Consider the following 72,089-nt stretch of genomic DNA (forward strand, 5'->3'; position numbering starts at 1 on the left):
CCTGCCGTCGAAATGTCTTCTTGCACATCCCATTCTATTACATTTCCCACTCAAGTTATTTGTTCCCAATACCTTTGTTCCTTTGCCACTTTTCTCCAGTAAATTCCAGCTCCCTCGTGCCTGTTCTCTGTATCCCTATGTGTAGTCATTCCTATTAGCAAAAGCTCCTTTCTCCATTCTCATGTTGGATTAGTTCTTAGAATACTTTCTGTTACTTTATGAATATCATATCCTGTATAGCTGTTGTTATTCTCCTTAAGGATCTGCATCCAAAATCCCACTCTCTCTCCTTATTTCTTGAATTCCCCAGTTTCTCCATCAATCCTTTCCACTTTGAATTATAACTTTCTGCTTGTAAATTGTAAATTGTATAGCACTAAAAGGTCAAATCAAGTAATCCTAAACCACCTTGTTCTATTGGAAGAATTAACTTATCCCACTTAACCCTTGCCATTTTCCCCACCAGATAAATTCCTTCAACTCTTTATTACTGTCCACATCTACTCCACTAACTGATAAAAATATGCCTCGCCTATATATAAAACTAAAGAGACTAAAAACATGTTCACTGCTTGTATCTTACTATTGATATCCATAAACAAGAGCTTTCACTTTCTCTGTTTTTGTATTATCTTTTGTTTAGTCTATTCCCACATATCCTTAGATAACACAATAGTGGCCTTTTTATTCCATACTCCTATATACGTCATTGTATCATGTCCCCATAAATATGGGTATTACTGAACACATTCATGTGCAGGTACATAATTTATGGCTTAGCCTTTGTTTAATCTTCATTAATTTTATATTCCAAAAAGACTTGAAACTATCTCAAAATGTTCTGTAACAATGAGATGTCCTTTTTCTGGATTTATCAGGTACAAAGTAACAATGAGAGAGGAATGGATTAATAATTCATTATGATATGTTACAAAATTTAATAGACATACTTAAATTAGTAATATGTAAAAATTGGGCTATTTTACAATCTAACCCCAAAATAAAGAAAATGGTAGGTGAAAAAACATATTTTACTTTTAAAAAAGAAAGGAATCTAATCTGAAATAATTATGCTTCAAAGATATGGCAGTTGATACTTCACAAATACTGAAGCCTAGTACTAAAAGTACCATTCCATGTTATAACTGCACTTATTGTAGTAAAATTAATGTTGAGACTACTTTTATATATCCTGTTACTTAGCAGGTGTTTATTTTTACTGCTTTTGCTGCATGTTCCACTGATAACATTGTTCATCTTGCTAACTGTGTTAAATGTGAACATTTTTATACTGGTGAGACCAATCAAAACTTGAAAGAAAGGATAAGATCTCATTTATCTGAAATAAGGAGAAGGATATATAGCAATGCTTTAAGTAAACACATTATTGTAATGGGAAAGGATCATAGTTTTAAGTTTAGAGTCATTCAGAAAGTATATGCTAAGACTTAGTTACCAAAACAGAAATAGCAGAATATAGATGGAGCAATTATTTTAGGGTGGATAAGCCACCAGGACTTAATGTAAAGAATAGTATTAAACCTATTTTGAAACTTAAGTCTGAGTATCTATGAATATTTATTTATGATTATTTATGTTTATTCTTCATATATATATATATATATATATATATATATATATATATATATATATATATATATTTACCGGGCAGCTCATTGAACTTATGTAAATACTTTAATATATTTTAGTATGGTATTTTAAATGTCTTAATTGTTTGATTGTCATGTGATTTGTATATTCTTTTTGATATGCTGGCTTTTAATATAAATTAAGTTAAGGCAGAAGAGTTACTTGTATTTACCATTGAAAAAGAGCTACTTATAATTCAAAATCTCTGCTGTTTTTTACTGTTCTCTCTGTTTTAATAAAGTACTAGACAGTTGAGTCCCCACTTTTTTCTTTGTGGGCTTTCAATTAAATGCACACATTCCTGTGAAGAATCAGTTCTGTCTAACCTATCCCAGTTATTGTACCTTGGGGAATAATATGCCAGTTCATTCCAAGGTACTACTATTGAACTCACATCTTCCATACCAAATATTTTCATAATTTCCTTCAGAAAGCTACGTTCCTTTGTTATATTTTCCCTTCTAGAGCACCCAGATACATCTTCACTGTTTCAAATCAAATTTCATTCCTTATCTATAAGTAATATTCTTTGCTGAAATGTTCATATGCTCTATAATAGCAGTTTTTGGTGGAATATAAATATATGCCAGCATAATCCTTCTCCCTTGCCAGTAGTCCCTTACTACTACAAATCTACCCATACTGTCTTTTTTTGTCTTATAGCACTACTGGAGTTGCTCTAGCAATTAGAACAATCACCCCCCCTGTTCCCTGATCCTGATATTCTGCTGAATATCCATCCGGAAATTCTTTATCAATTTCACATGCTCACTTCTTTCCAAATGTGTCTCCTGCAGCATTGATATCTGCACGCTGCATTTCTTAATATAATTCAATACTCTTACCATTTTGTCTATACTTGTAAGGCCATTTACATTCCAAAATAATATGGATAGCATAACCATATGATAAATAGTTATTGTTCTCACCTATTATACAAGACAGCTTGTTGAATGTGTATTTCTAACTTTTATGTTATATTCACACAATAATAGGTTCATAGGTTGGTACTAGGCTATCGGCCCTAGGGCCTATACAAGCCTAGCCATAACAATTCCCTGGATATTGCTTCCCACAGTATTTACTTCTCTAGACCCCTGTATAGCAGGGAGACTGACATGATCCCTGGGGGTGAATTTCCTATCTCCCATCCAATCATCAAGGTTCCTTTTGAAGAGGGCCAAGGAGGTGCTCTGCTTGACATGTATGGGCAGTCTATTCTAGAGTATGGGGAGTCTCTGGGTCAGGAACCTATCCCACCAGCATGTTTTGTTCATTGTGATGACAAGGTTTAGATCCCTGGAGCATGTGGCTCTGAGGGATTGGGATTTCTTTAAGTGGAGCATGTCCAACAGCTCAGGGTTTGATATGGCCTTGTATGTTAAGCAGAGATCGCCTCTGAGTAGACGATATGCCACAGAGTATAGCTGGAGGTTTTTAGATGGTCAGCATATGGCATCTGCGTTAGGCCTGTGATTTGTTTAGTGAGGTATTTCTTTGGCCTTTCCACCTGTTGCAGATGTCTTGTGAGGTACATACCAAACGGGGCATTATACACTATAATGGGTCTAATGAGGGATGAGTACAGTGGGACAATGACCTCCTTTTTTCTGGATGAAAAGCCCTTAGTGATGAGGTGTGCCACATAGATGGATTTCCTGACTGTTGTGGCAATGTGGTTATCAAAAGTGAGACTACTGTCCACCTGTATCCCTAAGTCTCTCATCACACTTTTGATGTTTAGTGTACTGCCACCTATGTGGTAATTCATGGGTACATGTTTTTTTTCCAAAGGGGATAACTATACATTTCTTGGCATTAAGCTTGAGCCCATGGCTCTGGCTCCAGGCATCTGTTTCTGTAAGGCCCTTTGGTAGAATATCCACATCATTTAGGGATTCAGTAATGGCTCCCAGTTTGCAGTCATCTGCGAACTTTGTTAGCCAGAGTCCCTTAGTGTTGGCCTGTACTTCAGAGAAGTAGATGCCAAACAGGAGTGGTCCCAGGACTGAATCCTGAGGTACTCCACTTGTCACTTGTCTGGAGCTGGATTTGGAGTCAGCTACTTTTACAGTCTGGGTTCTGTCAGTAAGCCAGTTGGCAACCCATTGAGTGACGTAGGGATTTATGCCCAGCTTAGTAAGTTTATCTATGATTCCAGAGTGGGAGATGGTGTCAAAGGCCTTGGCGAGGTCCAGATAGGCTGTGTGGACCACCTTACCCTCGTCCACAGCTCTATAGACTGATTCAAAGAAGTCAATCAGGTTCAGGAGACAAGATCGGCCTTTCACAAACCCAAACTGGGTGGGGTCCAGTGTTTGAAGGTTGCCAATGTCTTTGTTTATAAGTTTCATGATAATGTGTTCCATGCCCTTGAAGATCAGGCTCGTCAGACTGATGGGACGGTAGTTCCCGGGATCCAAGATGGATCCCCCCTTGTGGAATGTGATAATGTTCGGCAGGTTGACCTTTTATACAGATGTTTCTTCTCAGCTCCATTAAAACCTATATCACATTTTTCAAGACTTTTTGTTTTAATGAAACCTTCAAACAAAAAAAACTAAATACATTTTCAGGACATGCCCATAACCTATTAACTTAAAACAAACACTCAAAACTATGTGCATCTTCAAAAATGAAGTTTAACCTTCCTAACAGAAACAACTGCCCCAAATCAACAGCTGCACCACAAGCATTACCTAACCTAAAATTAAGGTTACCCATGCTAAAGTACATGTTACAGTCAGTGCTCCCATTTGTTCTGATTGTTGTCTGTTTTTCTTATCTCTGTTCCTCTACAGATGTGAAAAATAGCTTGTATGCTTTCAGAAAACATTAACTATTAGCCTTAAGAAAACTGCACTGGCTATCTCTAAATAAAACTAAATTATACATATTCAAATTTTTTTAAGAGTACGTTCAGATTATTCATTCAGGCAGCTGTACATATTGTGTATAGTTAAACTTGTTCAATTGATGATTGTTAATTAATAAGTTTTGAGTTTTTACTATGCAGTATTTTATAAGAAAATAAAAATCATTTGAGTAAAACTAAATTATACACCTCTGTTAAATGCATTGAAGAATGAAGGCAACTAAGGAAGCTGTTATCTCTTATTTGCTTCCAATATTTTCAAACTTTATTATTTAGTGAACTGCCTGTCCTTGTACCCTTAAATTTTACATTTCTCTAATTAGAAAATGCTCGGAACTTCCGATATCAATTGTTTGTGCCTGTGGATATCTCATCTCCATGGAACCATAAGAAAGGAATGTACGACTACCTTCAGATGTACACTTCTTAAATCTTACTGAACATTTGCTAAAGGAAAAGAAAACAAGCTAATATCATTGCATGTGAAAGAAACATAATAGTTCCCATTGCATTCATCATTCTATCTTATTTTTCAAGCCTACTTGGTTACAGAAAACATTATTTTTTATATTAAGCCAAGGGCATTACTCCAGATAGTCACCAGTGCAGAAATAAGAGAAAACATCTCAACTCTGCATATAATGTAATCGGTGCACTTTTACACCCCATCGTCTGCCCCAACAGCCCAAGATTAAAGCATATTGACTTAAAGTTGCTTTTCTCCAGCCTTTCTTCTTTTTACATTCGATTGCACATATTTCTTAACGCTAAAAAGAAGTACTTGTTTACTTTAATATCTTTATCACAAACAACAATCACTGAAAAGACTCACCCTCACCTCCAAATTTAAGATACCCTTGATTACATACTATGCAAATCTGTTTTACTATATAACATGCAGTTTATATCATGAAATGTTTTATACAAATACTAATAAGAACAAAACTTGTTTACTTACCATTATTTTTCCCCTTTTAGTGTCCTCTTAAAGATTAATGATATAAAGTTGGGTATATGCTTCACAGTCCACCCATAACTTTAACAAAGTCAACAAAAATCCAATCATTTTCAGTCAGTTTTTCTTACAAAGCCATATTTCACAAATCTGACTGATGTTTTATAATCTAGCATTTACTCATTAATTTAAGTATTGCTGGTCTTCTTCCTGTTCACCTCCATCTCCCAACACCAGGCACTGGTTCAAATCCAAGGTACTCCCAATTCTTCTAGTCATCTCCTGAGATTTTTTCTGTCTCTCAAGCATTTTCCTTTAGAACACTGAAAAAATGTTTCACCTGCAAAGTTTCTCTATGAGCTTTATTGCCAGAAGAATAAAAAGCAGAGCCCCCTTCTGTTTGATGACTCACTTTTTGTTGGATAAGCATTTGTATTTCCTTCTTAGCCTGTCTTACATCAAAAACATAATTGATCCTCCAGGAAAAAAAAAATAATTTTAAAGACAGCTGGATACAGCAGCTTAAACCTCACACCTGCCTCTCAAAATTCTATATTTGCCTGGATAAATTTTCTTCTCTCCTACCTGCATAATGCAGTGCTATCTGCCTCAACACCAATAAAGAATTTGATACAAAAAAACAGCCTCCTGAGATTTTTTGATTCCATTGCTTTTAACTTCTTCACCCTCCTACAGGGAGCAGGTTCAACTAGACTCAGAGACTCTACCAAAAGGGGACAAACAACATCGGACTACCCACCAGCAAAGGACCTAGGTATATCACAGCCTGACACCAACTGCATCTCTTCATGAGATCTCCACCCTAAACCTCAGACCACTGGGAACACATGGTAAGTAAAAACTCAGCGAGAAGGGATTCAAACTATTGATGGTTTGACAGTTTGACACCAACTACAGCTATCCTATTGACGTGTGCAGTCCTTTGGTCTTCTGCCTCAAAAACAAGGACAATTTTTTTTTGTAAATATAAGGCTCTATTTGTTGTGCAGTACTGGCTAATATATTAATTAACTGCAATATATGTGTGTGTGTGTGTGTGTGTGTGTGTGTGTGTGTGTGTGTGTGTGTGTGTGTGTGTGTGTGTGTGTGTGTGTGTGTGTGTGTGTGTGTGTGTGTGAAGACAGATGCTTCAAATATTTAAAAAAAATATTTAAAATAAATTCTACAGGGAGAAATTCAAGTCCAGGTACCTTTCTGTAGGTTAGTGGTACAATTATATCACAAACCATCTGGAAATTAATTTGGAATAAGATGTAGTCAATGTGAAATAACTCTAATCTTTAACACAAACCACTGTTTATCTATGAAGTTGTAGAGTTTATTATGGGCCAGACCTTATCAAATAAATCATAAAAGATTAGGACATTTCTTCCATACTTGCATATAGGTTGTCCTCTGACTTATTTTGCTGAATAAAATTAGACTTCATTCCCTAAGATAGAAGTATTAAAAAAATAAGCACCCCTTGCTCAGCCTGTTTATATAAATACTTCTTGGAAGTAGTGATAACCTTGATTGCATTGGCATCATTATCTCAGCTTGTTTCTGAGTCCTGATAGGAGATATTTGACAGAGCTAACTGTTTCAAACCTATCCAACATCACAAGTTGTTCCATAAAATCCTTCTTTTTTTGTCTTTCTTTCTTTCTTTCTTTCTTTCTTTCTTTCTTTCTTTCTTTCTTTTCTTAATGCTCTAATTCAGATCTGATGGTTGCTCTAAGAGAATATTTGGACTAGTTTTAAATGCCAGTCATTTTAAGGATATAGAAGTTTCATTGTTTTCATTAAGTAACCATTATTTTAGAATCCTACTTTCAATATTCTGAAAATAAATATTAAAAATCTGTGCACTCTGCTTATACTACTGTGTACGTAAGATCCTTCTATGTCAAGGATATTATAGAATGACCAGAAACAATCTTAGGGCCAATTTCTGTATCTGAACATAAGTCCCTTATGAAACGAGAAATTAAAAACATAATCAAATGCACTAGCTTCTTATGTTTAAGATCAACACGTGTGGATCCTGGCTTCATTAGCCTAATTCCCTTCAGGTAATCCACCAAGTTATATATTTGAAAAAATTCTGCTAATAAAATTTCACTACCCTTGTTGACTTCTGAAGTACTACATTTGTCCAGATGGACAATACAGTCCCCTGCCAAAATAAGAGTGCTTTGCCCAAGACCAATAATAATAAGTTAATGCCAGTTGTCTAACAATTTGCATGTTGTATACAAGCAGCATAGACACTTTACATAAAACACTGATCAGCAGAATCCTGCATTCCTCATCATACGCTGCATCCTGAACATTAATATTATTATGAACAATAATTGCGTCCCCTTTGACTTCAGATCTACAGTTAACAAAAACATGTTGAAGAGACCCCAGTTGGAATAAATAATGCTTATAAGATAAAATAGGCAGCTGCTATTGGCAAAAGATATGAAACGTTTGTGCTCTAGGTATCATATCAGATTTCTTCTTTTCTTTTTTTAATAAAGGGGTTATCCCCATGCATATTAAACAATGCAGTTTTCATCAAAATATATTAATAAAGTTTTTTTCAGATGCAGAAAGATGCTTGCCCCATAAATACATTTAAAACAAACAAATATCCACCGAGAAAAAACATTTATAAAACAAAAAAGAAAAAAGAAAAAAGAAATTAAAGAATGAAAGAAACAGAAAAATAAAAGTGGAAAAAAAAACAACAAATAACAAGGAAATAAAGTCCCGAACTTTAGTTCAAAATGCTAAAACATTATTTTTCATGCTGTAAATGAGACTATGACAAAACTCCAAACATGGGAAGTTCCTTAACTCTACATTCCTAAGAATCAAAAGAAAAAAAATCAGTCTTTAATGGAGTACCTTAAGTGTGACATGATACTGGAACCATTTAAATTGTTTCTGACATAATATTTTGCAGACCTCAGAAAAAGCTTTCCTGCCTTCTATAAATTTCCATGGAAGATCCTGTAAGACTGCAATAGGTTACTTTTTCTCTGTAATTCCATTCTTTTAGTTAACCACCTGAAAGAGTGTGCTCCTGTCAGCTATTGATATAAAGTGCATAATAACCTGCCTGTTAAACCCTTACTTTGATGGACCAACTCAATGTGTTAAATCAACATTAGTCTGCAGCAGGTAAGGGTGATAAAGGATAATGAGGGAAACATACTCATAAGCGAGGAGAGTGTGTTGAGCAGATGGAAAGAGTACTTTGAGGGGCTGATGAATGAAGAGAACGAGAGGGAGAGAAGATTGGATGATGTGCGGATAGTGAATCATGAAGTGCAGTGGATTAGCAAGGAGGAAGTAAGGACAGCTATGAAGATGATGAAGAATGGAAAGGCTGTTGGTCCAGATGACATACCTGTGGAAGCATGGAGGTGTTTAGGTGAAATGGCAGTGGAGTTTTTAACTAGATTGTTTAATGAAATCTTGGAAAGTGAGAGGATGCCTGAGGAATGGAGAAAAAGTGTTTTGGTACCGATTTTTAAGAATAAGGGTGATGTGCAGAGTTGTAGTAACTAAAGAGGGATTGAATTGATCAGTCACAGCATGAAGTTATATGAAAGAGTAGTGGAAGCTAGGTTAAGAAGGGAGGTGATGATTAGTGATCAGCAGTATGGTTTCATGCCAGGAAAGAGCACTACAGATGCGATGTTTGCTCTGAGAGTGTTGATGGAGAAGTACAGAAAAGGTCAGAAGGAGTTGCATTGGGTCTTTGTGGACTTAGAGAAAGCATATGACAGGGTGGCTAGAGAGGAATTGTGGTATTGTATGAAGAAGTCGGGAGTGTCAGAGAAGTATGTAAGAGTAGTACAGGATATGTATGAGGGTAGTGTGACAGTGGTGAGGTCTGCAGTAGGAGTGATGGATGCATTTAAGGTGGAGGTGGGATTACATCAAGGATCAGATCTGAGCCCTTTCTTATTTGAAATGATGATGGACAGGTTGACAGATGAGATCAGACAGGAGCTCCCATGGACTATGATATTTGCAGATGACATTGTGATCTGTAGTGAGAATAGGAAACAGGTGGAGGAGACCATGGAGAGGTGGAGATATGCTCTAGAGAGAAGAGGAATGAAGATCAGCCAGAGTAAGACAGAATATATGTGTTTGAATGAGAGGGAGGATAGAGGAATGGTGAGGATGCAGGGAGTAGAGATGGCGAAGGTGGATGAGTTTAAATACTTGGGATCAACAGTTCAGACTAATGGTGAGTGTGGAAGAGAGGTGAAGAAGAGAGTACAGGCAGGGTGGAGTGGGAGGAGAAGAGTGTCAGGAGTGATTTGTGACAGACGAGTACCAGTAAGAGTGAAAGGGAAGGTCTACAAGAGGGTAGTGAGACCAGCTATGTTATATGGTTTGGAGACAGTGGCAATGACAAAAAGGCAGGAGTCAGAGCTGGACGTGGCAGAGTTAAAGATGTTAAGACTTGCAATGGGTGTGATGAGGGTGGACAGGATTAGGAATCAGTACATTAGAGTGTCAGCCCAGGTTGGAAGGTTTGGAGACAAAGCCAGAGAGGCAAGATTACGTTGGTTTGGACATGTGCTGAGGAGGGATGCAGAGTATATTGGGAAAAAGATGCTAAGGATGAAGCTGCCAGGTAACAGGAAAAGAGGAAGGCCTAAGATATGGTTTATGGATGTGGTGAGAGAGGACATGCAGGTGGTTGGTGTGACAGAGCAAGATGCAGAGGACAGGAAGAAATGGAAACAGATGATCTGCTGTGGCGACCCCTAACGGGAGCAACTGAAATAAGAAAAAGAATAAGTCTTCTGGTGAGATGCCATCTGTGTTGACTGAAACAAAGTTACAAATAGCTTTTCCACTTAAGTCATTGATGTCTGACATAAATCCCTGTGTTATGTAATACCAAAGATGCACAAGTTTTGTCTTCTCACCTTAAATTCCAAATCAAGATTCTTCTCTCAAGCCTGATTAAATTGCCATTTTACTCCTTGTAGCCATTTCTTTAAAGATTTATTATGTAGTACATTGACTCCTAGGGCAATTCATATTTTTGGTCCAGCGGATATAGCTTTTGAGACAGCCCAACTGATTTTACATCACCTAGAAATAATTTAAAGTATTGAATCACCAAACTTAAAATTCCTAGGTTTGTCTATCATTGGTAATGTCTGCAAAAGTGTTTAGATATGATGCAAGTACCCAATATTATCAACTGCGCCACTGAAAGTAGAATCTTGTTCCTTTTTTTCTCCCATTGAGGGCACTAGCAAAATAGCTGCCAAAAAAGCACAGAGATTATCTTTAACCACCCAGATGCAAATTATCCTACAAAAATGAGCCATTAGGTGCTGTGATATCTGCTTGTATCGTCTGTCTGCTTTCGTGCTGAATTGCAAAAACAGAATCCACCATGGAAGTTGTAGAAGGTTATCATTCACTTAGCCCTGATTATGACTTGTGTCATCCACCAGTAAGGTAAGTTCTACTAAAGCTACAAAACTATCAGATACTGTCTGTGGCATCTCTTCCATCATCGGGATGAATAGAACAGTGAATTTGCATGTTTGTCCCTGGAAAAAAATGGGTGTAGGGTCCTGACCCTCCAAAATGCCATATCCTGTGCAAACCTTATTAGCTGCTTTCTTTCTGGTCTTCTGGGTTGTCACTAAAGATTGAGATAATGCTGTGCCTTTCTTCAATGCAGTTCTTTTTCATATGATTAGAATAAGTTAACACAAATATCATACCAGGTGTCCCAGTAGAATTTCGGTAAGATACTAACCACCACACTATCTCAAGCCTGTGCACACAAAGTGTACTGATATCCTCCTTACTCCTAGGGCTGTCCCGATGTGTTTAGACTCTCATATTAACCTGAACTGTATGGAGTTATCAGAGTAATTTCTGTCACATATTCTTCAAGCCTCCTTTGAATTAGTCATTTGAAAGCTTTAAGCAAACTATCAACTAAAACATCCAAATGATAATTTACAGATGACTACTACTCTCTACTTTTATAAACTGGCACCAGTATGCTTCCATGTCAAGAGTCTGAAAATGAACTTTTACTCAAAACATTGAAGAAACCTTAACCCATTCATAACTATGTTCCTTACATACCTCAGAGATTATATCTTCCATGCCTGGCACTGCCATGCTTCAGTGAACTAACAAAATGGAAGTTACATGAGCACCATAGCAACACATGTGAACTGCTAGTTCCATCATCAGGACTATGACTGGCCATGGACATTTTCTCAGGCTATCAAAGTCTCCCTTTACCCATAATCCTCCTAACCCAAGGACCCCATCTACAGATCTTGTGATCCATGCAAGGTATGAGCCTTATTACACAACACGCAATCAATACCATATACAGGCAATGACAAAAACTTGGAAGGACCACCAGGCATGGATGGGATGCTGACAATGATAGAACTACTAGTCCAGAGCTGTTACTATGGCAAGTATGAAATGTTACTTTCCTTTGTTTTTTTTTTTGGTTTTTTTTTTAAATCTAGGATTGTAGTTCTCTCATTATCACCATCAGGAATAAGTCTCAAGCTCTTCTCTTGAGTGTATCTTCACATAGGTGCCAGAAGCTGTTGAAGACTGGGGGCACGGAGGGTGAGGGGGGCACTTAGTGATCTAAAAAGGGCAATTTTTTGGTAACTATTTACTACGACAACATAGGTCCACTTAGTGGACATTTTAAGCTTAGCCAATTCCTTTTTGGCGCTTGAATTAACATTTCCTGTTTGGTCTTACCTATCCCATGGCTGATAATTGTATATTAGCCCTAGTGAGAATAACTGTGATCATACCATAGATAATTTGAGGGGACCAATGTAAGGGATGCAGCATTTAGGAACTCCCTCTATCCATTATTGGCATGAGGGGCAATCCTGGAATACATTTTCTATTACCCATCCATAGATCCAAGTTGCATTTGAATATGGACAGATGAGCTTTGTTTTATTTTTATGGATAGTCTGTTCTGGAACAGTAGTAGCCTCTATGATATATATCCATTTCTCCACAACATTCAGTTTAGATAACTGGACTGAGTATTTCTGATGCCATGTGACTTCCTGATGTTCAGTAAGTCCATCTATATTAGGTCGGATGATGCCTTGTATGACAGACATGTCACCTCTAAGCACTCTGTAGGATACTGAGTATAGTAATAAATCTTTGAGATGGTTCATGCAAGACTAATTGTTTAGGATTTGTATCCATTTAGTAAGGCATCTCTGAAGGTATTCCAATTGTTTCATGGGGCTGGACAGATACATGCCAAAGTGGGGATTATACAAAATGATTAACCAAATGAGAGCTTTGCAAAGGGGGACAACAACATCTCTATATCTAGTCACAATTTGTTTATAAGCTGTGCAATATAGAAAGGCCTTCTTATAACTCTGGGCACATGTTGGTCAAAAGTTAGGCCACTGTACATATAAGTTCCCAAATGCCAAACAATCAGGTCAGTTCTCAGAGGACATTGTCATGATTTTGACACCAGTTATTATTTGGGACAAACCTTCCTGTATGATGGTTAAGTAATTTGGGGATTCAATAACTGCTCCTAGCTTGCAGTCATCACAAACTTAGCTGGCCAAACCCCTTTGGTATATCCTTTTGAGATGTATATGGCAAACAGAAAAAGTCTCAGCACTGAACCATGGGGGACTCCATTGGTGATTGGTCTCTTCCCCTATTTTGATCTCCTGCATCCTGAGAGCAAGTTGGCAATCCAGCTAGTGATGCAAGATTTTTTTCCTCCTACATGATTCATCTTTTGTACTACACCTGATTAGGGGATTGTGTCAAAAGACTTGGCCAGGTCAAGGTAATGTGGTGTGAACTGTTTTGCCTTCATCCATTGCTTTGGTAACACAAGTAAAGCTAAAAATTTGCCCATGATGTTGAGCCTTTCACACTTTCCTCTGGGCTCTTTTCAAACACATTTTTAGGGTCATGCATACATGTATGCATTCCTTGATTCACCTTCCTGATTGTATTAAACTATATTCCTTGTATAATACAGCAGCAGTTGTTAGAATGTGTTTTAAATTTGTAGTTTTGAACAGTCTTCCAGTAAGCAATGAAACAAAATGTATGAACCAATAATGACAAAACTACCCATCTCAGAAAATGTCAACCATAAAAGGCCACTCAAACTTCTGTCATTACAATCCACCAATATTAGTAAATATGCAAAATCTCTGCAGAAGTAAGTCATCTAAATAATTCCACATTAAAGGGATTTCTAACTAATGAACAGGTTGCTGCTAGGAAACAACTTTACATTTCATTGTTTCATCTACAAATAAAGTGGCTGTTGCCCTTGAAGAATAAATTGCCTATGTTACATTAAAAATGATAAGCTAGTAATATTGCAATAGGAATGGAGGGCAAACTGATAAAAGGTTCATAGTTACTAGGTAATTCCTCCAAATGAGGACATTCTGAGGACTGCAGCTTCCACTCCCTTTAAAGTACAACACAGTGCAGTATCAGCAATCTATCTACATACTCTGGGAGTAGAACCCATAGCCCTCTGCATTAAAAGTAAGGCTACTACCTGTTGTGCTACTAACAATGCAAACAGACTTGGAATAAGCAGCACTAAAATTCCCTTCCCCTGAAGCTCTCAGCTCCTTGAAAATTTTTTTAACATTTGTTTACTAGAAAAGTCTGATGTGGAACAAAGCCAATTTTCAGCAGAGGCCCAGGGAGAAATGCTCCAGATGCATGTCCTTGTAACATGGGAAGAAACCAAAGTACCCAGAGGAAACCTGTACAGACTCTGTACAGAAGGCATCCCAGCCAAGAATCAAACCAGAGAACTTTGTGCTGTGAGGCAACAACACTACCACTGCACCATCCACTTGACACAACTAAATCTTTCACTTTCGCATCAGAAGAAATCTGGAAAAAGACAAAATTTATTTGGGGGCGTAGGGCAAAGGCCCAAAACCAGGGACACATTTTAAATATTGCTTGGATAATCATAGAAAGTTGCTGAAATAGTGTTTTGTGTTACCATGTGTTTCCAAAAACGATAGGAAGACTGAAACGTAAAGGGCTATCATTATTAAGTGAATTCCTTTATCACTGTTTTGTCACAAAATCACAAATTTTAAGAGGAACAGACCAATGTATGTGAAAATCTAGACAGTTGAGAACTATGGATTTTGTGATGATGTGGGTAGAGAGTGCAGGCTGTTGTACCTAAGGCTCAGGGTTTGAACCTAGGCAATCCTAATCACCAGTTATAAGTAACTGGGGCATTTCACACACACACACACACACACACACCTAAAGTAACACGGTCCTAATCAGTAAAGTAAAACGGAGCACCAGCTATTCAGTAAAGGAAAATGGAGCACCAGCTAAATCAGTAAAGTAAAACACAGCACCAGTTAATAAAACAACAGAGCCTTAAGCTTATAGCTTCAGTAAATAAATGAAGTAAATGGCAAATGGAGCCTTAAGCCTACCCGCGCGTATTGCCTTAAGTAAACGGAGCATCCTTCCCGTGGATGTTGAGTGTTAACACACACACCAGCTTCAGAGTCAGGCACACTTTTGTGTTTAAATTCAATGCATGCGTGCATCCTCCGTGTCATTACAGGTCTTGCAGCTGTAAAAGTGGGGAGGGGGGTGCTCCCTCCCCCTCACCCTATGGTTCCAGGCCCTATGTATTTTCATGAAATGATATCTGAAATAATTGTGGCACCAAAGGATGTCCTATAATTGCAGATTACATTCAGCTTAAAGTGTCTTGCAAAGGAACTCAGTGATGCCCATGCAACCATTGCACTAATACCATAGGTTCATAGGTTGGTACTGGGCTATCTGCCCAAAGGCATATATTAGCCCAGCCACATTGTGCAGTATTCACCGTCCCTTTAGTAGATCCCTAGACCCTTGTACTAGCAGCTAGTATCCTTGGCCCCTATCTAGTAGTGCTGTTGGTGTGATCCCCGGTGTGAACTTTCTGTTACCCATCCACTCATCAAGGTTCCTCTTGAAGAGTGGTAGTGAGGGGCTCTGTCTTATGTAGATCGGGACCCTGTTCCATAGTAAGGGAAGTCTCTGCGAAGGGAATCTATCTCTCTAGCATGTTCTATTCATTGTTGTGTTGAGGTTTATATCCCTAGAGCATGTAGCTCGAGTAGATTTGGTTTTGCTAAGATGAAGCATGTTCAACAATTCTGGGTTGGACATGGCTCTGTACGTTAGACAGAGATCGCCTCTGAGAAAGCAGTATGCAACAGAGAACAGTCTTAGCTTTTTCAATCGTGCTGCATAGGGCAACTGTTTGAGGCCAGTAATCCTCTTGGTTAGGTACCTCTGTGGTCTCTCCAGCTGCTGGAGATGTCTAGCCAGGTACATTCCAATTGGTGCATTGTACTCAATAATGGGTCTGATGAAGAAAGAGTAGAGGGGCACCATTACATCCTTAGATCTTGATGCGAACCCCTTTCGTGATCAGATGAGTCACATAGATCAAAGGAGGTATTCTTAAAGAAAGCCCGTGAGGCAGACAAGGCCTTGACTAAATGAGTTTTAAGCTCACCATTAGAGTTCTGTTGTGTTTTGCATAACAAACTTTAATTTATATGAAATTCATTTAGAAAGAGTTGCCACCGAAGTTTTGGATTCTGGATTCTTGACTGAATAAGACACAAACAGCTGAGAACCTTTTCTAGTCAACTTTATTCTATCTATATAAAATCTGAGTTGCCATAAATATTCCAAGCAGTGCAACAACTATTCTCCCTTGTTATAATAATTTAGGAAGAATACTGCAAGATTAATTGCCTGATACAAATGCATCTCTTTTTCAACTTTTGGCACAAAGGATGGATTTGATTTCATGGACTCTTTGTGGTATTAAAATATTAAGGATGTGTACACAAAGTTTGTTGCTCAGAAATTATTCTGGCAAGAGTAACAGCCACCATTAAAAGGGTCTTTCAAGAAATAATTTTGAGTTGAACAGTAGCAGCTGGCCCATATGGGGGTTGAGTCAGGTTTTCTACCATGTAGTATAAATCCCACAGAAGAACAGGCTCTTTTAACTGGTGAACAGAGAAGAAAGTTATCTTTGGCGAAAGTTTTGATGATCTTTAGAAATGCCAGAGATAAGTATTTGGCTCCTTAATGAAAATTTGAAATGGCTGAGAGATGGACTTTGACAGAAGAGCAACTCAAGTCATAGTCAAACATTTTGTAAGTATTCCAAAACCAGAAGTAACCAGAAATGTGAAAGGATCTAAACCAAAGGCCATAGCACAAAATGAAAAACAAGTCCACTTACTCTTATATGATTTTCTCATACTGTGTCTGTGAGCAGAAATAAGTATCTTGATCACCTTACTGTCTCTGCTGATCACTGGAACTAAAGAACCATGCAGTTAGACATAAAGAGTGCAGGCCTAGATAGGGCTTGCCAGGAGAATGAGGAAAAAGTTTCCTGGTTGGCCTCAGGTGAAGGAGTCTGTCCAAAAGCTAAAGCTATACATGGGGAACCACATTTAGCAGGACTAAAATGGAGCTATCAGAATGACCTTGAAATTTTACATCCTGGTTTTCTCCAGAAACGTCAAAATGAGAGGAAATGGGGGAAGCATAAAGGACCTGGGGGACAGTTCTGTATGAGAAAATCTCTGGGATGTCCTCCTGACAGAGGAATAAGGAAAAAGAAGATGCTGTACTTGGCATCAACTGGGGATTCAAATAAGTCACAGCACACATGATGGAAGATGGATGTATGGCAGAACAAGCAGTAATCAGGCCACGACAACAGGTCACAGCCCACATGCTAGTTACAAATAAGTCACAGCATGCATGATGGAAGCCAGAGGTAACCAGAACAACCAGCAGCAATCAGGTCATAACAAAAGGTATGCCCACCAAGCAGAGTATGCTGCCAAAAACAGGTGAGCACTATAGTACACATGCACCATGACCAGTATTGTGAGGCACGCCCCTTTGCCTGCTGCAAGTATTGGGTGTTAGCATCCGGAAAACACTCCATATGGATGTGCATATGAGAACATCCTGTAGACAACTCTTGTCATGTGAAGAGTGGGGAGTGAATGGGTTGATCATGTCTCACCACATTAAGGAAATGAGCAGGCCAACTTGTCACAAGAAGACTGAAGGGTGGCAGGAAGTAGAGGGCATAAAATAAATATAAAAAAAAACTACAAAGCAAATAAAGACGTACATATATAAACAAATAGATAAATAAGCAAGCATTTATCTCTAACTAAGAATTCATATAATTACCACAGAGTTGCTTAAATAAAATGCATGCAGAGTTGGAAAACCACATACAACAGGCATCAAGTTAAAACTCTGATTTTGGCAAAGCAAGATGCATAAATATATTACTGATAGTGTTGTGAGAGAAGGTATCTGCTGTTCAAACCTATTTGCTCCTAGAAATATCATTGTGCTTTTGATACTATTAAAAGGGAGATTTCACCCTAAGTATGCAAGGGTAGACATTACAAGTGAAAAATACGGTTTTGATCATACTTCTAGCATTTAAACTACATTTACTGTTATATATTAGCTAGCATATAAATCATACTGTCTACTCCGCAATGTCTTTGTAATTCGATGCCTAGTCTGTAGCTTTGATGTAAATATACTTTGGATTTAGGAAATTAGAACCTATGAGTTCTTAGCAAATGAATGAAAACGGGAGTGATCTTATGCAATGACAACTAAGCTGACATTTTGCTCAATTATTAAAAATGTAAAAAAAGAACACAAAGGTAAACAGGGTTTTAGAATGGCTCAATTGAACAACTAGCAAAATAGCCTGAGAATGCAGCAGTAGATGGAAGCAACAGTGAGTCAGAGACTAAAGTCTCATTGTAAGATGGGTTGCCAACTGGCTCACAAACCGGGCACACACTATCAAAGTGGGTGACTCCACATCAACCAGCAGGCCTGTTACCAGTGGGGTGCCACAAGGGTCAGTGCTAGACCCCCTACTGTTTGGTGTATACTTCTCAGAGGTTCAGGTCAAAACTAAGAGGTTGTGGCTGATCACGTTTGCAGACAACTGCAAACTAGGTGTAATCACTGAATCCCCAAATGATGATAGTATACGCCAGGAAGGTCTCACGCAGACCAATGACTGGTGTATTACTCACGGTCTCAAAAGGAATGCAAATAAATGTATCATCATTCTCTTTGTCACAAACAATGTCCCTTCACACTAGCAAATCAACAATACCCTACGTACCCACAAAGTGGTAAAGAACCTGGGATCACAAGTTAACTACAACCTTAACTATAACCACCATGTGTCTACTGTAGTAAGGAAGGCTTTCTATGTAGCACACTTGATTAGTAAAGGCATTATCTGGAGAGCAAAAGACATTATAACCCCTCTATACTCTGCACTAACCTGACCCATAATTGAGTATAAGGCCCCTTTTGGCATATACCATACAAAGCACCTGCAGCAACTAGACAGACCTCAGAGGTTTCTAACAAAGAAGATAAGGGGCTCCAGCATGTGCCTTACACAGCCCGACTAAAGTTCCTGTCACTATACTCCATATCGTATAGACTTCTTAGCGGAGACTTATGCCTGTCCTACAGAGCAATCCAAGACCCAAATCTAAAGAACTTGCTGAATATCAGAAAATCAAACAAGAATAGGGCTACCTGTTCCAGGGACCTAAATATGGCCTGTGACTTAAATAGGATATCCTGGTGGGACAGTTTATCTCCCAACAACTGCTACATCTTTGGAACAGGCGACCAATTCATGTGAAACAGAGCACTTCTATGACACTGTTCAAGAGAAACCTGGACGAGTAGACAGGGCACCATAAATTCTTATCAAGGATAGTGCCCACAGCCCTCCTGGACATGGGCAGTCATCGTTAAATGCAAACTTGGGTACTGACTAGCATTTTCATGGTATTACATTTGGATGAAACAGCTAGGCTTAAAATGACCTCTGGGTCGATAGCCTAGTAATCTCCTATGATTTTATGATCCTAGAATGTATTATATAATCAACTCAGGATGACTCAGAATTTCAGAATAAACTGTGGGTGGTTTCTTGGGGAAGAGGGAAATAAGTAGAAGAGAGACAGTGGCCATATTCCAAAATTATTTATTCTTTGGTAAGATGCAATGCAATGCAATACTGAACTTGTGGATGTAGTCACACTCTGGTGATCACAGAAGAGCCATCAAACATGTAGGCAGTTGAGGAAATACACTAACATACTGTCATACCCTGTAGAGTTCATGCAGTTTCATAAAACTTTGAGCCTTTGTTGCATCGATATAAGACAAAGTAAAAATCAGCACATCATATCATACAAACCTAACATTCTGAACTGGAATATGAGACATTAAGAAAAGAAATGGCCAAGGGAGGACTTAAGGAAAGCAATATACACAGCCACACTCAGTTTTAACCCTGAACATTTGCATGAAACATATACACTACTGTGCACAGACTGACTTGAATCTGTGGGCACAGCAGGGCTACATGTGGCAGATTAGGGGTCATGTGTATGATGAAGCACCACTACCAGGGGATACGCTGTAATATGGCATGCTAGGGTTCAAACGTAAGGCTGGAGGTCTAGCACCTACAGCCTGCACAATGGTCACACTGTTGAGTGACACTATTAACCACTACATGCTGTGATGATGGTTACAAACACATATGCTGGATCTGTGTTAGGCATGACATCCATGTGCTATGTCATGAATAGAACACAGTAATTAGCTGGCACCTCTCTGAGCTTATAGCCCATGTATGGTCACAGATCACACACATGCAGTCAGATGTTATCTTCTCCATAGCTGTTACAGTGGCTATAAAAAGTGTACACACCCCTGTTAAAATGCCAGGTTTTTGTGATATAAAAAAATGAGACCACAATAAATCAGTTCAAAACTTTTCCCACCTTTAATGTGGCCTATAACCTGTACAATTCAATTGAAAAACAAACAAATCTGTTAGGGGAAAAATATAAAAAAATAAAAAATGTACAATAAGCTGGTTGCATAAGTATGCACACCCTTAAACTAATACTTTGTTGAAGCACCTTTTGATTTAATTACAGCATTCAGTCTTCTTGGGTACACACCTGCCATCAATTAAAGAGACTCTGATTAACCCCAAACAAAGTTCAGCTGCCCTAGAAGGATTTTCCTGACATTTAATCAGTTGCCTGGTACAGCAAAAGATATGGTTCGCAGAGAGCTTACAAAGCATCAAAGGGATCTCATTGTTGAAAGGCATCAGTCAGAAGAAGGGTACAAAAACATTTCCACAGCATTGGATATACCATGGAACATAGTGAAGACAGTCATCAAAAAGTGGAGAAAATATGGGACAACAGTGACGTTGCAAAGAACTGGACGTCCCTCCAAAATTGATAAAAAGACAAGATTAAAACTGGTCAGGGAGGCTGCCAAGAGACCTACAGAAACACTGAAGGAGCTGCAGGAATTTCAAGCAAGTACTGGTTGTGTACTACATGTGACAACAATCTCCCGTATTCTCCATATGTCTGGACTATGGGGTAGGGTTGCAAGACGGAAGCCTTTTATTACACAGAAAAACATCCAGGCCCGGCTAAAATTTGGAAAACAATACATCAATTCTCCCAAAAGCATGTGGGAAAATGTGTTATGGTCTGATAAGACCAAGGCTGAACTTTTTGGCCACAATTCCAAAAGGTACGTTTGGTGCAAAAACAACACTTCACATCACCAAAAGAACACCATCCTCACGGTGAAGCATGGTGGTGGCAGTATCATGCTTTGGGTTGCTTTTCTTCAGCTGGATAAAAACTTGTACTAAGAAAGGAAGATACTCCACGACAATCAAAGCAAACCTCTCAAAATTGTTTAAAAATACTTCTTTATTCCAACAGATAAGTAAGTGCTTTCACGTCTCCACAGATGCTTCCTCAGACTTTATAACAGTTACATTTAATTCAAAATCTCTATAAATAGCATTTCCTTGTGATGAAAAAACAATTAATAAACTGATAAAAATCACGTTACTCATTCTTATAAAAATAACATAAAAACATATATTAATATATACTAAATAATGCTTGAAGGATCTTATAACAAGACTTATACAAAACTTATAAAAAGCATCTTCATAATCATAAATAACATGTCTCTAAATGAATTTCTAATCCTAAAAAACATGTATATTATATATTATATATCTTAATGCCAACTGAAAGTTAGTGCTTTAGTGGTCTATCTATCAAGAAGGGTTTCAATGAAACCCTATCATTGAGGCCGTGTCCTCTGTCAGCCTGTAGCCTAATAATCCACTTCCCTTCTTCTTTCTCTGTATAGTTGCCTATATTGCCTAACCTTTCAGTGGCATGTATATGTTCTAAGACTTTTTGTTGTGTCTTTCAGCTTTTCCCGGTTAGGGGTTGCCACAGCGGAACTCCAGTCCGCTAATGATTGGCAGTTGATTTTTACGTGCTGAGTTGCCGGCCCTAATGCACAACCTTCAACGAAGGTACGCCCATTCACGCATGTCTCCACAGAAGACGCTCTAACTGAGAATCGAATGGGACAACGTCTTGCTGTGAGGCGACAACGCTACCATTCTAAGACTAAAAACTTAAAACTATGTGTCATATCATTCTGTAGAACATGTTTAGTCAGGGCATTTCCTTCATGGATTAATATATGTTTTTATGTTATTTTTATAAGAATGAGCAACGTGATTTTTATCAGTTTTTTAATTGGTTTTCATCACAAGGAAATGCTATTTATAGAGATTTTGAATTAAATGTAACTGTTATAAAATCTGAGGAAGTGTCCGTGGAGACATGAAAGCGCTTACTTATCTGTTGGAATAAAGAAGTATTTTTAAACAATTTTGAGAGGTTTGCTTCAATTGTCGTGGAGTATCTTCCTTTCTTAGTACAAGTTTTTATCAAGTGTTTTATTGGGAGATACTTTACCCCTGCAGTGTTTACTATTTTCGTGCATATTTCTTCAGTTGGAACTGGAGCTTTAGTCGAGGTGGGGGGAATTATGAATAGTTCCAAATACCAGTCACTTTTGGCCCAAAACCTTCAGGCTTCTACTACAAAGCTGACGATGAAGAGGAATTTCACCTTTCAACACGACAATGACCCCAAGCATTCAATCCAAATCAACAAATGAATGGCTTCACCAGAAGAAAATTAAAGTTTTGGAATGGCCCAGCCAGAGCCCAGACCTAAATCCAATAGAAAATCTGTGGGGTGACCTGAAGAGGGCTGTGCACAAGAGATGTCCTCACAATTTCACAGATTTGGAGAGCTTTTGCAAGGAAGAGTGGGCAAATATTGCCAAGTCAAGATATGCCATGCTGATAGACTCTTACCCAAGAAGACTGAATGCTGTAATCAAATCAAAAGGTGCTTCAATAAAGTATTAGTTTAAGGGTGTGCACACCTATGCAACCAGCTTATTGTATGTTTTTTTATTTTTTATATTTTCCCCTAACAGATTTGTTTGTTTTTCAATTGAATTGTACAGGTTATAGGTCACATTAAGGGTGGGAAAAGTTTTAAAATTATTTATTGTGGTCTCATTTTTATATGACAAAAACCTGGCATTTTAACAGGGGTGTGTACACTTTTTATATCCACTGTATATGTTGGCTTTAGCATCTTTCGGCTTCATATATTAGCCAGGATACAAGACACACCAAAAACAGCCCCAGTTAGTTCAACACAGGACATTATGATCTGCTCCTGCAGGCTTTTATTGGATTGTGCCACCATTCATACAGGTAAGGGCAGAGCATATATCTCATACATATCTCGGTCCCCTTGGTTGTCACTACCCTTATCCCTTGCCTTACCAGTTGCTAATAGTATCTTGTTGGCACTAGCAGATCTTGTTCTTTGACAGCTCTTCATAGTGACCACCATTCCCAGATTTACCCTAAATGGAAATATTGCTCATAATGTCCTGTATTAGGCTTGTGCCCTCCAAGTCACATGTGATAGAATGTCAGCTGTTCCACAACTGTCAGTGGAAAGTACTAGTGTGTGTGGTAGAATGGTGTCCTGTGTGTTGGCTGACATATCCCAGGTGTTGACTACATCAACAAGAGGTGCCCAACCTAGTGATGAGACACACACACCCCTGCCTGTCCACCTGAATGAGAATGGACATCCCTATGGTCAGTTGTACTGGCTGGTATGGGCACTGTCTGTATCCCTGATGTAGATGTCATAATGAAAATAAAAGATACATGCAAGTATGCAACAATTGCATTCCTTGCACCCAGAGAAAGACAATATGCCACCATAAAACCCATCTGTTGGACTGCATGTCAGGTGCATAACACCAGAAGACCCTGAATGCATGCATGATATTGCTGAAAATGAAGTATACCAATACATACTCCAGGCATGTACACTGTACCCTTTTGATAAGGCATGCATGCATATGCAGTTTACTTGGACTTCCATCACTGGATGACACTGCAGGTGTATTCCATCCCAGTGGCCATATCATTTATGTCAGTAACACTAAATGAAGTACATATGCAAAGGCACACCTGCATGCCCACTTACAAAGATTAATGTGCATGTGTATGACAACTACTTGTGCATGGGGAGGCACCAACATCAATAGTGTCACCAGGTATTAGCAGTTAGAACCATGACCACCCAAGGACATCAGAAAATCTTCTGTATATATCAATGGTTTGGGGGAGTGGGGGCAACAACTCTCCATTTTTTTTTTTTTTTTTTTGCTGTGCACAGTTACATCTGTGACATAGTGATGGAAGGCCTGCATTGAGCAACCATAGCCACCAACTGTGTTCACTCAATAAAAAATGTCTTTGTACAAGTCTTCTTTGTGTCCACAATACCCTGTTTCAGTAAAGCTATACCATAGTGTAACTCAGTGTTCACCTCATTCTTCACTGACGTAAAATTGTTCAGATGGAAGTCTGATGACTGCTATAATCTGAAAGGCAGTGTTGGTGCAGCAATTCATTACATATGCTGTGGTGATTTATAATACACATTTCAATGTCTGGCAAGAGGAAAGCACATGGTAATATTGACTGGTACATAGAGCAGGTGCTTAAGGCTATGAGTCATTAAATTACTTCCTGTAGAATTACAAAATCATAGAAAATACAAGGCAACTAGGTTATATGCGCATTTATACCTTATCAGTGTCCACCCTTAGGTCTTATCTCAGTTTTAAGGAGTAATAAGTCAGTTATGCCAAGGTGAGTTTGTGAATACCTATCCAATTGTTTAACTCATTTTTAAAGGAAGCTAGCATGTTACATTGCTTAATCTACACTGGAAATGTATTCCAGAGAAGCGACAGTCATTCATGACAAATCAGTCTCTCCAACATGAGCTATTTATTTGCTGAACTAGTTTCAGATCTTTGGTTCTAACTGGACTGCTTGATTTGTGGAGATATAAGAAGCCCTGGGCTGTCAGATCCCTGATGGCCCAAAAGACAAGGCACAATTTGCCCATACAGAGTCTATAAGACAGTGAATACAGGGACTGAGCCTCCAGCCCCTCATGGAAGTTCAGGTCTTTTTAGGCCCATTATCTTTTTTGTTGGGAACCTTTGAGGTCTCTCTAACTGCTTGACATGTCTAATAAGATACATCCCAAAGGGGGCACTGTAGTCCATGATGAGCCTGATCGGTGTAGAATATAAAGGAGTAAGGACTTCTCTGGATCTAGAGGAGATACCTTTTGTGATCAGCTGTGCCAAATAGAAGGATTCCCTAACCACTGTTGCAATCTGATGATCAAGAGAGGAGAGCTACCTATCCATGTTCCAAGGTTTCTCACAACATCTTCATTTTAGAGTGGAGTACCACGTATACTATAAGTTGGGTTGAGGAATTGTTTACCAAACATGACAATATTGCACTTTTTAGTACTTTGTTTTAAACCATTTTTCTGTGCACCAGCTATTAACATGTTTAAGTTCAAGTTGTAGCGACTGCACGTCACAAGGGGATTTGAGGATGACACCCAGTTTTGAATGATCTGCAAACTTGGCTAACCAGAGATCCCCACTTTTGATTTGGAGATCAGTAAAGTATATGCCAAATAGCAGAGGCCCTAGCATGGATCCCTGAGGGACTCCATTGGTTACTTTCATGCTTCCTGAGGATGCACCTGGTACTGTGTGGGTTCTATCCCTCAGCAATGTTGCTTTCCACCTAACTATACAGGGATCATTTTGATATGCATTTGGTTTGTTAATTATGTTAGTATGTGGTATGGTATTAAATGCATTGGTGATGAAGATATGCTAGTAGGCAGCATGACCTCTGTCTACAGTTTGTTTTACCCTCTCAAAGAAGTTTACCAGATTCATTAGACAGGATCTATTCTTAAAGCCAAAAAGCTGGGGGTTAAGACATATGGTTTTTAATATCATAGTTTATCACATATCAGGTCAATTATGATCTATTCCATGGTCTTGCAGATGAAGCTTGTCAGGCTAATGAGTCTGCTGTTTCCAGGGTCCATGGTGAGGCCATCCTTGTAAAGTGGCAATGCAACTGCTATGTACCTCATGGACAAAGCTATTGGTTAAGATCAGGTTGAATAACTATAGACGTGGGGTCACCATCACATGTTTAATGATGTTTAGCAGGCAGCCAGGTATATTATCAGGTTCTATGAAGGATGTATTTTTTTGTTTTTGAAAATACTTTTAGCCCTGGAGAAATTTCCCCTAATAGCATAAATACCACTGAGTTTACCCTGAAAAGAGGCTGCTCGTCTAGTGAGACTAAGTCAACAAAAAATAAATAAAGTAAAATAAAATAAAATGAAATAAAAATTTTAGCACAAGTTCTTTAGTGATAATGGAGGTTTCAGATTCTTTGGGATATGTGGGTTTTATGCAATAGCCTGAAGGGTGAAATTTTCACTGAATTTGTTTGCTAAATTTAAGATATCCACTGGATCTGAGTAGGTAATGTCATTTTGAATAAGACCTGAGCAAAATTGGGTGCTATTTCTCAACTCTATGATGTAAGTAAAGAAGAATTTCTAATTATAGGTAGATACTAGTCTAACTACCCTGAAGGGCTATTTAAGCTTAGCCAGTAACCAATGTTAAAATCAAACCCTGTACTTTGTGTCTATGAGGCGAAGACCTTAACCATTAGGCCAAACCCACTCTCTTAGGTTCTGATGTTAGTCTAAGTTCATGGATGCCTTTGTTTGCCTAATAGTGTTTTCCAGTACCTTCAAAGACTTTCTGATATTGACCTTGATTTGTGAGTCTTTAGTTTTCCTGTATATTCTAAGAAGATTTTTTATTTGCTTATTATTGTTATTTATGCGTACCTTCGTTGAAGGTTGTGCATCAGGGCCGGCAACTCGGCACGTAAAAATCTACTGCCACTCATTAGCGGACCGGAGTTCCGCTGTGGCGACCCCTAACCGGGAAAAGCTGAAATACACAAAAAATTGTTTATTTATGCTTGCGAACCACAAGACTGGTTTGCTCTTAAACTTCCCATTTTATTTAGTTCTGGTAGGGACTGTCAGGTTAATACTTTTATCTAGGTGAGCATAGAAATTATTGCATATCTACAAGCCATGATAACATTTTGGGGATTACAGTTATACTTGAATTTTGAGACTTCGTAGGTTCATAGGAGATTACTAGCAAATGGCTTAAGAGCCCTTGCAAGCTTAGCAACACAGCCCAATTTTACCAAATATATGACCCCTAGGGTCAAGAGGATGGTATGGTTTTGTGCTTATGCACTGCGTATCTAACAGATTGCCTCTGTCTATAAGGGACAAAGGCACTACCCCAGGTGTGAATTTGTGATTCCCATTTCATTGACCCAAACTGCATTTGAAGAGGGCCAGGGAAGTGCTCTGCTTAACATGAATAGGAAGCCTTTTCCAAAGAAAGGGCAGTCTCTGAGACACATATCTGTCTGTCCAGCATGTTTTGTTTGAGTCACCAAGTTTAGATCCTTAGATCAGGTGACCCATGTGCTGTTTGACTTGCAGATATGTAGCAGCTCCATCAGGGCTGGTTTTGTGAGTGCCTTGTAGGTCAGACATAGGTCACCCCTTAACAGTCGATAGGAAACAGAGTAAATGAATAGCATTTTTATTCTATCCACATAGGACAAGTTGTTTACACCCTGTATTTTCTTTGTGAGGAACTTCTGAGGTCATTCCAGCTGCTGTAAATGCCTCGTCAAGTACATGACAAATTGTGCATTCTACTCGATTATTGGTCTAATGAGGGCTGAATACAGTGGGACTATAATTTCCTTGGATCTGGATGCCATACCTTTACTTATAAGTTGTGCCACATATAAGAACTTTCTCATCACTGTGGACACATGGCAGTCAAAGTTTAGGCTACTTTCTGTCTGTGCACCTAGATTTCTTACCTCTGAGTTTGCTCTTAGGGGTGTGCTATTAAGGTTGCAATTTGCAGGAGTATTCAACTTCCCAAATATATAGGATAGGATAATGTATTTTTTTTTTCATATTTAGCTTTAGGCCATGGTTCTGACACCAATCATTTGACAGCTCTAGACCCTCGTGAAGGATATCTACATCACTGGGGGATTCAATGATTGCCCTCAGTTTGCAGTCATCAGAAAACCTTGTCATCCAGAGGCCTTCCACATCAGCTTTGACTTCAGAGAAGTATATTCTGAACAGGAGTGGTCCCAGCACTGAGGCCTGTGGAACAACACTAGTAAATGGCCTATTGCTGGATCTGGATTCACCCACTTTAACCATGTGTCCTGTCCTTCAACCAACTGACTATCCATCTGGTGACATAGGGATGTATGCCCAGTTTTATGAAATGATTTATAATACCTGAGTGGGGAATTGTGTCAAATGCCTTGGCCAGGTCGCAGTAGTCAGTATGTACTGTTTTACCCTCATCCATGGCCTTTGTGATTTTCTCAAAGAAAACCACCAGATTCAGTAGATATGGCCTGCCCTTGACAAAGCCAAATTGGGTTGGGTCCAGTGTTTGGAGGTTTCCTATATCATTATTTATCAGGTCTATGATTATTCTTTCCATGGCCTTACATATAAGAATTGCCAAACTTATGGGTTTGTAAGTTCCTCGGTCAGTAGATGGTACCCCTTTATGCTGAAGGATGGCTGTTGCTGTTCTCCATTCTGTTGAGACAAAGCCAGTCCAGAAGCTGTGGTTAAATAGAAATCTTAATGGGCCTGATAAGTCCTGATTTAAGTTGTTTAAGAGGCAACCTGTTATATCATTAGGCATCACTGAAGTTGTGTTGAGAGTGTAGTGGCAACATGTTCTTTGGTGATAACTGGCAGTAGAGTGGTGAAGGGTGTTTCATGGGGGAGAACTGGCAGTGATGGGGAGATGAAATCTGAGTTGAATTTGTTGCCCAGCTGATTTGCTATATCTTCTGGCTGAGTACAGGTGATGCCATCTACAACTAATTCCACACATTGTTGGGTGTTGCTCCTTAGATTGTGGACATAACTTAAGAATGCCTTATGGTTATCCTTAGCGTTGGAGGCTATTTTTCTCCTCAAAGTCTCCTTTCAGAGACTTGACTAGTTCTCTTATTCACTTATTTAGACTAATGAGGGACTTTTTTGCTCTGTTGTACACATTCCCTCTTACATCTCAACAGGATTTTCTTTCTTTTGCTGTACAACTTATTAATAGCAAGGTTCCACCAGGGTGGCTCATTTTTGCAGTTTGACCTGGGTTTATTTAGGTCTGGTGCTGCCATTTCTATGCAGTTGTCTATATGGTCATACAGGGCTTTTGTGTATGCCTCTGCATAGATTTCTTTGTTTTCGGGATTTGGGGGAGCTTACAAAACTGTCTATGTCATCCCTTAATAGGGGGTAATTTACCTTAGAGAAGTTCTTATACTTTTTGGGGTTAGCTGGGAGGACTAGTTTGATCTTTATTTCAAGGGTTCAGTATTCTCCCATATTTGTGAGTACCAGATATAGGATATGAGTGCAGACTAGCTGCTCCACGGCATTTGAATTTACAAAGTCAGGAAATCTCTGGGCCTGCATGTTAGTGGTTGGGTATGCCTCCCAATTAATGGAGGGATAGTTAGAATCACGCATGAGTATAGTATTGGGCTGGATGGTGAATGATTCTAGTAACTTCAAGTATGATGTATGGGTTTCCTGGTTCATGGTGGGGGGCCAAGCAAGAATATGGTAATGGATTTGATAATGGTTAATTGGACATGGAGTAGGTCAAGCATGTCACAATGTTTGACTAGCCTTGAGGTGTGCTTATCCTTTATGTTGCTAAATAGATACACCACCACCTTTTGCTCTTTCATGTTCAGTGGGTGGTCAGAATGTAAGAAAGGCATTACAACCATATACTGCCAGAGTGCTTTACGTGGCTTTGAACCGTGTTTCAGTAACTTCACAGACATCAGCATTCTCCAGAGTGAGGAAAGCTTCCAGGGAGTGCAGTTTCTTGTTGAGGCTCCTAGCATTGAGCAGTAACACCTTTAGCTTGTTCTGTGTAGCTTTTGTTATGTTGGAAGGTTTGTCTGTTTGGCAATGATAAAAAAGGCACTATAGGAATGGATAATGTCTTGGCCTAGATTTGATAGGTGAAGACAATCCCTGGCAAAGCAGCATGGTTTGTCAACCATATCCTCCCAGGCTGACAAGTACTGGACCATGTTTTGAATGTCACCAGTAGCTAAGCCAATTGTTAAAGTCAATGATTTTTCTGCTGGCATAGTGGCATAATCCTTGGAGATGGCAGAATGCTGCTCAATGCTAGGCTCAAATCTCCCAGTCACACATTCTGAGACCTCAAGTCATGTCTCTCTTAATATAGTCTAAGGAGGTATGTCTCAGGTCATTCACTCCCACATGACTGAGTCATACTGGTACTTAGGGTTAAGTGACCTGAGTGCTTTTGTGATGGCAAATTCTGGCCCTGACAGACAATTAACTGCAACGTTCCCCTTATATGGCCCGGTAAGTATTCTGGGTTGTGGAGTGTTTCGCTTTATGGTCTTGGTAGTTGAAACACAATGAAATGTGGTTTTATGTGTTGTGATGGCAAATGTCTTGTCTGTGTACATGTGGAGTTTCTGAGGAATGCACCTGAGAGGCAAGTTACATGTGAGCACCTTAGCATATGAAAGTCTATGTGCGTGGTCCTTTGCAGGTGCAGTGAGTGATGTGTGAGTTGCTGACAACCTGTTTGCTGCTTTTTATATCTGTATGTGAGAGTCTAGCCTCCACTGTCAATGTGTAGCTACATCTCTCACATACTATATTTGTCTGTTCGAGAAATAAGTGGTAGTCACTGTACATAAGGCAACTGTTACATTGCCTGAGGATGCCTACGTCCACCAAGCTGGACGCAGAGAAAGCAGGAAAGTGCCCAGCTATGGCTGCTGGTCTTAATGTGTACTTGAAAGGATAGGAGTAAATGGTGTTTGTAACCAGATGAGAAAAGGGTGTTTACTTGATGCAATCTGCAGCTAACTTAACCAGCAATGCTGCCTAGTGACAAATCAGATGCTCTCTGAGCAGCAATATTCCTGGGAGATATAATAAGATAAATATTTATTTATTTAACATTTGTTAACCGGGAAAGTCCAACTTGCAACCAGACAATTTTCAGCAGAGGCCCAGGGAGAAACGCTCTAGACGCTATGTCTTTGTAACGTGAGAGGAAACCCTATGCACCCAGAGGAAACCCACACGAATGCAGGGAGGACATGCAGACTCCACACAGAAGGCACCCCAGCCGAGAATAGAACCTGAGATCCTCTTGCTGTGAGGCGACAACACTACCGCTGCACCACTGCATCATCCATGTAAACTTTCACAGTATAATGAAAATGTGCGATGTTTCTAGATGGTTGCACCTGTACAAGGCACTGGCACAGCAAGGAGTTCTGTGCAAATGTGTTAAATTTATACAAGCACTGGAAATACAGAAAACTGACTGAGCTCTCTGGGCAATAAAATGACTACAATAAGAGCCCTTTTGTGTGCTTCCTAACTCAGATAGACCAGGTAAACACCTACTGCCATTAGATGAATAATCCCAGGCCTAATGTAAAAGCACAGTAAACAGTGTCTGGAGTGAAATACTACTACAAACAAACTTAAATATACAGATACAGCAGTGTACTTTAAACAGCTTATAAAAGTGTGATTATTCAATAAAAGTACTTCGCTTTGTAGAAATGAGTCGAGCCACTTAATTGTGCAGAGTTTATAAAGGCACTAAAAACAAGGTAAGCTAATTAATAAGCCCTCCAGCCAATAAAACAATTACATGCAGGAATTTGTAGTGTGTTTCCCCAACTTATACAGACCAGGTTACCACCCACTGCCACTAGATGGAAAATCCACTGTCCTCTTGAAGTAAAAACACAAAAAAGAGCTTACTACAGTGTAAAAATACACTACTTTATCCAACAGCTAGCTAAATAATGAAGTCAGAGCAAGTAAATCAGTAGAACAGACAATGAGAAGAAAAAATGCACTTTTTTTCAAAATAAGTACAAGGAAAGGCAAATAAGTAATTAAGATATAAAACGCAGTGCAGAAAGGGAGGACCATATAAATCTCAATTTACAGGAAGGATGGGTAGCTTAAAATCACCAAGTTTAAAAAACACATCAAGGAATGCAAGGGTTGTTGGGAAAAATAACCAGCAGGGAGTCACCAACAGTGTGTTTAGTTTTTGCACGCCTTGAGTCTTATCAGAAAAGACAAAGACACTGAAATTCTCTGTGTATCTAAGTATCACTCAAGAAACAAATTAAGCCATGAGAAAAAAAAAATGTGAAATGTGCAGCCTAGGTAATTTAAGTGTCTGTCACATAGAACAAAAACATCTAGTCAATCGAATTTCTTAAAACAGAAAACATAATAGAATTGTAGAAGGTTAGTAAATCTGAAGTCTTCAAATAACGTGATAGTTGTACCTGATGGTTTGGGCGCGTTTAATGAATGTTACTAGTCTGTGGTCAGGCTTAACTAAGTAGGGTTATACCAGTAGGATACTAGATATAGAAGGTATATTTGAAAGGACTGGGTCAAGAATATTTTACCTTGTAGTGAATTATTTGATTATTTGAACCAGGGAGTTCTTGTTTATGAAATCAAGGAATTTGGTGGTATAACCTACATCTGAGGTTCAAGTATCTCAGTTTATCGGTAGCTAGTTAAAATATCCCATGATGATGACTAAGTTCCTATATATTCTAAGTTCATCCAGTATACCTAGGAATTGAACATGATTTTCAGGGGTCATTATGGGATCTTGTAAAATGCTATGATCTGATAGTTGACAGTTTAGCGTTGTTTGTATCTCAATAAGTTCAGTTTGTGGGTTTCTAGGAATCTGCCTGGAGGTAATGTGGTCTTTAACAAATATGGATAATCCACTACAGTTCCTGTAAGATCTAAAAGCATGGTAGGCACCAGACCCAGGTACAGAGGGAATGATTTCTGCACTTTTAAACCAAGCTTCAATAATAATACACACAAGAATGTGCTCCAAATGCAGGAGGACTTCACAGTCAGGCAATTTATTTAGACTCTTGGCACTAAACAGTACCACTTTAATACTGTTCAGCACTTAGTTTGTTTTTTTTCTAGGCTGGGAAATCCATTAGCTGGTCTCTGCCTAAAAAGGATGATGAGAGCAGCAAGTGCTTTAGCCAGTATGCAGACGCCTTGGAATGCGAGGAAAAGCCACCCTTAGCAAGGCAACTAGGGATGTGCAATCACTCATCTAAAACTGACATACTGGACTCCCCACGAATATCACCATTTAGTTAACTAAGTCTTGAATCCACATTAGCTCCCACAGCTAACTGCATTCTTTACTGAAACCCAAACTAATAATCCACCTCTCAAGAATCATATGGGTCTCCTCTCTCTCACACCCCTCTCTCTCACACCCCCCCTAATCACTGTTCAGTGATGGGGGCATCAGCAGCCCTAGTCACTGTTCAGTGATGGGGGCATCAGCAGCACTGCCAAAGGACAAGGCTCACCATGAAAAGCAGGAAAGCCTTTACATGTCAGGTTGTGCGGGGTTTGATTCCCTTAGCCTTCATTTGCCTACTGTGTGATCCTGAGCAAGTCACTTAACCAGACAGTGCATTGTAGCAAATGAGAATTTAGACTAGTTCCTCAATGATCAACTGAACTGCATACATAGTAACTACCTATGAACCTATGACAGGGATTCAAAATATGTGTGTGTGTGTGTGTGTGTGTGTGTGTGTGTGTGTGTGTGTGTGTGTGTGTGTGTGTGTGTGCGTGTGTGCGTGTGTGTGTGTGCGTGTGCGTGTGTGTGTGTGTGTGTGTGTGTGTGTGTGTGTGTGTGTGTGTGTGTGTGTGTGTGCCCATGTGCATACTGCGTATACTGTAAGATTAAAGCAGTTGAGATTCACCAGTCTTATAACAATTAAAGTTTATTATATACAAATGGAATGCAGAAGAAATGTGGCAAGATTTGAAAGGGAAATTGTTTGAATGTAAAAAAAAAAAAAAAAAATAATTAGCATTAGGATCTAAGCACAGAAGGTCAGGAGAATATATTACAAGACACTAAGCTAAGATGACAGATAAAAAATACAAAAAATGGAAATGAGGTTGATATATAACTTTGAAACAGAAATAAACAAATTAGACAGACAAATGAAACTGTGTGAGACAAATTTTATTTAAGATACAGAGAGCTATAGGAAACCATTTTAAAGATACATAACGTGGTAGGAACAAAAGCATAAAAATAAATAAATTGTGTGTAGATTCTAAAATTTATTCTCAAACACAACAGATTATAAATAAATTTACAAAAATTAGAAAGGTTATTACTTGACTGCGGTGGTGGTGCTGCGGTAGCATTGTCGCCTCACAATAAGACGTTGTCCTGTTCGATTCTCAGCTAGAGCGTCTTCTGTGTGGAGGCATGCGTGAATGGGCGTACCTTCGTTGAAGGTTGTGCGTCAGGGCTGGCAACTCAGCACGTAAAAATCTACTGCCAATCATTAGCAGACAGGAGTTCTGCTGTGGTGACCCCTAACCGGGAAAAGCCGAAAGACACAACAAGAAAGGTTATTACTTGACACCATATATCAGCATGCATATTTAGAAAACAGCTCTATAACTACCTATATCATGATGTTCTATAACAACACAATAAAAGTTATAAATGAAAAAAATGTGCTGTGATGTAATTTTATATAAACTTAACTTCAGCCTTTGATACAGTCATATACAAAACACTAATCAATAAATTAAAACATCTACTTATTAATGTAATCTTGATAAGAAGGATATATTCATAGTTTACAAATAAGATATGGCAAATATATAGCAAATGAACAGCTAAAAGTCTAGGTTACAATCAGGATGTCTCATAGGGCTCTGTCATAGGCCCATACTTGTTTAGGCTGTATCTTTTAGAGCTATATTTTTCATCTGAGATGTTCTGTAGTCTATTTGACGATGACTTGAAAATGGCTAAACTGATTACATTTGTTACACACAGGGCATGTCTGCAAAATAACTTTTACTAAATTGACCTTTAGAGCACAGGAGAATATAACTGCTGACAAATACATCAAAAGTTAAGCACATGAGACTTGGGAAACATAGTTTGAGGGGTGAATAGTTAATACAGAACACAGTGATTGAAACTGTAGATTCATTTTAGGACGTTGGTATATGGGTAGATCCAGCTTTGAGATTTTTCTAATCATATAATGCAATTACTTTATTATAAAGTCTAGGAAATCAGAAGAGATAAAAATCATTGTTTTAAAGTTACATAAGTCCCAAACTAGAGTATGGAATAATAATATGGAAACTTTATAAGAAGCCTGCATGAGTAAATTGCAAAGAGTACATCAGAACTACACCAAGGGCATCCACTGTTGTGAAAGTTTTAAGTTTTTATGATAGATTAACATATCTGAATTGGTACATTGTTTCATATAGATATGAGGAGACCTTACTTAGGTATAGAGGGCATTAAGAGAACACAGCCTCTGACTATATTTGGAGTTATCAAAGAGTAGTAAGAAATCAGCTGACAACCTGTGTAGAAGATTATATAAGAATGAGAGATGCACTAACTGGTTCTATGAGATGATACCTGGAATAGACTATCAAATTATATTAAAGCAATAACTAGTTTAGATATTAACAAGAACAACCTGGACACTAACTATGGAGATGACTGTTCTGTTATACTGACAGTGTGGAAAAATATTATGTCCCAAGCCTGAAAATTTTGTGTGTATGTATGTAAGCATGCGCAGTTGAGAGGTATGTCAAGAAGGATAGTTGAAGAAGGAAGCAAATGGAGGTGATAGGAAGTAATGATGGTTAGGCAAGTGAGCAAGGCCAAATGAATACATATACAAGATAGACTGACTAGACAGGTGCTGACACACAGAGAGGGGGAGCACAGTGTAGGAGACACAAAAAAAATAGAGAGAAAACAATGGTGATGGGGAGGACTGGAAAACAAACAAGGAAAATACACACAAAAGGGAGAGGAACACTATGAATGGGGATGGCATGGGGTTGCTCAGGTGACATCTCCACCTGCATATGACCCAGTGGAAACCTAAATGTCACCAGGGGTTTCTTCACAACTTGGACCTGGATCAGATGGAGCAACCAGTATCGGGCAGGGATGCATCTCAATGTGCTCTAAGACAAGGTTCTCAAGGCTGCCAATATGATTATCAAGCAATGAATTGACCACATCCCTCACCATATCTGTTAGCTGCCATTGTGCGACATACTGGTCACCCCCACTGCCACTGTTACCAGCATGAACAACAGCTCTCACATCTAGTGCAAGTTTGGATGGAATTTAAGCCAAGGTGACTCTGGCATGCCGGTCTGCAGATGATGTTGATAGTGCTGCCTCATGGGCAGCTGACAGTACCTGATGTACTGACAGCAACAGGTCTAGCTACTCCATATAATTGTAAAAAATATGTAAAAATAACTTAAAATCAAAAACATGTAGCAGAAACGACAGTGACAAAGAGGATGGGAGAGAGAAAAGCACACATAAAATAAAAAATGCATCACAGTTATTTATTCTTTTATATACCCTAATGACTATGGTACTGGAAACTACAACAAACACTTTGCCCAAACCAGCAGTACTGACATGACATACCACCCATGGTGGAAATCATATTCACATAAATCAGCATATGCAACCTGAAAGCTAATGCCTTAACCTGTTAACCTGTTGAGCTACTTTCATATTACCACCACAACCTGCAGTCAAACAACCTCCAAGCATCACACATCCATATTGTCAGTACTGACCTATGGTAATTGGTGCTGAATTGCCATTAAGCCTAAGAGCACAAATAGTTGCTGTATGTTTAGTACATACTCAGACTGCAACATAGATAAGTACTAAAAGGTGTGAGAATACTTAAACCTGTACTGTAGCAAACAGGTATACTTACCCTGGTGCCTGCTTAGGTATTTCAACCTCCTCCTCTACAGCTGTGCATTCACTGCTATGGCCACAGGAACTGTGAAACAAAAAGAGCTATATGTAAACATTGTATACTGGCAGTATACATGTCTAATTGTACATGCAGCACATTTCTGGTCCACTGGATGTAACATTAACCTCCCACTGGCAAAGTAGGTTTGGATGGCTGGCATCTCGCAGACATAGCTATGATCCAGTTCATGACCTGACATGCAGTATGGGGCAATACAGTTACATACTGTGTAGCAGACCATGTCATGGCCTGCACCATGGCTGAGTATTGGAAAAGCAGACTATGAGGTGTGAAAAATGGCAACCGTTTCTTTACAGTGCAGTGTGGCTTATGACCCATGAATACAGCATGCTCTACAGTGACCCCATTTCAAGTAGAAATAGTATGGCGCTATATGTATATCCCCTGTGCATATTATTGGCTATGCATGTGTGATGCAGACTGCAGGTGTTTAGAAATGTATAAGAGGCCATGTAGAATTGGGTTCAATTTTATCAAACTGGGTGAGATGCAGAAATGCAGAAACAGTAATTCAGAAACATTAATGATCTGAGCCCTCATTTACTTTATCATTACATTTAGAGCACTGAGTTTGCACAATATAAACCATGGTGGCTACAGACAGCCTCACCATGCTACAAAATAAGTTTTACAGCTACATTTGGTGTACCTACTTGGAGATAATAAGCACTCCTTAAAACAGCACTCGTACCTGTTCACGATAAGTGCAGCATTTTCCCTGGTTGTAGTTATTGTTAAATGTAAAGGATTGCTTCTGTACAAGTAACTGATGTCTGGGACTAGGCAGTGCCTATAGGGAAGCAAGAATATGCATTGAATCACAGAAAGGTGTGTAGAGGTGTTAACAACGATAAAGGAAGGCACACCTAAAAAACTAATGAGATGTGAGTGACCTATACCTACAGAAACAAAGGATTGTTGTTAGGTATGTATAACAAGTATTACAATTTCTAATGCTAGTAGGTTGTAGCTATGCCCCATATTGTAAATGTTTATATGCGCACATAGACCACAACAGGTATTACTGTGTGATGTTTCTGTGGAAGGTTGTGTACTGGAGGCAGTATGCCCAAAAGTAGTGTGACATATTTGTGGGGGAAGTGCCCTAAACATAATCTCTTGACATGACAAGTTACTTTTTTTCCTGGAAGGGGTTGCCGTTCTTCTGTGTGATGGGTACTGTTTCAACATAATGAAATTTATAGTAGCAGCAATGATGTACTTATACATAACAGGTTGTGTATAGAGTACCTGCATATGCAGTCCTTAGTATTATATTCAGACAGAGCATTCTTTATCCACACAGAAAAATTCCCAACAAGGGTAAGAGTCATAACAGCAGGTTTTCAGAAGTTGAAAATGTGGTTCTGCTATACATAATTGTCATTATGGGTGTTGTCTGTTTGGGAAGGAGAGTCCTGACCAGGTATTACTGGGACAATGCTTGGTAGGATATAATTGTGGACATTAATGCCATGGGTGGACAGGACCAATCTATGAGCAAACATGCTCAGTGCCTTACAGTGGAAGGATAGGTCACTGGAGGAGGACTCTGTGGAGCAGCCACTGACAGAGACAGAGGAATTTCTAGAAATCTGTCAGAGGAGAAATGGGCTCCTCACAGCCCAGCACTGCAGTGGTAGCCCTTGGATCTGAGCTTCAACTTGGACAAGGGTATCTGTTGACGATGCCCCAGATGGGTATTAGTATACCTGTAGCACAGCATGACAGAGTTAGATTGTTTCAGCCACTCTTGCACATCCAGCTACTGTTGACTATTGCATTTACTGTAGGTACATCAGGAATACTTCATGGGCAACTAAACAAAGTAAGCTAAACTGTCTTTTATTGTTGTTTAGAGCTGTAGTACACTTTGTGAACTGGGAGCAAGGACAGTGGTGATGGTACTACTTGAAGTGGTCTTTGTACTTTGCTGACTTCACAGGTGATTCTCATTTGGGAACCACCACCACTGTGGAACTTCCACTGCCTGATGTTGGGGAGAGGTCGGACTAGGACTATGATGATAGTGACCGACTGCCACTGCCACAGAGCACATTGTCAGTGTTGGACACAGGGGATATGATCACCAGATCCCCTACCCAGACCATGGGCATAGCATCTGTGCACATACACATCCAAAACACACACATGACACATGCAGGACAAGTTATTACAGACACTTGCGGTGAGGGTATTTACACACATGCTACATACAGGACAAGTTATTACAGACACTTGCAGTGAGGGTATTGAATTTCCCTCTATAACACAGACATTAGTGTCTGCCACAATTCCTGCAGGGTGGGGAGAACAGAAGAGTGTGCATACTGGTGCATGTAGAAGACATGGGTATCACCTTTCTCCCAAACTAGTTATGTTGATGGGTGCCACCCAAAGTATGTGCATGGACATTCTGGAGATTCTGTCTGGTGCCACTTCAGCCTTTCAAGAGATGATAAGGGTACTACAGTGTGTATGGGATGACCACCAGGAGTGCACATCCAACAGTGCTGACACTTTTGACAGAATCGAGCACATGCTGTCTCAGGGCAGGTCCTCCTATTGTCATACGGCCTGTTCCAGGCATGTGCACTGAAGCATATGGTAGTCATCATGGATGGGCAAGGTCAGTGTCACAAAACAGCAGCACTTCTGCAGCAACATTAGTTGTGGAGGCAGCTGTGGCCAGGAAAGAATGTATAAGAAGTTGTGGCATGTCTGGTCATGGAAGACAATCACAGTCACCCATGAGACCAACATCTACCCATGGGTCTCCTAGCAGGGGAAGGTCCAGAGGGTGGGGGCACACAAGGGATAGCTGCTCATCTTCCATGCATGCCCTGAACCTGTCCATGACACTGAGACATCAGCACACATGCATATATACACACACATGCGTGCATGCACACACACACACACACACACACACACACACACACACACACCAATAGCTCCCTCTGTCACACACTCAAACACCCAGTGCTAGTGACCCTTCTCTAAACATTCCTCCATAAATCCATGAAGCCACATATCTTACACACAATGCAGTGCTATATTTTCAATTTTTACAACAATCACATATTTCCCTGGGGAACACATGGCACATTTGTGCTCCCTTCTCCACCTGTATGTATATTAGTAACTGTAACCTATACTTTGTACACTTATTACTTCCATTGCCTATGTCTGATGCATATTGTTGCCAGCCTACACTTGGGTAAACACATTCTGGTACTGGGTTTGGATGCATCACTTTTACTGTTGTGAATATACTGTACTATAGACTGAAGTTGTGTGCCAGCTGCTGTCACTTTGCCAAGGCCAGGATGTATTTCACCCACCTCAGTCTAGCATGCTCGTCTCCTACTGTTCAATCCTCTATTAACTCTTTTTTTTAATCCTCCTCTATTCTTCATCTGACTTATCCTCCACTGCCTACTGTAGTGTAACATGCTCATTCTCTATAAGGTTTCTTGTTGTAACTGCTTCCTAATAATCATATTACACACTGAAAATATTCTGTGCATGTGCCAAGGTCATTCTGCACTGGATCACCAGACAGTAATGTAGTTATGGCAGGGAAAAGTGAGCAACAAAACCAGGTGCAAACTGTTAGGTGGGGAGTAATCGGCCATCCGATCCCAAATGCTCTTTAGTGCATACTGGCTTTTAAAAGCCAATATTACATTTGCGATCAAACTTCATATGTCTTCTAAACTATAGCAACTGCTTGCTACATTTTAAAAGAAAACATTTTTTTCTTTGTTTTTAACTAAAACTTGATCTCTGCAGCATGCCATGTGTGGTATAAACTGTAGCAACTGTTTGCCACATTTGCAGCAAACACTTTGCTACAGTTTAAAAATATATATATTTTTTTAAGTAAAATCTGGAAAAGGAGGGATGGGGGCAGGGTGCATGAATGGGACCTGATTGGTTCCTGCATTTCAGGAGCCCCAAGTACCTGATTGTGGACATTTTTTAATTGCTCTTCTGCTGAGAAGGGGTGGAGTTGGGATGCAGAAACAGGACCTGGTTGGCTGTGTGGCTGTATTTCATTCCCCCTTAAGGTTTCAGATATTGGCCAATGCATTATCCACCCCTATAGTGCATTTTTAGGTAATGCCAGCCTGATAAACTTTCTGCTATAATAAATTCTACTCAATATAAACCAGAGGTGTTACTGCTCAGTGGCAGGAGTATCATCAAGAAACTCCACTCCGTGGAAGCACTCCTCACCCTTGAGAGTGTTGACATCTGTGCAGTTACTGAGACATGGCTTAAAGCTGGGGAAGACACCCCACCAATGCAAGGTTATAATGCCTTCGACACATTTAGACCAGCAACCGCACAAGAGGTGGAGGTGTATCAATCTACATAAAAAGAAAGCACCTCTCAAAATTGGTCAAACAATATGACATGTTCAAGCTACTTTATGTCCAACTAACATTATATAAAATCTCATACCATATCCTTGTTAGCCATAGGTCCCCCTGTATGACCCAGGATAACCATATCATGTGCTTGAATGTACTGGAGTCACTCACAATTCTGCCCGACACTATATTCATGGATGATTTCAACTATCCCCCCATACACTGGGATACATCAACAACCATTAACATGCAGATGCAAAAATTCCTGGATTTTGTCAATGCAAATACCCTGGAGCAGCCAGTCTGCACACTTGCTAAGGGTGCAAATATCCTGGATCTGGTCCTCACAAATATGAGGGAATGTTGCACTCCCCCACTCCAGTGTAAAATCCTCATTGGTCAGATCAGATCACAAAGCAGTCACCCTTGAAATAAATATAAAGTCCGAGCTCCAAGCAAACCTCATAACCTTTAAGAACTTTTCCAAGGCTAGCTACCTCCTATTAAGTGATTCCATAGTTAATTCTAAGCCTCCCCCAAAGTCAGAGAACACTGTGGCCTATGCAGAAGTGTTTATAGAAGCCCTATACAAGCATGCAACTAACTGCATAGACACAGCAGTACCAAACTGAAATAAACCTAGGACAAACTCCAAAAAACACTCACTTAGTGGACCCCCCAGTATAAACAGGTTGTACAACAAAAGAAAAATCCTGTCCAAAAATAGGAAAGGTTATACCCATCAGGTAAAAAAACTCCCTCATCAGTCTCAACAAACAACTCAGGGGACTAATCAAGTCAACTTCAAGGCAAAAATAGCCTCCCAGGCTAAGGAAAATCATAAAGCATTTTTCAGTTATGTACACTACCTTAAAGAGAGCGACCAACAGTGTGATGAACTAATAGTAAATTAAACTCCTCTATACAGAACCACAGGAAAGAGCAAGCTTGCTAGCCAATAAATTTATCTCCAATTTCAGCCCCCTTTTACCCACAGTTGCCCCCCAGGAAATACCCTCTACCATTTCTCCCCCAACTATCACTAAAGAACAGGTTTTCACTGTACTCTCCAAAGCTAAAAACACTGCATTGATGGGTCCTGATAATATTCCAGGATGCATCCTAAATACCTGGAAGCATGACTTGTCAGGCCTACTAGAATCATTATTCAACCTCAGCCTCCCGACAGGCTTCATCCCTAGGGAATGGAGGACTGCAACTGTAATCCTTCTACATAAAGGGGTACCATCAACAGAACCAGAGAACTCCAGACCATAAGTATGACTAGTCTTATATGCATAGTCATGGAAAGAATTAATGGTGGACCTGTTAAACACAAACGTAGAAAATCTTCAAACAATGGACCCATCCCAGTTTAGTTCCGTCAATGGCAAGTTAACCTACTAAACCTGGTGGACTTCTTTGAAATTTTCACTAGAGCCACGGACAAGGGCAAAATGGCACATACTGTCTACTTTAACTTGGTAAAGGCAATTGATGCAACACCTTACTCGGGTATTAGAGATAAACTCAAAAATTAGGCATAAATCCCTATGCCACTTGATGGCTAGCCAAATGGCTAATGGATAAGATACATAAAATTAGGGTGGGGGAATCTACCTCCACCAAGAGGCCTATTGGTGATGGTGTCCCATAGTGCTTGGTACTGGGGCCTGTCCTATTCAGAATATTGTTCTCTGAAATCAAATGTAGGGGGTCTTTGACTGACCAAATTTAGTGAGTCCCCAAAGATGGAGATATCCTCCAGAAGGATCTGACATAGACAAATAACTGAGCCAGAGCTATGACGTAAAACACAATGCAAAAATAATACAAACGTATACCCCTTGGGAAGACAACCTCCCCTGCAAATTACAACATTGATAACTCTCCTCTAACAGTAGACCCAGTGATAAGGGACTTGAGAACTCAGGCTGACAGTAACCTGTTCTTTGATCATCATGTATCCATGATGGTGAGAAAATTCTTCTATGTGGCACAACTTATCAGTGAGGGCAAGGCATCCAGGTCTAAGGAGATCACAGTCCCACTATACTCAACCTTCATTAGACCAATAATTGAGTACAATGCTCCCTTCAGCATGTACATGACCAGGCATTTACAACAGCTGGATTGGCCACAGAAGTTCCTCACTAAAAGAATACATGGTGCAAATAACATATCCTTTGTGGACTGCCTCAAAGCTTTGTGCCTGTACTCAGTCTCCTACAGACTACTGACAGGCAATCTATTACTAACCTACAGGCATTCTCCCATCCAGCCCTGATGGATCTGCTACACATTTGCAAAACAAACATTAGAGTTACCTAATCTAAGGGGTTAAACCTTGTCTGCAACCTATACAAAACATGTTGAAAGGACAGGTATGTGTCTCAGAGATTACCCCCTCTCTGGAACAGACTCCCCATTCATGTATAGCAGAGCTCTTCCCTAAACCTCTTCAAATACAGTTCAGACAATTGGAGCGGAAATCACAAATTCAGCCCTGGTTTGTCACCTGTGTCACTTATGGACAAGGGCAGCTTGTAGATGCCCTATGGCACAGGCTTATACCAAAGCCATTCTAATCCTAGGCCATTGATAACTTGGAAAATTGGGGCATGAATGACTAGGGCCATTATCTTAATAACCTCCTATGATGCTATGATCCTAGGAGCAGCAGCTATCAGATTGCAGACCTTTTTTTTTTTTTTGCTCCTCAATAACGTTGAAGGGTGCAACATTGAGGAATGGCTTCAGGTACTAGATGAGCCAGCTATACCTATATCACTGGATACATCAGGTCTGTATAAACCACTGTTATTACTTCCCTTTAATAGGCCAAATACATGCTCCACAATGACCCAGGATTGTACTATGTCACAGTTATAGGCATTATCAGCCTGGGTCTATGGAGTTTGGATGGGTGTCATCAACCATAGCTCCAGGGCATAGCCAGCATTATCGGTACAATGGCCCTGGGGGAAATCACTTCTTAAAAATGTTGGTGTAGGTCAGAGGTGTGCTATAAGTAGTAGTCATGCTAACTTCCTTTCTGCCAGGTAGGCACATTGTAAGTCATACCCAATGTATTACAGACAACTTGGCAGTTAATGGGGGGGGGGGGGGGGCTTTTACAGCTGACATACTTTCTTCCCAGCTCACCAGGTAGGCCTTTTATTTCAATGTGGGTGGAGTCTCTGGCCTCCAGCGCCTCAGGGAAATGGGCTATTTCAAAGAAATCATGCATAATGTTTATTCTGTCCTCTGAGATACATAAAAAAACACATATGCTTCCACCATATGCTGAAGCACAGCATGGAGAAACTGATGGGGTGTTCTCAGGGCCAATGCCTGAGATATCCACATTGTGCCCCCTGCTGGTCACTGAAGGATCCCTGTAGCTAGTATATGTAAAGCAACACTTTGCATAAACTGGGATGGGTATTCCATGACTTCCATGGGCCCGTACATGAGGCCAACACATACCTACTACCTCCTACATGGTACAGTTATCCTCACAGAACTAGTCTACAATGTCAGTCTTGTTAAGGCCATGAAATGTTAAGTGCAGACAGCTGACACTAAACCTCAAAGGGTGACATGCTCATGATCAATTGCCTGTAGTGGCAATAATAGTCTTTTACATAAACACATTAACTAATGCTGTGGCAACTCCTAGTACAGCTCCATGACTCTCTTGCATGTGCACAAAGATTTTGCTGTGGTCATTAGTGTCTGAGGTTCATAGGTTCATAGGTTCATACTAGGCTATCTGCCCGAGGGCATTTATAAGCCTAGCCCATTGTTTTGTGGCTTACGCCACCCCTTTAGTATGGGGAACTATACCCATTATTTTGCTGTGCCTCTGTCGAGCAGTGACACTGAGGTAATTCCTGGGGTATATCTGCGATCTCCCATCCATTGGTCAAGATTTCTCTTGAACAAGGCCAGCGAGGTGCTCTGCCTCACATGTACCGGGATTTTGTTCCACAGCATAGGGAGTCTTTGGGTGATGAATCTATCTCTCCAGCACGTCCTATTAATAGCCGTGTCGAGGTTTAAGTCTCCGCCCTTGTGGCTCTGATGGATCTAGATTTTTGAGGTGAAGCATATTCATCAAATCTGGGTTTGACATGGCCTTGTATGTTAGGCAAAGGTCACCTCTGAGCAAGCGTGGCGACTGAATAGAGCTGGAGTTCTTTCAGTCGGGCAGCATAGGACAGATTTTGAGACCCTTTATCCTTTTGGTGAGGAACTTTTGTGGCCTCTCCAGCTGCTGCAAGTGTCGGGTCAGATACATTCCGAATGGGGCATTGTACTCAATCATTGGTCTGATGAGTGATGAGTAAAGGGAGACTATGACCTCCCTTGATCTAGATGAGAATCCCTTCATGATAAGGTGGGCAATGTAGAAGGACTTCCTAACTACTTTAGCTACATGGGTGTCGAATGACAGACTACTATCAACCTGGGTCCCCAGGTCCCTGATAACTTCTTCTGTGCTCAGTGGATTGCCACCTATTTGGTAGCTAGGGGTAACCTTGTTTTTCCCGAAGGGTATGACTATGCATTTTTGGCATTTAACTTTAGGCCGTGGCTCTGGCACCAGTTATCCGTTTCTGTGAGACCCTTCTGAAGGATATCTGTGTCAGATGTGTTTTCTACTATGGCCCAGTTTGCAGTCATCTGCAAACTTTGTCAGCCATAACCCTCCTGTGTTTGCTTGTACTTGAAAAGTAGATGCCAAACAAGAGTGGGCCCAGGACTGAGCCCTGTGGGACACCATTTGTGACAGGCTTTGAGTCTGACATGGCGCCAGCAACTCTGACCCTGTGGGTTCTGTCACTCAGCCAGTTTGCAACCCATCTTGTGATGTATGGGTTAACATTTAAGCTGATGAGTTTTTCAATGATACCCGAGTGGGGTATTGTATCGAAGGCCTTAGCCAGATCGAGGTAGGCTGTATGGACTGCCTTTCCCTCATCAATGGCTTTGGTGACTGTTTGAAAAAGTCAACCAAGTTTAAAAGGCATGATCTGCCTTTGACAAAGCCAAACTGGGTTGGATCCAAAGTCTGCAAATTCCCTATGTCTTTATTTATGAGGTCCATTATGATCCTCTCCATGGCTTTGCAGATAAGGCTTGTCAAGCTAATGGGCGGTAATTTCCAGGGTCTGTGGAGGCACCGCCTTTGTGAAGTGGGACCACAGTTGCAGTGCGCCACTCCTGGCACGTATCCAGAGGTAAGACTTTGATTAAACAGCTGTCCTAGCTGTGGGTTTAATTCCTCATTGAGTTCGTGGAGCACACAGCCGGGATACCATCGGGTCCCATGGATGCTGTTTTTTGCTTTGGAGAGAGCAGTTCTCACTTGGGCGCTGGAGATGTTTGGGGGTCTGCACTCATTTGGTATAGATATCTCTCCTTTTGGGGGGGAGGGAGAAGTTTGCACTGAACCTGTCAGCCAGTATGTTGGCAATGTCTGTAGGATCAGTAATCTTCACATCATTTTGAACTAGTTCTGAGCATATCTGGGAGTTTCCTCCTAGGTTTCTAACATAGCTAAAGAAGGCCTTATGATTGTCTTTTGAGTCTTTAGCTATTTTTCTCTCGAAATTTGCTTTGGATGATTTTATGAGAGCTCTTAGTTTTTTACTTATAGTGATCAAGGGTGTCTTACCTTTTAAGGATTTTGCTCTATCTTGTAGTAGCTTCCTCCTTTTATTGTAGAGTTTGTTTATGGCTGGGGTCCACCAGACTGGACGCTTGCCTTTGGTACAAAGAGTCTTTGTTTTGCTTGGGATTGCCTTATCCATGCAGTCCTGCAGGTGCTGGTAGAAGGCGTTAGTAAGTGATTCAGCGGCTTGAGTATTGTTTTCCGCCGGCTCGGGGGCCTGAAAGGAGACCACACTAGTCTTTAGAAGTGTGAAGTCGGCTTTTGAGAAGTTCTTTACTGTGGTCTTTTTTATTTCAGGTGGGGGTGGGATGAGGACCTCCAGCGAGATTAGTTTGTGATCTGATCTCACCAGTGAGGGGTATACTTCGGTGTTGAACATTGTGCTCCCATGTTCGTGATGATGAGATCAAGTATGTTATCTCCTCTTGTGGGGATGGTGACTAGTTGTTCCATGGCATTTGAGTTTATGAATTCCAGGAACTTTTGGGCTAGGGTGTTTGGGCTTGAGTATTGTTCCCAGTCTATATTAGGGTAATTGAAGTCACCTAGTATGATGGTGTTTGGTGATACATTTATCCCTCTAGTGTTTTCAGGAAGGCCATGTGAGTTTCCTGAGTTTGTGAGGGTGGCCTGTAACATGCTACAATTTGCAGAGCAGTCTTGCCTATGGTTAATTGCACCTGGATGGTCTCCGATGCATCGTGCGTTGCCACCAGTCTTGAGGTGTGGGTGTCCTTGATGAATATGGATACCCCCCCCTCCTTTCTTAGTATTGTCCGGATTTTGGGGCGGAACGCATGATATGAGGTAAAACCTGATAGCGCTGGGGTGCTCTCAGGAGCCTTGAACCAGGTTTCTGTCACAGCACAGACATCGATGTTCTCCATACTGAGAAGGGCCTCGAGTGAGTGCATTTTGAGATTTAGACTTCTGGCATTGAGCAGCATTACCCTTAGTTTTTCCTTTTTGTGTTCTAGGGTGGTAGGTTTAGAATTTGAGCCTTGCCTAAAAAAGGCACTATGGGGGTGGCAAGAGCCTTTGCCAATATCCGGAATCCCAGGGGTGACAGGTGCAAGCCGTCCCTTGCGAAGCAGCGTGGCTTGTCCAGCATGTCATCCCAGGCAGACAGATACTGGATCCCCTTTGAATGACACCAGTGTTTAAGCCAATTGTTAAAGCTGATCATCTTATCTCTGTATTGTGGCATCATTCTTGGTGAAGGTAGGATACTGCTCAAGGTCAGGGTCATACCTGCCTGGGCTACATAATCAGAGAGCTCCTCAATGTCTCTTTTCATGTAGTCCAAGGAGGTATGTCTCAGGTCGTTTACACCAGCGTGGACAATGACTGAGTCATATTTGTACCTGCTGTTGAGAGACCTGAGTGCTTGCGTTATGTGGCGGATTCTAGCACCCGACAGGCAGCTTACTGTGACCTTCTCCTTACTCAGTCTGGTGAGCGGGACATCAGTGTGTCTGACTATGGAGTCACCAATGACTAGTGTGTCTGGCATTGTGTTTGGCCTTAAGGGCTGTGACTGTTTGACACTCTGACTGTGAGGTCTATGTGTTGCGGTGTTGTGTTCTGAGGTGGTGGTTGTTTGGGTGTCTGCTTTGGTGGCCTCTGCTGTTTTGGTAGATTTTTGATCAGAGCCTCGAGTATGTCTTTGTGTGTTTATGTGTATGATTTGAGGTTGTAATGGTACTATGTGAGACTGGGTCTATAGTGTGTGTGGTAACCTTCTCCTCCTGACTGGTCTTGCCAGTCCTATGTTGAGAGCTCAGCCTCCAGTTTGGCCGTATAGTTGCATCTCTCGCATGTATTTGTGTTTTGTGGGAGGAGGAAAGGGTTGTCTGTGTACATGAGGCAATTGAAACATTGCCTCAATATTCCCAGGTTCACCAGCTGAGCAGGAGAGGACACTAGCAACTGATCCCTCGACATGCTAGAAGGGTAGGCAAAAACTTTAAAAAGATTCGGGGACGTGGGTGACCGAGAAATGGGGGTTGCCTTTTCGGGTACTATCTATGACAAGAGTGCCGTATCAAGGTAATAAGTACTGTAGGAGCAAGTGCTAGGTTTAATAGATAGAGAATAGTCTACTTGGAGTCAAGTAGAGTTGATCTTTTTAGTTATAGGATACGCTGATTTGATCAGTAGTATAGTTCGAGGAAGGTAGTTTTAAGGGAAAATTTGAAGAGTGGACTTTAGGTAGCCCGAATAGTTTAAACCTGCTTAACTGGCGCTGCCCTAGTGTGCAACAGTGGCAGCTCCGCGCTAAATCACTCTAAATTAGGCTAGCAGCGTTTAGCGCGTTTTATACCAGGGGGCTGGAAAAAGCTAGAAACTGGCCCAAAACGACCAATAAACTACTAGTTACTGGCTGAAACCTCACAAAACTGGACAAAAGGCAGCTCAATGCTTCCCACTCCCACTGGTAAGCAAGGTAGCTTCCCTTCCCCCAAATAAGGCAAGGAAACAGTACACAGGAACTACAACCAAAGCCCAGGAATCAGCAACTCTGAAACTGGACTAAACTAGTAAAGCAGGAAAGCAAGGTAGCTTCCCTTCCCCAAATAAGGCAAGGAAACAGTACACAGGAACTACAACCAAAGCCCAGGAATCAGCAACTCTGAAACTGGACTAAACTAGTAAAGCAGGAAAAACAAGAGATATTTTTTCTTTTTTTCTTTTTTCACAAAACAGGCAGAAACAGGTACAGCAAACACTTATAAATGCTATGAATCAGCTACTACAGCTTACACAGAAGAATTTGCTACAAATACAGTCAAATAGTAACAAACAAGGATTCCAAGTGCAATATTAAGTTAAATGCAGTAAAACAGCTTCAATGTAACAGAAAGGCAGGCGAAATACAGTTGCTAGGTATTCAGATGTGGAAAGCAACAAAAATATACTTAGTATCAAGAAAAGTCACTTATTCAGCTCTCTGCAGCCTGGATTACTCTGCTGGCCCACGTGGAGTCTGTGCTGAGTAGGTACAAGCTGAAAGTTTTATACCAGGGGCTGGAAAAGCTAGAAACTGGCCCAAAACGACCAATAAACTACTAGTTACTGGCTGAAACCTCACAAAACTGGACAAAGGCAGCTCAATGCTTCCCACTCCCACTGGTAAGCAAGGTAGCTTCCCTTCCCCAAATAAGGCAAGGAAACAGTACACAGGAACTACAACCAAAGCCCAGGAATCAGCAACTCTGAAACTGGACTAAACTAGTAAAGCAGGAAAGCAAGGTAGCTTCCCTTCCCCCAAATAAGGCAAGGAAACAGTACACAGGAACTACAACCAAAGCCCAGGAATCAGCAACTCTGAAACTGGACTAAACTAGTAAAGCAGGAAAAACAAGAGATATTTTTTCTTTTTTTTTCACAAAACAGGCAGAAACAGGTACAGCAAACACTTATAAATGCTATGAATCAGCTACTACAGCTTACACAGAAGAATTTGCTACAAATATAGTCAAATAGTAACAAACAAGGATTCCAAGTGCAATATTAAGTTAAATGCAGTAAAAACAGCTTCAATGTAACAGAAAGGCAGGCGAAATACAGTTGCTAGGTATTCAGATGTGGAAAGCAACAAAAATATACTTAGTATCAAGAAAAGTCGCTTATTCAGCTCTCTGCAGCCTGGATTACTCTGCTGGCCCACGTGGAGTCTGTGCTGAGTAGGTACAAGCTGAAAGTTTCATACCAGGGGGCTGGAAAAAGCTAGAAACTGGCCCAAAACGACCAATAAACTACTAGTTACTGGCTGAAACCTCACAAAACTGGACAAAAGGCAGCTCAATGCTTCCCACTCCCACTGGTAAGCAAGGTTGCTTCCCTTCCCCAAATAAGGCAAGGAAACAGTACACAGGAACTACAACCAAAGCCCAGGAATCAGCAACTCTGAAACTGGACTAAACTAGTAAAGCAGGAAAGCAAGGTAGCTTCCCTTCCCCAAATAAGGCAAGGAAACAGTACACAGGAACTACAACCAAAGCCCAGGAATCAGCAACTCTGAAACTGGACTAAACTAGTAAAGCAGGAAAAACAAGAGATATTTTTTTCTTTTTTTTCACAAAACAGGCAGAAACAGGTACAGCAAACACTTATAAATGCTATGAATCAGCTACTACAGCTTACACAGAAGAATTTGCTACAAATACAGTCAAATAGTAACAAACAAGGATTCCAAGTGCAATATTAAGTTAAATGCAGTAAAAACAGCTTCAATGTAACAGAAAGGCAGGCGAAATACAGTTGCTAGGTATTCAGATGTGGAAAGCAACAAAAAATATCACCATGTCATGCTATTTATACATTTCTGAATCATTCCAATATCTTGTTCCCCTCATTTGCATAGACAGAGCCCCTTATTTTAATTCTGTTGCTCATTATCATGCCATTATTCTACTATTAGCACACACTTCGTGTAGCTATGCTTCTCAACTTCCATCACTCTCACTGTGTCTTTGAAGAGCACACACCCTGCATGTGGCTGCTCATCTCACAAAATTGCTTATCACCATGTAGTGAATGTTTCTTAAGCTCAGCCTAAGTTATTAATTTAGCCATTCAGTTGTCCTTTAACCGTTTTAAAGATGCAATATAAACTAAACACTTCTTTTACATCATCTGTGCTGTTCTTTTGCTAGACTGAAAAAAACATTTAGTAAACATGAGGTAAAGTAGGCTCATTTTCACAGTCATCTATGGTTTAGTCCAACGGTTAGAGAAATTTCCAAATAATTATTGATAGCTTTAGCTAAAGAAAATATGCTCACATAGTTTAACAAATCATGTTGACAGCTTTCAGAATTAATTTGGCAGTTAACTTTTATTCTAGGTCCATACACACATGCAGGCAAAGAAAGACAAATGGCACTCACTCCAACACAGTGAAATATATCTTAAGTACCCCATATTATGCCTGACTATGCAACTACTGGAGGAGTGTTTATTATAACAATAACCCATGCCTGGGTGTGGGTAATGCTGGATTTACCCACAGTTGGTGTGGTTTGGTGACGAGGGTGAAGCCCGAGTGGCCAAAGACAACCATGGGTAAATCCAGTATTACCCACACCCAGAAGTGGGTTATTGCTATTATACAATGACATTATTTAAGAAAAAAAATACTTACTTTTCTTAAATAATGGCATTGTATAATGCCTCCTTGCTGCCCTTCTGAAGCTGTCTGGTATTCTGCGGCAGTTCTGATGTACTGCACATGCGTATGCTTACGCCTTACATCAGAGCTGTGGGTGGAAGCAACAGAGAAAGCAAGATTTCCTTTGCTTTTTACAAAGTGTCTCGGTATGTTAAAGGAGTTTAACATAGCGAGACAGCTATAAAAAAGCAACTGAGAATCTCCGTTGCTTTTTTTAAAGCTGTCTCGCTATGTTAAACCCATTTAACATAGCAAGACAGCTTTACAAAAAGCAACGGAGAAAGGAAGATCTCTGTTACTTTTTTTAAAGCTGTCTCGCTATGTTAAACTCCTTTAACATAGCGAGACAGTGTCTAAAAAGCAACAGAGATCTTGCGTTCTCCGTTGCTGTAAAAAAAAGACTTATACTAATGAAAAAAGTCCGGACGACCGGAACCTTTTTCCATTAGTATAAGTCTGATTTACAACATGCATGCTGACCAATCAGCGTGCACGTTTTGGAATATTAATGGGGGGTTGTTGTATAATGTAAAATATATCCTATATTTGTTTCTTCACTACAGTCATATACTTTATTTATTCTGTCCATAGGTTAATGCCTTAAAGACAGCATACAGTATAGCTAAGACACAAACAATAGACCTCCTTTGCTGCACAGATTTCTTTTGTAACCACAGCAAATGGGAAAATAGTAAGCCAAAGCTGCATCATTTAAGAAGTTTACATTGTGCATCAATATGCAAATAGCCATTCAGATGTTGTGTGTGTTTCATCAGCCAATGAGAATTCCACAGTTTTGTCTGCAGTCCTACAACTGCCGCAAATCAACACCTCTGGCCCTGATAATTATTGCAGTGTTTTCCCCTGGACTAACCATTTGGATATCACATGTTGCTCATCAGCTTTGGACACTGTATAGCTCAAGTTTCATGTATACTTAATTTTTTATTTTACACTTTTGTTAACCAGGCAAGACCACTGAATACAAAGGTCTCTTCCTGGGGCAACCCGGGAGCACTGGCACTGCTTGTTTAAGTGCCTTGCTTACAGTCACACTGCAGGCAAATGAAGGTGGAAGGAATCAAACCCTGCACCTTAGCATACAGAAAGCAGCTCATTAACAGCTCAGTTATCATCCTCTGCACTGCCAGAAAACGTTCACTCATGATGATGGCACTGATGTTCATCGTGTTTCACTGTTGCAGTCATTACACTTGGGTTATCCTGCTGGAAGGTAACCCGCAGTCGGCCCGAGTTCCAAAGTCTAGGTCCGGCGTCGGTTGCTGTCGCCTCCTCCCTGACGTCAGTGTGCCAGGGATATAAAAGATGCAACCGATGCCATTTTCTTCAGTCTTTTTTGCCACGCGGTGCCCGAAGCAGAAGCAGTTTGCAAGTGCCGGTAGGCCGACTCCTGAGATTTTCGAAATAGAGTTTCAGAACCGAAGTCTTCAATAAAGCTAAGTACCCCATTGGGGAAACTTTTTCTTGCTCCAGACCGATGTCAGTAAAAGTTAACAATTGTATTTCTTGTGGGAAGCAAATACCTCATAAGGACATTCACTCTTACTGTATTCCTTGCCTAGACCCTGACCATGACGTTACTAGTTGTCGGTTTTGTGCTAGATTCAATAAACGCACTATTAAACATCGGTTTGATTTTGCATTTCATTACTTTGGCCTAAGGTTTAACTATATAATGCCGTCGGAACAACCGACGACCGGAATTCATAAAAAACGCAAAGACAAGGAAAAAGACAGGCGTCCGAGGTCCAAAACCGATGACGAAGCCTCTTCTAGGCCAATCGCCGGTTCACCAGTTCTCAGTGAGGTGCTTTCGCAGCCCCTGACACCCGCTACCTCAGAGCCACAGGCCGTATCCGACTCCCACATGGAGACAACTAGGCCTCTGGATACTCAAGTTATTGGGCCTATGGAAAATATTCCCTCAGATGGGTCCGGAGCTGCTGAGCAGGCATCGGCTTCTGAGGGTGTTTTCAGACCTTCACAGCTTACTATTAAATCCTCTGCAGCTGCCAAAGTACAGTCAAAGACACCATTAAAGACAAAGAAACAAGTACAGCATTCTCCTGGACAGTCAACCATGCCAAAGAAACAGATGCTTAAAATGGCCGAAGACTTAATTACCTTGATCAGGGGTTCCCATTCCCCTCCTGATAAAAGGCCTAGGCAAGACACTGACTATGATTCCTTTGACCAGGTTTCTATTTCCTCTGATTCCTCTTCAGATCAGGGCTGTTCTCTTCCTCTGATTCCTCTTCAGATCAGGGCTGTTCTCTTCCTCTGATTCCTCTTCAGATCAGGGCTGTTCTCTTCCTCTGATTCCTCTTCAGATCAGGGCTGTTCTCTTCCTCTGATTCCTCTTCAGATCAGGGCTGTTCTCTTCCTCCCTATGAGGACTCTGATGCTGAAGAATCTATACCTTCAGCCTCTGCACCTGAGGATTACTCCTTTGGGGAAACTCTGCACACCATGAGGGAACACTTCCACTGGGAGAGCCAGGATTATTCAGAATCCAAGAAAAGGCTCAGAGATTTTCTGTTATTGCCTCAACACAGGCCCCTGGCTATCCCCCCTGTGCTTGATATAGCTGATGATGTTGTCTCTGAATCCAGTCTGTCTCCTGATTCTTTACCCCCTGCGCCAGTCAAGCCAGACAGGTATTACAGGGTCCCTGACTCTCATAAATTTATTTATAAAAACCCTGCTGCTGACCCTGAAACAATTTCTCAGGGTCCCAAAGGAGTTAAGGCTTCCACTACTAAAAACCCTGTTCCCTCTGATAGGGATTCTAGAGCTCTGGATAGATGGGGGAAAAAACTTTACACTTCTGCTACTTTAGCTGTAAGGGCTTTAAACTGCCAGTTTCACATGCTTAAATATCAGCAGTACCTCATGTCTTTGTTAAAACAGAAAATGCTTACAAATTCAGAGAATCCTGACAATAAGGAAATGCAGGAATTATTGCATGCAGCTGAACAAGTGGGAAAGCATACTCTGCAATGTGGTTTTGATTCATTAGAGGCTTCTTGCAGAGCCGCAGTTACAGGCTCTGTCATTCGAAGGCATGCTTGGTTGAAAGAACAAAGTTTACCTGAACATGTTAAAGTAAAATTATTGGATGCTCCATTACAGCATGATATTTTTTTGGTGTTAAGGCAGAAGAAGTGTTAAAGAAAATGGAGGATAAAGCAAAATCTATGCAGACAGTAAAGGATTTCTTACAGGTTCAACCACCTAGGTTTAGTAAAAACTGGCCTTCAAAAAATTGGTCCTTTCAGGTGTCAGACAGGTCACAAAAAGGCAGATACAGATGCCCAAGAGGCAGATCTCAGCCACAAGGCTCCTACAGACCTAAACAATGGGGTGCTTCTGCCCCCAAAGGAGGAGAAGACAAATCACAACCTTATAGGAAACAGTCCCAATGACTTTCCTCTACAAAAGCCAAGCACTTACCTTTTGGCAGCACCCCTAGAGGGAAAGCTAGCACTTTTCGCACAAAATTGGCACATAATCACCCAGGACAAATGGGTACTTTATATAGTTTCTCAAGGTTACAGGTTCCACTTTCACACTCTTCCAAAATCAAAAGGTATGCCGGACCTGCCACAAAACCAATGGGCAGAGGTACAAAAGGAAATTGCTGCTCTCATGGACATGGGAGCTATTCAAAGAGTACCACAGTAAGAACAGGGACAAGGATTTTACTCAAGACTCTTCCTGGTTCCCAGAAAGGACAAAGCCTGGAGACCAATACTGGACTTGTCAATCCTAAATACTTTCCTGGATGTTCCAAAATTCAAACAGTTAACACTGCAGCAACTTCTACCCATGCTGGGCAAGAAGGCTTGGCTAGTTACTTTGGACCTCAAAGAGGCATACCTGCATGTCCCAATCAGACAATCTTGCAGAAGATACCTCAGACTCATAGCTGGCTCAATGCATTACCAATTCTCTGCACTGCCCTTTGGCTTATCTACTGCGCCCAGGGTCTTCACAAAATGCCTGGCACCAGTAATTGCATTTTGCAGACAAAGAGGAATTCAGACATATCCCTACTTGGAGGACTGCCTTATTCAAGCAGAGAGCAAGGACATTCTACTAAAGCATATGCCGTTTGTAAAAAGATTATTAATTTGCCTAAGGTACACAGTAAATGAAAAGAAATCAAAACTACTGCCCTCTCAAGAGATAATATTCCTGGGTGCAAGCTTAAATACAACTGCCCAGATGGCTTATCTCACGCCAGACAAACAAAGGCAACTGACTCATTACTTTCAAATGATGGCAACAAAGACTCAGCTCCCTGCAAAAAAAATTCTGCAGGCCCTGGGCTTCATGGCTTCTTGCATTCTACTCATTCCATATGCAAGACTACATATGAGAAAACTACAATGGTATCTAAAAAATGTTTGGTCTCAGCATTGCCACAGCCTGGAAACAATAGGTTCATAGGTTCATAGGTTCATACTAGGCTATCTGCCCTAGGGCATTTATAAGCCTAGCCAGAGTATGTTTGGCTTTCGCCACCCATTTTAAATTAATTTTGCTATGCCCTTTTTCGAGGTTAGTATACTGTGCCTCTGTCTAACAGTGACACAGAAGTGATACCCGGGGTAAACCTATGATCTCCCATCCACTCATCAAGATTCCTCTTGAAGAGAGTCAATGAGGGACTCTGCCTAACCTGGACTGGGATTTTATTCCAGAGTGAAGGGAGCCTCTGGGTTATGAATCTGTCCCCCCAGCATGTCCTATTTATTTCAGTGCTGAGGTTCAAGTCTCTCAAGCGTGTAGCTCGATGGGATTTGGATTTTTTGAGGTGCAGCATGTCCCTTAATTCCGGGTTGGACATGGCTTTATACGTCAGGCACAGGTCGCCTCTGAGCAGGCGGTATGCCACTGAGTAGAGCTGGAGTTTCTTTAATCGGGCAGCATATGGCATCTGTTTGAGCCCTTTGATCCTCTTGGTGAGGTACTTTTGGGGTTTTTCCAGTTGCTGCAGGTGTTTGGTAAGGTACATCCCAAAGGGGGCATTGTACTCGCTTATGGGCCTGATGAGGGATGAGTAAAGAGGCACGATGACCTCCCCTAATCTAGATGTGAATCCCTTCATGATTAGGTGGGCTATATAAAATGTTTTTCTAACTACTTTGGCCACGTGGTTGTCAAATGAGAGATTGCTATCAACTTGGGTCCCCAGGTCCCTAATTACTTCTTCTGTACTTAATGGATTACCACCTATGTGGTAATTTGTGGGCACTTTGTTTTTGCCAAAGGGGATGATTATACACTTTTTGGCGTTTAGCTTGAGGCCATGGCTCTGGCACCAGTTGTCTGTTTCTATGAGGCCCTTTTGGAGGATGCTTGTGTCGGCTGGAGAGTCGATTATGGCACCCAGTTTGCAGTCATCTGCAAACTTGGTCAGCCGCAGACTTTCTGTGTTGGCCTGTACCTCCAAGAAATATATACCGAACAAGAGAGGTCCCAGGACTGAGCCTTGTGGGATGCCACTTGTAACTGGTTTGGAGTCTGACATGGCTCCAGCAATTCTAACCATGTGGGTTCTGTCCTTGAGCCAGTTTGTAACCCATCTAGTGACATTTATTCATTCATTTATTTATTTAAATTTGTTGACCGGGAGTGTCCGACTGGACGTAGGTCCATTTTCAGCGGAGGCTCGGGGAGAAAAGCTCCACAGTTAAAATAAACAGACGGTATATACATTGGATTACATAGTGAATAACAATTTACATAGCAATTACTTACAACATATTAACAGGTGAAGAACATAGTACATCAGTAGACAACTAGAATCTTTATCTGTGAAGTGCATACCAGATGTTAACAAATGTTACAAGAAGAAGAAGTTCGTGCTGTATAATAAGTACTGGCTTATGAGCATCTGAGCTTGCTATAATCAAGGTAGTTAGTGGAGTGGAAAGAAAGGTAGTGGTTGGATGGGGTGGATGATATTAGAGTGGGAGTTGCAAGGGCATAGCCAGCATGTTTTTAGTTGCGCTTTTAGTAAGGTTTTGAAGTGGGTGCATGATGGTATGGAGGTAATTGTGGGTGGGAGTGAGTTCCATAATTTGGCTATGGCGCAAAAGAATAGTGCTTCACCAGCAGAGTTATTGGCTTTAGTGATCTGCAAGTGATTTTTGCTGCTGGATCTTAGTGGTCTGGTGGTGCGATAGGGTTGGAGTAGATTCTGGAGGGATGGGACATTTAGTGGATGGTTTACTAGTTTGTGGGCGAGTGAGAGTTGATACCACTGAAGGAGGTGAGGGAGTTAAAGCCAGCCCAGTTCAGCAAGTGAGAGACAGTGGTGACTACGGCAGGATGCCCCTGTGGCGAATTTGGCGATTTTGTTGTAGCAGGTCTCTAGCTTGTTTAGATCACATTGCCTTAGGTTGGTATATATTGGAGAGGCATAAAGTAGGGTGGAGATAAGGTAGGAATTTGCTATTGAAACCTTTGCTGCTTTGGTGAGAAATTGCTTATTTCTGTATAACGCTCCTAGTTTTTTATGGACTTTTTTTATAGTCATGGATATGTGAATGTCAAATTTTAGTTTATTGTCTATTTCCACTCCTAGCAATTTGGTGTGCTCAGTTGGGTATATAGTGGTGTTGTCTTTTGCCATGATGTTAAAGTGAGAGTTGTTTTGAGTATGTTTGGTGGGTTGGAAGATGAGTAGTTTAGTTTTGTTTGGGTTGAGTATTAATCGGACATCGGATAACCATGTTTCAACAGAGGAAAAGGCTTCCTGTGTGACTTTTTGCAGTTTTCGTAGGGACTGGGCTGAGCAGATGATGGTCGAGCCATCTGCATATTGTATGAGTGTGCCATGTTTGGTGGCAGAGGCTAGATTATTGGTGTAAACAGAGAAGAGTAGGGGTCCAAGGATGGATCCTTGGGGAACCCCTATGGAGACAGGTAGTTGGGGAGATATGTCATTCTGCCATACAATGGATTGTTGGCAGTCAGACAGGTAACTCTGAAACCAGTTGGTGACCGATTGTGAGAAGAATAGGTTATTGAGGACAGAGATAAATTGTTTGTGTGGGACCATGTCAAATGCTTTAGATAGGTCTAGGAAAGTAGCAGAGGAGAGATAGCCATTGTTTATATGCTGAAGGATAGTGTTAGTAAAGGAGAGTAAGGCAGTGGTGGTGCTATGGTTTGGTCGGAAACCATGCTGAGTACTGGAAAGGAGGTTGTTAGTAAGGAGGTAGTCTAAGACCTGAGAGTGTATGCATCTCTCTAGTATTTTGGAGAGTGGAGAGAGAATAGCTATGGGACGGTAATTGGTTAGTTCTGTGTAGGGTCCGCCTTTGTTGAGGGGAATTATATGTGATACTTTCCACAGTGTGGGAACGTAACTTTCAGACAGAGATCGGTTAATCAAGATGGATACTGGGTAGGCCAGAGCATCAGCTGCGATTTTTAGGTATTCACTTGGGAGGCTGTCTGCTGCTAATTTGGTGGGTTTAAGTTTAGTTAAGAGTTTTTTTATGTTGGAGGTAGGTACAGGAGAAAAAGAGAAGGCAGTGGGGAGATTACTAGTTGAAGGTGTGGGTTGGAGGGGAGGGGGGTTGTGTTGTTTAGCTAGTGATAGTATGGTTTGGGTGAAGTGTGTGTTGAATGAGGTAGCAATATTTTCTGAGGAGTGAGGGATGTTAGGAAGAGGGGTACTGACTTTACCTGGGTGGAGGATGGAGTTTATGGAGGAACAGAATTGTTTGGGGCTGTGTTGTGAGGAAACTAGGGCAGACTGGTAGTATTGGGATTTGTCCTGTTTTATTAGCTTTTTGACTCTATTGTGTAGTTCTAGGAATTTCTGTCTAGCTGAGGGGGTTTTGGTTTTGCGCCAGTGCTCCCAGGCTTTATCCCTGTTTTTCATTTCTGACTTAGTGGTTTTCTGTAGCCATGGGGAGGGTTGTGCTTTGGTTCTGGAGAATCTTATGGGGACATGGTAATTAAGGATGTTCAGGAAGGTAGTATTAAAAAATTCAACTGCATCATCTAGACTGAGGTACTTTAGAGGATGCCAGTTACATTCTTTGAGGGATGAGATGAATGTGAGTGGGTTAAAGTTTAGTTTTACGATTTGACGGTAGATGACAGGTTTAGCTTGGTATAGGTATTTTTGAGTAGGAATGTTGGGGAGTGATCACTGAGGCTATCTGATAAGCAGCCTGTTATATATGACTGGGGGCTCTTACTGACTAGTATCCAATCCAGGGTAGTGTGCTTGGTGGAGTTTTTATTTATCCTGGTTGGTGACTGGACTAGTTGAGTGAAGCCATGAAGGTGTACATGATGGGTTGGATTGTTGCCAGAACAGGATTGCCAGTCAATATTGAAATCACCTAAGATGATAGTTTCTTGGGGGAGATGGTGGGTAGACCAGCTGAGGAGGTTTTCTAGTGGAGGGATGTTTTGGCCAGGTGGGAAGTAGCATCCAATTATGTTGATGGTTTTGTTTTGGTTAATTTTGAGGTTGGTATATATTATTTCTTCATTGCCTATTTGTGGAGCTGATGATTTTAAGATCTGGATGTCTAGATGCTGTTTAAATATTATAGCTACACCACCTCCTTTTTTGTTTAGCCGGTCTACTCTTAGTATGCCGTAACCTGTATGGAGTATTTGCTCACTGGTAATGTGAGGTTTTAGCCAGGTTTCTGTCAGGATGACTATATCTGGGGAGTACAAGTCTAGGGTGGCATGGAGTTCATGGACTTTGTTGGATATACTTCTAATATTTAGGCATAGTAGAAGGAAGTCACTTGGGTTTCTATTGGCTGTAATATGGGAGAAGTTGTGGTTTCTAGTCTGATTATGAAGATTGGGGTTGGAGATGGTAGGGCCAGGGTTGGGGTGGATGTCTCCACTTAGGGCTAGTTTTGATAAGCATGAGATTATTAGTTTTCTCAGTTTTTGAATGTGTTTGTTTATAAGGGAAACTTTATGATTGTGCTCTGTGGGTAATAGGTATGGTGGGAGCGTTACTATGTTAAGTTGTAGGGATGATTTATGTTTGAGTAATATAGTTGGTAGAATATGTGGGGGGTGCATAGGGATGGTTCTTGAGCTGGTGGGAGGGGAGCTGAGTGTGGGTGAGACATGAGTGGTGGTGTGAGTAGTAGTACAGTGGTAGTGGTTGAGTGGGGGAATGATGGAGCTTTGGTAGGATGTAAGATATGCAAGGAGAGTGCATGCAGTGAGCATAGGAAAGATATGCTTGTACATGTTAGTTGAGGAGGTGTGAAAGTAGTGGGAAGATGGAGGAGGTAGTGTTGGGTTAGTGCTGTGGTTGGCTATTAGAAAGATGGGAGGGGTTTGAGTGCAATAAAGGTGGGACCACTGGGGGTGGGGAGCGAAGCAGGTAGAGACCCTGTTAGTTGCTGGTATGAGGGGCTGGAAACAATCACAAAGCAAAGACAAGTATGTGTTAAGAAACAATCACAATTGACCAAGGACTGCTCTAAAATTGTAAGTCATTTCTTAATTTCTCAGGTGGAAAAACAGGATAACCTTGTATCGGTAGGCTACTGTGGTCATAGTTTAAATTTACAAACACACAGTATTGATCAGTTATGGATACTATTTGCTAACAGAAGGGAATAAGAGAAAGTGGAAGGTGTGTGTGTGTGTGTGTGTGTGTGTGTGTGTGTGTGTGTGTGTGTGTGTGTGTGTGTGTGTGTGTGTGTGGTGGGGGGGGGGCTGCATACAACGAAAGCAGAGTGCTCTCCAGGGAAAAATGAATATTGGCTCAAACAGGTAGACACATACTCAAAGTTAACTGTAGCTGTTTGCAGACAGTTCAGACCCGGACTGCGCTTTTCTTACAAGAATGTTAAAGGTGGTACCGCAGTTGAATACTTAAGAGTGGTGTTAGGTTCAAAGTTAACTGTAGCTGTTTGCAGACAGTTCAGACCCGGACTGCGCTTTTCTTACAAGAATGTTAAAGGTGGTACCGCAGTTGAATACTTAAGAGTGGTGTTAGGTTGGAGAGACACTGAGCCTTCATGGGGCCTGTAGCAGAGTGGATTAACATATATTATATATATGTTTATATTTATACTTATATAGGTTTATATTTAAGCTGGTGAGCTTATCTATAATGCCCGAGTGGGGTATTGTATCGAAGGCTTTTGCAAGGTCCAGGTAGGCTGTGTGGACCACCTTCCCTTCATCAATGGCCTTGGTGACTGTTTCAAAGAAGTCAACCAGGTTTAAGAGGCAGGATCTGCCCTTAACAAAGCCGAACTGGGTAGGATCCAGTGTCTGTAGGTCCCCAATATCTTTATTTATGAGGTCCATGATGATCCTTTCCATAGCTTTGCAGACCAAGCTAGTCAGGCTTATGGGGCGATAGTTTCCAGGGTCCGTTGAGGCACCACCTTTGTGGAGAGGGACCACTGTTGCTGCATGCCACTCTTTGGGTACATATCCTGTAGTAAGGCTGAGACTGAACAGTAGTTTTATGTTTGGGTTTAGCTCTTCTTGGAGTTCATGTAGGGCAGCCGGGACACCGTCTGGTCCCATTGATGCTGTGTTTTTGCTTTGGAAAGGGCGGCTCTTACCTGAGCATCTGAGATGTCAGGGCAGCACTCTGCTGGGATAGATATTTGCCCTTTTGGTGGGAGGGAGAAGTTTGCGCTGAACCTGTCAGCTAGGATGTTGGCAATGTCTGTGGGTTTGGTGTATTTTTTGTCATTTTGGACTAATTCTGAGCATATCTGGGAATTCCCACCCAGGTTTCTAACATAACTAAAGAAAGCCTTGTGATTATCCTTAGTGTCCTGTGCAATTTTTCTCGAAGCTGGCCTTAGACGATTTTATGAGTGCCCTTAGTTTTTTGCTAATACTGATCAGAGATGCCTTCCCTTTTTGGGATCTTTCTCTATCATGTAGTAGCTTCCTCCTTCTATTGTATAGTTTGTTTATGGCTGGGGTCCACCAGACAGGACGTCTGCCTTTGGAGGATTGGGTCTTGGTTTTATTTGGGATTGCATGATCCATGCATACCTGAAGGTGTTCATAGAATGCATTTATAAAGGATTCTGCGGTCTGGGCCGTATTTTCCACAGGCCCGGGGGCTTTGAAGGATTCCACCTCGGTTTTGAGGAGTGTGAAATTTGTTTTAGAGAAGTTTTTCACTGTGGTTTTCTGGGCAGGGGGTGGGGTCAGGATGTGAATATCCAGTGAGATCAGTTTATGGTCTGATCTTACCAGTGAGGGATACACTTCTGGTCTGGAGCATAGAGTCCCCATGTTGGTGATGATCAGGTCCAGTATGTTTTCCCCTCTTGTGGAGTGGTAACAAGTTGTTCCATAGCATTTGAGTTTATGAATTCTAGGAACCTTTGGGCTAGGGTGTTGGAACTAGAGTAATGCTCCCAGTCTATGTTTGGGTAGTTGAAGTCGCCCAATATAATGGTGTTTGGAGATACCTTCATATTTTCCAGTGTTCTCAGGAAGGCTGAGTGGGGTTTCCTGGGTTTGGGAGGGTGGTCTGTAGCAGGCTATAAACTGGAAGGCAGTTTTACCCACTGTTAGTTGCACATGGATAGTCTCTGATGCTTCGTGCTTTGCCACCAACCTGGAGGTGTGGGTATCTTTGATGAATATCGATACTCCCCCTCCTTTTGTGGTTCAGTCCAAGTTTTGGGGCCGAAAAGCATGGTATGAGGTATAACCTGGTAGTGCTGGGGTGCTCTCAGGAGCCCTGAACCAGGTTTCTGTTACAACAGGAGTTTCGATGGTGGTCCAGGGCCTGTCACCACAACAAGGGACAGCCCTTCACCTTACCCACTGCCAGGCAGACAATAACAACGGATGCATCGGATTATGCCTGGGGGGCACATATGGCAGGAAAATGTATTCAGGGCACGTGGCCCAAGGAACAAATGCATCTTCACATCAATCAAAAAGAGATGCTAGCTGTACAGAATGCTCTGACAGCCTTCAAGGATCTACTACATCCGGGACAACTACTACTAAAGACGGACAACACCACAGTTATGTGGTACATAAACAAGCAAGGGGGCACACGTTCCTACCCCCTCTGCAGGCAAGCCATGACTCTGTGGAGCACAGCACTGACCTATCAAGTACATCTGCAGGCACAATTCCTGCCAGGAAAGAAAACTACACTGGCAGATGAACTAAGCAAAAATTGCATGGATCCGCATGAATGGAAACTAAATCCACAGGTCTTCAGCATGATAACAAGGAAATGGGGATGCCCGGACATAGATCTTTTTGCCTCCCCTCACAACTGCCAACTACAGAAACTCTGCTCAAGAACTTATCACTCACAAGCATGGAAAGTGGATGCTCTTTCATTCAGCTGGAAAACCATGACAGTTTATGCCTTCCCTCCACTGCCTCTTCTTCCCAAGGTACTCCTAAAAGTCAGACAAGAGAAGCCAAAAATTATCCTGATTGCCCCAGACTGGCCACACCAGCACTAGTACCCAATCCTAAAGAGCTTGTCTTGAGGCTCAGCCTGGCCTTTACCTCAAATTCTTCATCTTCTGACTCAACAAAACAATCAGATTCTACACAGTCAACTCAGAACCTTAAATCTGGCTGCGTGGCAGATAATTTAGCCACTCAGACCACTCCTCTCTCTAAAGCTGTTATGGATGTCATTTTACAAGCCAGAAGGCCCAGCACTAGGAAATCATATGCAGAAAAATGGAAGAGATTCTGTGCTTGGAACCAGGCACAAGGACTCGAACCGCTTGTTCCAAATATACCTCAGATTTTACAATACCTAACTGAGATGCTGGACAAAGACCTATCCTTTTCATCTATTAAAATCCATGCCTCTGCCATTTCAGCTCATTACAATATGGAACCTCCTATTTTTTCACATCCACTGCTAAGGCAGTACCTCAGAGGGGCAAGAAACATAAGACCCCCAAGGAGAGCACCAATACCTACTTGGGACCTCAATTTTGTATTAGAAAAGCTCACAATGCCCCCCTTTGAGCCAGCCAACACAGCTGATATAAAATTCTTATCATGGAAAACTGCTCTGCTCCTAGCAATAACTTCAACAAGAAGAGTCTCAGAGTTACAGGCATTAATGGCAGTGGACCCTTTCATCATTTTTCATCAGGACAGGGTCTCTCTAAGGACAAACCCAACATTTATGCCAAAGGTGGTTTCCAGTGTGGCTGTTAACCAAACCATCCATTTGCCAACTTTCTATCCAAATCCCCAGAATAAAGGGGAGAGACTTCTGCACACTTTGGATATACACAGACAGCTGCGATTCTACTTGGACAAAACAAAAGTTTTCAGAAAAACTGAGCAATTGTTTGCAGCTTATGCTGCAGGATCACAAGGAAAGCCTATCTCAAAGCAGACAATTACAAAATGGATAGGACACTGCATTCACTTCTGCTATGCACAACATGGCAAATCAGTGAATAAGGGCATAAGGCCACATTCTACCAGAGCAGCAGCCACTTCAGCAGCCTTTCTCAGAGGAGTACCAACCAAAGACATTTTAGAAGCTGCAACCTGGAGTTCAGTACACACTTTCACTAAGCACTACCACTTACCTCTCTACTCTAAATCCAGAGCAGGCTTTGCCACTGCAGCTCTGCAGGGCCTGGTAGCCTCTCCTAATCCTATTTAGGCCCAGCCACCCAACCTCAGCTTTGGGATTCAACCCAAGTGTAATGACTGCAACAGTGAAACACGATGAACATAGTACAGTTGTGTACCTACCATAAATGTAGATGTTCGAGTGTATTCACTGTTGCAGTCCAGGTTACCCACCCACTATCCCCCTTTCTCTTTGCTGGGTCCTTTTTTGTACTTCTCAACTCTCTACAACCTATGTGATGTATTTGCTTGTAGATGAAGGAAATGTTATTTTGGTACATTCATGTTTTTTGACATAATTTTTTCCAGTCTTTCCTTTTTGGGGGGCACCTGACATCTGGGGCAAGAAAAACTGAAGAAAATGGCATCAGTTGCATCTTTTATACCCCTGACGCACTGACATCAGGGAGTAGGCGACAGCAACTGACGCCGGACCTAGACTTTGGAACTCGGGCCGACTGCGGGTCGCCTGCCAGCAGGATAACCCAAGTGTAATGACTGCAACAGTGAATACACTCGAACATCTACATTTATGGTAGGTACACAACTGTACTTTCTCTTTTGTATTATTCTGTGACCCATCCAGATAAGCACTGTCTTCCTACTGAGCAGCCCATCATTTGCTATTTATTCCAAGTGCCTTATAAAAAAACTCCTTTACTTACAGTCATAATGGTAGAGGGGAGAAATCTCAAATATTTAATCAGTTTTCAGAGGGGTTCGTGAAGCATACTGTAGCCAACAACCCTGAATGTATTATGCTCATAGGTTCATAGATTAGTACTAGGCTAACTGCCATTGTGAGCCATTTTAAGCCTAGCCAATTATCCCTTGTGAGACTCCAACCCTGCACCTTGTGTTTGTAAGGCAAACACCTTAATCATTAGGCCACCCTCCCAACCCTCTCTCTTTGCTCTTTTTATTTTGTCACTAGCTGCAGTCTACCAGTCCAGCAAAGCAGTACAATTACCCTTTTATTTTTTGGTACATAGCAGCTTAAGGTTTAGTGACTGATTTTTGGTAGAAGCATTAAAGTGTGTCATTCTATTGAAATCACAACAATTTGCATGTTGGATAATTAAAACTAGATAATTATAACACAACTCATCTAAACTGTATGCAAGTACAGGATTGCACTATTTGCAGCAACATGAACTATGCTCACATACTCTACAGCTGCGATTGTAAGGAAGCAGACCCACAACCACACAAAAAAACAACAGTCATCAAATAAATCTATTGGGGGGCTCCACCCCCACCATACCTGTTGATTCAGCCACCCAACCCTATATCTTAATACATATTAATAATGTCTTGAAAAGTTAAGTATTCGATCAGTTGGGAAGCATGCAGTTCAACTTGATCAGTCATTCACTCTGTCACTTACATGTATCCCAGTCCTTATGATACAGAGATATGTCAGTGATTGTCTTCTGTTATTCCAGAAGTGAAATGCTAGAACCCTGACAACAATGTAAAAAATCTGTAATAGGAATAGCAAAAATAAATACATAAATTAAAGGAGAAACCCAAGCAACCAGCACAGATTATTGATAGCTTAAAGGTACATTATTCCTAGGCTGTGTTTTAAGCTTCAGTTCACTATGGCTCCATGTGCGCTGAAAGCGATGCAGAAACATGAAATCTGAAACTGTCTCAGATATCATTTTCTTTTAACATGTAGGCAGTCATCCTTTACGGAGTATATCACTAGAGAAGGAATAGGACATGATGTTTTATTCAGGACATAAAACCACAGTTCAAATAAATGCATATTTTTTTTTAAAGTGATTCAGTACTGATTCATTTATACATATGCATATAATGAAAATGACATTTCCTTAAAAAAAATCTTACTACAACAAATAGAAGTATTTCAAGTTATTGTTTATAGCATGTTATAAAAATAAAGTGCCTATAAAAGGGGCTATAACACACCAACTGCTGTCAGAATTGTTGAAACTGTACAATCATTGAGGTGGTTTGTTTCAAGTAACACCATTACCTCTATATTTTCACTGCAGGATTCTGTACTTACGTGAATAGTAAAAGCAGGAAAATACAACTGAAACACCACAGGAGAACATTGTTATGCACAAACCAGAAAAGAACAGAAATATCATTGCTATCTGTTGGAAGAGAGGACCAAGCACAGCCTGGCATTAACATATTTAATACAGAAATGTATTCAGATCTCACGACAGATACCCAGTTGTCAGCATATGTAGTGTTTTTATTGGTCTTTTCTTTAATTTCAGGAAAAAAATATCTTGAACAGAAGTGCGTGCATTTAGAAAAGGCAGAAGGTAATGCATTGCTTTCTATGTGTGCATAAAAAGAAATGCAAAACCATTCTTGACACAAAGACCTATACTGGTTGTTTGTGTAAATCTGTAAAGGTGCCAAAAGACAGCATGTTTTGCAGATGTAAGTTGACAGCTTCAGAACAAATCTGGTAAAAGAAGGGCATCTAACTCAATATAAGAACAAACTCTCATAGTGCCTAGTCAAAGATCTTCAATAGTATTATTGTGGGGAATAATAACTCACTGATTAAATATCTGGAGTGAGGGATTAAATTACATAAAGCTATTGAAAAAAGTACAGTTTTGTACCTACCATAAATGTAGATGTTCGAGGATCCACATTGCTGCAGTCCTAACTATTGGGTAGTCCGCTGTCCAGTCGGCCCGAATACCAAAGTATATGGTTGACGTCGGTCACGGCGCATTAGACTGACGTCAGTACGTCAGGGTACTAATGCGCATGACCGACGTCATATCCTCAGTCTTTTCTTGCCCCAGATGTCAGAAGACCCTAAAAAGACAAGGCCAAAACCAAAACACACCAAACATACCTGCACCAAAAATATATACAATATATACAAAGGTACCAGAATATAATCTCACCTACACAACCACCCCTAAACACAGAGGGGAAGGAGGGAGGTAATTGGACTGCAGCAATGTGGATCCTCGAACATCTACATTTATGGTAGGTACAAAACTGTACTATGTTCTTCATTCCACATTGCTGCAGTCCTAACTATTGGGTAGAATCCCAAAGCAGAGGTAAGGGAGGCTGGCAAATCATAAGGAAGCAGGAGCTGATAACATGCCTTGCAAAATAGCTGTGGCAAAACCAGCCCTAGACTTAGAGTAGAGAGGAAGGTGGTAATGCTTAGAGAAAGTATGCACTGAACTCCAAGTAGCTGCCTCCAAAATATCCTTAGTTGCCACCCCTTAGAAATGCTGTTGAAGTGGCAGTAGCCCTAGTGGAATGAGGCCTAATCCCAACTGGAATCTCTTTGCCATGATGGGAATAACAAAATGCAATGCAAAACCCAATCCACCTAGAAATAGTTTGTTTTGACACAGGCTTGCCCTGAACTCAAAGCAAAAGAAACAAACAACTGCTGAGACTGTCTAAAATCCTTAGTCCTGCTTAAATAATAACGCAATTGCCTGTGTACATCTAAAGTGTGCAAAATCTTTTCCCCTTTATTTTGGGGATCTGCATAAAAAGTAGGCAAATGAATAGTTTGGTTTAAAGCCACACTAGAAACCACCTTAGGCATAAAGGAAGGATTAGTACGTAATGATACCCTATCCTTATGAAAAATCAAAAAGGCTCAACCGCCATAAGGGCCTGTAACTCAGAAACCCTTCTTGCAGAAGTAATGGCCAACAAAAAAGCAGTCTTCCAAGACAAGTATTTCAGGTCAGCAGTAGCTGCAGGCTCAAAAGGTTGTAGAGTAAGTTTCTCCAACACAAAATTGAGATCCCAAGCAGGAGTAGGAGCTCTCGTGGGGTCTTATATTCTTTGCCCCCCTAAGAAATTGCTTGAACAAAGGATGTGAAAACAATGGTGGGTCACAATCATAGTGAGCTGAAATTGCTGCAGCATGAATCTTAATGGAAGAGAAAGACAAACCTTTGTCCAATAACTCAGTAAGATATTGAAGAGCCACACTCAAATTAGGCTCGAAATCTCCAAATTCTTTGCTGCAGTCCAAAATAAAAATCTCTTCCATTTTTCTGCGTACACTTTCCTTGTACTAGGTCTTCTTGCTTCCATAATCACATTTAAAACTTGTTGAGGAAGTTGAGACCTGCTGTCTTTCAAAACAGAATATGCCAGGCTGTTAGATGAAGAGTTTGAAGCTTGACATTGAGCAGATGACCGTCCCTCTGAGACAATAGGTGTGGAATCAAGGGTAAAGGCCATGGAGGCTTCCTTACCAGACTCCTCAGTAATGGGTACCAGTGCTGCCGAGGCCAATCTGGAGCTATTAAAATCATCCTTGGCTTGTCTTGTCTGACCTTTAGAAGCACCTTTGGGAGAAGAGGCAGAGGTGGAAAAGCATACACATGAAGATTTTTCCAACTGAAAGAAAGAGCATCCACTTTCCAAGCTGTGTGATGAAATCCCTTGTGCAAAACTTTGGCAGCTGGTGGTTTAGTGGAGAAGCGAACAGATCTATGTCTGGAGTTCCCCATGACACTGTCAATTTTGAAATACATGAAGATCCAGTTTCCACTCGTGGGGATCCATGATTTGTCTGCTTAACACATCTGCTAAGGAGTTCTGTGCTCCCGGCAGAAACCTTGCCTGAAGAGTTAGTTGCAAGCTGAGCGCAGTCTCCCATAAAATCATTGCTTGCCTGCACAATGGGTAAGAATGTGTTCCCCCTTGTTTGTTGATGTACCACATGACAGTTGTGTTGTCTGTTAGAATCAACACCTGCCCTGGAAGAAGTAACTCCTTGAAAGCCATTAATGCAAACTGGACTGCTAACATCTCTTTCATGTTGATATGTAGATGCTGTAGTCTGGCAGGCCACTTGTCTTGTATCCACTTTCCATCTAGATGAGCTCCCCAAGCAATGTCTGAGGCATCTGTCGTTAGAATCTGACTTGCCTCTGGCCGGGTCACAGAGAGTCCCTTGTTTAGGTGACATTCCTGAGCCCACCACAAAAATTCCTTTTGAATGCAAGGTATTATTTGAATGACAGTGTCCAAATCCTGGCAGTGCTGTGTCCATAGATTTTGAGATACCATTGTAGCTTCCTCATATGCAGTTTGGCATTGGGAAGCACCAGAATACAAGATGCCATGAACCCTAAGGCTTGAAGGACTGTCCTTGCAGTCAGCCCGGACTGAAGAGATAATTGATGGAAGTAACTGGAAAGATTCTTTTGTTTGTCCGGGGTTAAAAGGCCATCTGGGCTGCTGTATTCAGTCTCACACCCAGAAAGCACATGTCTTGAGAGGGTACTAGACTGGACTTTATTTCGTTCACAGAATACCCTAGGCATCTTAGCACTGCTATGACATATTCCAAATGCTGTAGAAGGTCTTCCTTTTCTTGAGCCAGAATCAGGCAGTCGTCCAAGTAAGGATAGATTTGAATTCCTTTTAGCCTGAAGTAAGCTATCACTGGAGCCAGAACCTTTGTGAATACTCTGGGCGCAGTAGATAAGCCAAAGGGCAATGCAGAGAACTGATAATGAGAATTTCCAGCTCGAAACGCAGATACTTTCTGCAACTTAGTCTTATAGGCACATGAAGGTAAGCTTCCTTGAGATCTAAAGTTACCATCCAGTGATCTTTGCCCAGCAGAGGTAAAAGCTGTTGTAACGTCAACATTTTGAACTTTGGAATGTCCAGATAAGTGTTGAGGATAGATAAATCCAAAATTGGTCTCCACGTGTTCCCCTTCTTTGGTACCAGGAACAGGCGAGAATAAAATCCTAGGCCCCTTTCTGGCACAGGAACTGACTGAATGGCTCCTATTTGGAGTAACAGAGAAATTTGTTTGCGAGCCTCTGTTCTTTGTAGAGGAGGAATGTCTGGCATGCCTTTGAAAGGAGGCAAGGTATGGAAATAAAACCTGTAACCGTGGTGAATGATATCCAGAACCCATTTGTCTTGGGTAATTAAATCCCAATTTTCTTTGAAAAGAGACAGTCTTCCTCCTAGAGGTGCCGCCAGGCGAGAATGTACTGGCAGCTGAAAAGGCAGGTCATTGGGTCTGCTTACGAAAGGACTGACCCCTGCCCTCACCAGAAGTCTGAGCAGGTGAACT

The sequence above is a fragment of the Protopterus annectens genome, chromosome 1.part2, assembly GCF_019279795.1.
Source record: "Protopterus annectens isolate FY-2018-M chromosome 1.part2, PAN1.0, whole genome shotgun sequence".
NCBI classification, from domain to species: domain Eukaryota; kingdom Metazoa; phylum Chordata; order Ceratodontiformes; family Protopteridae; genus Protopterus; species Protopterus annectens.